This window comes from Acinonyx jubatus, chromosome E4, assembly GCF_027475565.1.
Source record: "Acinonyx jubatus isolate Ajub_Pintada_27869175 chromosome E4, VMU_Ajub_asm_v1.0, whole genome shotgun sequence".
In the NCBI taxonomy this organism is placed as follows: Eukaryota; Metazoa; Chordata; class Mammalia; order Carnivora; family Felidae; genus Acinonyx; species Acinonyx jubatus.
The window spans coordinates 45,272,198-45,344,286 of NC_069395.1; the positions used below are offsets into that span (position 1 = coordinate 45,272,198).

Consider the following 72,089-nt stretch of genomic DNA (forward strand, 5'->3'; position numbering starts at 1 on the left):
AAGTCACATTTTCCTTGTCTGTAAAGTAGGAATAATACCTTGGAGGACTGATCTGAAGATTCAGTGAAATAATTAATATAAATGTGTTATATAAACTGTGACACAAACATAGCTTATTATTAACAGGCTATTGGTGTCCTGAAATCTTTCATTTCAGAAGAGCAGATAACAATTTGATATTTGGAGAACAGCTAGAAAAGATATCCATGTGGTGTATATAGAATAGGCAAGCATAAATTTCCATTTAAAACACACTGCCTAAATAGAGAAAGACTCTGGAAGGACTAACTGCAATCTTAATAGAAATTTCTGCTCTTAAGTGATAAAAGTGAGGCAAACCAAGCTCATTTGGTACTGTGCTATTTCATATAACACTGGGATCAAAGATTCCCAGTCTTTCATTCTCTTAACACCTATTTATTGAGCATCTGATATATGTGCTAAGCATTGCACTAATCTCTACATAGACACTGATAGACAAGATTTCTGCTATCAAGGAACTTATGACCTAGTCACATTAATATCCTTATTCCAGAAACTTGGAAAAGTTTTTGGCACACAGTACATGCTCCATAAAAGTTGGCTGGGCTGAACTAATCTAATTTTGTAGAATTACCATAGCAGAAAGCTGGTAGAGCCATGAATTTTGTGATCAGACATGATTTTTTGTGATCTATTCACCATGTGGTTTACAGGGTCTTAAGTTTAGAGGGAAGATAATCTTTCATTTTAAGTAAACTCTACTCCCAACATGGGGCTCAAACTGACACCCCCAATATCAAGAGTTGCATGTGTACTGACTGAGCTAACCAGATGCCCCAAAAAGAATCTTTTTAACTAGAGTGCATGCAGTCATCTACCTATAGTATGATATTTGTATTATGTAGTGTTACTTTAATGTTTTCTATTCAAAATATGATTATCATTTCCAACTAGTTCACTTAACATGGGAGCAGAGTATTAGTAGAAAAAATTTTTAAGGGTAATATCCCTTATGTCAGGTCAAAAAATTAGCAAAAGGAATGCAGGTTGGATATGTCAAATCACTATAGATAGGCTGACACTGATTTAATAAACAATTAAAACAAAGGGGAAGTAAATGGAAAGTCCATTTATTTACATGATAGCCAATTCTTAACAAGTACAGAGAGTTTACTTTTGAAAGCACAACTTCCAGTGTTATGGAATAAAAGTTCTTGGAGTTTTTCATAATATACAGGAGCTCACTGGTGGGGTCAGGGTGGGTGACATTAGTATTATTCACCAAAATCCCTACTTCTCCTCACTTGGTTCAATGACTCAGTCTCTTTGCAGATGGGGGAGGCTATGTAACTAGTTTTGGCCAGTGAAATGAGATCAGTAATTTGCTTTTTTCCCAATCTAAGGCTGTGATTCTTTAGTTACCTCCTCTGCCACAGAGACTCAGTTGCTGTGATCTTGATGATACAGCTACAAGATGGTGGACCCTCTGCAATCTGGGTCCTGGAGTGACTCAAACAGAGTGAGTCTGAGCCATATGAAGCATGAAGCATGAAGAAAGCAATAAAATTTTTGTTGTGTTAAGGCATGGAGATTTTGCAGTTTTGTTACTATTCCATAACATAATCTTTCTTGATTAATGTAGTCAGGAAAGGACCATAGTACTCTCAATGCCAAGTTTTTGAGTAAGAGATAAAAGAGATAATATGAGTTCCATTAATTTGTCAGTAGTGTCTTTCATATTAAGGATGCTAGCCTGAGGTCTAGCTTTTTAATCACATTTAATCCAGATATCCCATAAGTTTCCCATTTGCCCACTAATTCTCCTGTGAATCTTTTTTAAGTACTATATTTAACTTTCATCCATAAAGTTCCTGTGCTTTCTACAAATGATCACTTTTTGCAACATCAATTGAATTTCTTAATCTAACCACACATCATTATCTTCACAGGCATAACTGGAGCAAAAGGTTCTGAATTATGAACATCCTTAATTGAACTACACATTCAGTTGTCATGAATAAAGAAGGGGGATGGTTCTGCAACTGCACTCTCTCTAGAAAGCAGACCCTTAAAGGAAAGGAAAATCAGAAGCAGTCCCTGATTATAGTTCTTTCTTAAGACACGGTTATGTCCCGATGATCCAGCAGAAGTTGAAAATACCTTAAGTTAAAAATCCATGTAATACACCTAACCTACTGAACATCATAGCTTAGCTTAGCCTACCTTAGACATGCTCAGAACACTTACATTAGCTACAGTTGGGCAAAATCATCTAACACAAAGCATATGTTATAATAAAGTGTTGAATATCTCATGTAATTGAATATTGTACTGAAAGTGAAAAATAGAATGGTTGTGTATGGGTACAAAGCGATTGTTAAAGTATCAGCTGTTTACCCCCTGATCAAGTGGCTGACTGGAAGTCGTGGCTCACTGTTGCTGCCCAGCATCACAAAAGTATCCTACCACATATAGCTAGCCCAGGAAAAGATCAAAATTCAAAATCTGAATTATGGTTTCTGCTGAATAGTAACACTTGCAATCATTTTTAAGTTGAAAAGTCATATATGGAACTGTAAGTTGGAGGACCGTCTGTATTTTGATTTTTTGACCTTGAGGGGCTTTGTAGAGTTTGAGAATTGTCATTTTTTTCCCCTTTTAAGTGGGCTCCACACTCAACATGGGGCTTGAACTCACAACTCCAAGATCAAGAGTTGCATGCTCTACTAACTGAACAAGCCAGGCTCCAAAGAATGGTCATTTCCTATTTAAAGCTACAGATAATAGGTGAAAGTTTTCAAGTCACTGAAAAAGAGTAATGAGTTGCTCTTGTTTTGCTCGTTTACTTTAATGGATTTGCTAGGATACATAATGTGTTGTCTTTACTATTTTAGCACCTGTCCTTTTTCTACCCGTTCCAAACTGCCACAGTCCTACTCAAATCCTAGTTCCTTAGGAAATTAAGTCCAGAGAAGTTATGCAATTGACTTATGTCGTGTAGTTAGAGACACATTGGAGGCTATAAACTTAGTTTCCCCAATTCCCAGTGTGGTCCGTTTCTTTATGCCACAAATGCCTTCATATTTACTATCTGTCTGATATTGCTGGTTATCTTCAAGAGAACATGACATCTCACCAATGATACACCTTGAGGTCAGGGAACTCTCACTTGTTACTTCTTCAGCTTATAGATTATTCGCATTTTATATAATTTTTTGGTAGACTAATTGGTTGTGTTTCAGGAAATAATTACATCTATTTAATCCATTCTTATATCTTCAAGTTCAGAAGAGAATACTGGAAGGGGCCAAGGAGGTAGGGATAAAATAGCAGCAAGGTCTAATAGAGCTGATGAAAACAATCAGAATGCTTACAGACGTCCAACAATATAATTCTAGAATAGAAGGTCATTTTCCCTGGAATAATGAGATTTTGTAGGTTCACTCGGCCAGGATGGTTTGTGTTTGTTAAACGGGGAGACAGGATGCCAAAGTTCAGGTGAAGTTCTAGAGTTGAATGCCTAATGAGGATTTCTACCGGGTGGAGGGATGGGTGTAAAAACAGGAGGCAGTCACACAGGGCAGAACTCTGAGCTCCAACCCCCGCAGCCGGCCAAGGAGGTGTAATGGGTGGGCCGAGGCTGGGGCACTAGAGCTCAAGGAGGCAGAACGACGAGGACGAAGCGGCGCCGTCGACATCCGGGCGTTGCCCGGGGGCTACGTCGACCCCGCGGAGGGAGCCGGGGGGGCGGGGCCGGCCGGCTCTGGGAGGGGCGGCTCGCGTCCTCCAGGCCAGCACGCGGCGGCGCCCCCTCCCCTCGCACCGCGGGCCTCCCCGCGCCGTGCACGCCCCCGTCCCGCGCCTCCGCCCCCTTGCTCGCTCGCTGCTTCCCGCCCTCCCCGCAGCGCCGGCCGCGCCGGCTTCCCCTCAGTCTCTCATGAATATTGAGCGGCCCCTGTTGTATTTCCCGAGCTCCATTGCGGAAGCCGAGGCTCGCCATATTGTGCGGCGGCGCCGGCGGCCGCGGCGGCTTGTACCTGAGTCTCGGTCTGGCCGCGGCTAGCGGCGTCCCGGGCTGGAGCAGGAGCCGGTGAGTGGGGCGGGCGGGGAGGCGAAGGGCGCGGGAACGGCGGGCCGAGACGCGCGTCGGCTTGGTCGGGCAGCGGGCGGCTGACGGCGGCCCGGGGGCCGGGGGTGTGTTGCCCGCGGGGGTGTGAGGGGAGATGGCGTCGTTGCCGCCCCCGGCCGCTCTCGGGGCGGGGATGGCGGGGGAGGCAGCTCCTCATTGTTCCCGTTTCTTCGAGGGTCTCGGCGGAGGTGGTGGGTCCGGTTTGCGGAGGACCCGGTGGGCGAAGCTCGGGGATTGGATTCCTTCCTTTGCTGGGAGCCCCTCACTCTCCGCTCCTCAGCGCGGAGGCCGGGGCTGCGGTGCGGCCCCTTCGTCTCCCGGGGCGGGGGCCCCATCCTCTCTGGGGGCCTCTCTTCGGAGGCCCGCGGCGTGGAATGTGGGGGTTTTCCTCCGGGCTTCCCCCTCGCTGCCGGGGGTATGTGTCTGCTCCGTGGGGGTGGGGTAGGGGCGCTTTGTGCAAAATACCCCCTTTCCCCCGCGGTGCTGGAGTCGGGGTTCGGGTATGGAGGTGCTACTCGGCGTCGGGGTATCTTGTGGGCTTGCGGAGAGACCCCCTCACGGTTAAAACATTCCTGGAGTGCCGCCTGCCCGGGAGTATCTGTTGCTGCTTTCTAAAACCGCGAGGTTGCCCCCGAGGAGAGTCGTGGGGGGAGGGGGTGTCTTGGTTTGTTTCTGATGGAAGCTTCGCGTTTCGAACCCTGTCGTTGACGCTGAGATGTTTGGTACCGGGTGTCGCCAGGGAGCGGTAGTGCCGGTTGTCAGGATCTTTACCCTCCTATAGAAGTAGCCGCCTTCTTTCCTTCCAGAGATACTGTTAGTAAAAATTCGTCTTTCAAACTTCGAGATTCATTCCGATTATTTGCCTGTTAAGACCATTATGGCTTTATAGTCTTATCTCCTTCAAACCTTTTTGGGTATGTACTGCATGGCTGTCAGAAGTTTGAGAGAACGTGTGCCTTTAAGGGGTAAAATGGTTTGAAATTGATAGGTTTCCTTGAGGTGTGTGAAGAAATTTGTTTGCTATGAAAAGGATAGGTTTGCATTCAGTGTTTTGGTAATACGCTTTACTTTTAAAAACTAAAAATAAGTGAGACACGGCTTTAGTGTTTTAGACTGAGAATTATGTTTAAAACTAACATATGAGTGATTTGCATTACATAATCTACTTTTGGTGAGTTCCAAGACGGTAAGCTGGAATACTTAGTGTAATTGGTAGATAATCTCCTTTCCCCACTTGCATTAGGGTATAATTGTTGAATTTTTTAATAACTTAGATTGATGTCAGATCCAGCTTCTTACAGTGAATATTTGACCCTTGATTTACAAAGAATTTAAATGGAAGCAATAAGACTTTTGGTTATTCCTTTTTCACCCTGAAACTTGTTTGTCACAGGCAACAGGTATCTTTTAAATCTTGATTGTACATTTAACGTGCTTTTTTGTAAAACAGTGGGTAGTTACATAAGACTCCATTTTCCAGAGATAGCACAGCAAATATGGCCCCTCACTTTTTCTGAGGTTTTGAGTGGTTTCCTTCAGGTACGCTTGTGGAATCCACATTTGAGGTTAATTATAGTAGGTGTGAGAGTGAAATGGAGAATTTTATGAAGGAAAACTGCCTCAGTAGGCTAGTCTGAGTATTTAAAAATATGCTGGTGGTCCTCAAATGTGCTACACAGAAAAATTTCAAATTAGAGCGATAACATTATGTGAACAATGCAGACATTGAAAATACTGAGACATTCTGAGAATTTTGAGTTTCTCTCTGCCTGTATTGAATACCCAGACAGCTAGCTCCCAGGTTTTTGTGGACATGGATACTGTGTACAGCAGGTCAGCAAACATCTTAGGAATTTCATTTTTCCATTACTGACCTTCAGTGTGTAGTGTCAGGTCTATCTCTTTAATCTGATTTATTCATGATTTGTGTTTATATTATGCGGTCTTTGGAGTAAAGGTGATGTGTGTCTGATGAATAATATATGTTTTAGTGACAGTTTCTATACATTATCAAAGAAGCATAATTCCTTCCAGCAAGAGAAGTGAGTTAATATTAAAATGCACTTTATTAAAGTTATGGACACATTTTTAGTATGACTTAAAGTACCTCATAATTTTGTAGCAACTCATTTATTAAATCTGGAGAAACTAAATACATCTGAGTTTGCCATTTTTAAAAAAGGAAAAATACTGTGAAATTATGCACATTCTGCCCACATACAGATCTACACTTGATTAATTAGTGTTGTTTATTACATATGATGTGAAGACATTGTCCTTAGACACCAGTTATTTAATTTCCTCATTTTTTTCCGTTTTCTGAAATCTTAGTTATCGTGGTAACTTGTTGAATATTTATTTGCATCTGACTGAGTAGATCCCCCTATAATTTGGGGGTACAAAGAGGTACAATAATATTTGCCCTTTCCATTCCCTCTCTGTAGGTCAAAGTATTCTTTTATCCCCACCCTGTAGTCTTCCACCTAATGTGTCAAATGGGTCCTTTGGTGTTTCTTGTTGTAAGGAATACATTTTGGTTGATTTTACATGGACATACTGACTGTGGTAATCAGACTCTTGGCACTTAAGTAGAAGCTGGTGTTAGTATGTTTGTAGCAGGAGGTGGGTAATGAATATAACTGACTTTATAGATGTAGATGGTAAGGGGGGGGGAGGTGGTCTGCTATCCAGTTTTATGCTCTGTGGAACTGGCCATGGACTTTTAAGTTTAAAATTCTTTTCACTTCTGTTTTGTTTTATAGATGTTAGGCACCTGAAGTGGACTAGTATAGTTTATCTGGGCCTAAGCATACTCATGTTGAAAGCTCAGCAGCGATGTATGCGTGGCTAAAATCCGAGAAAGAGTGCTGTTGCTTGAATTTGCTTTCTCCCATTTCATTTAGAGATGGAGTAACAACATGTTTGCTGCTTCTACATATCTGCCATTTTGTCATAATTGAAAAAAATAAGTACAATAATAAAACATTTTTGAAATTAACCTGAGGTTAAATTGTCTAATGACATTTTATTAAGTGAAGTAACAGACCATATGAAAACTTATCAAAGCATTTTGGTCATTTATTTTCAACAGGTATGTTGATTATGGACCCTCCTTCAAGGGAGATTTCTTTTTGTTTCCACTGTAGAGTTGTATTTTATGAAGAGGTTAGATTCTAAAGTCTATGCATAAAATGAAAGTCACATGTGGTTAAAAAAAAAAACAAACAATGATGCTTGAAGATCCGTAGGGAAGGGAGAATGCTGTACCAATACATTCAGCTCAGCTTTAGTATTTAGAACAGATTGCTGTTTCTTTTGTTGAACACTGGATAAAGTTGCCTTTTGGAGCCATGTTGAACAACAGCAAAAACATGTATTTATTTATTTTTAAAAATATTTTACTTGTTTTTTAAGTAAACTCTGCCCAGTGTGGGGCTTGAACTCATGACCCTGAGATCAGGAGTTGCACGCTCCATTACTTGAGCCAGCCAGGTGCTCCCAAATGTATTTATTTACTGTAAGAATCACATTCAGCATGGTATTATGCTTTTACGAGGAGAGGCTTGTGGGAGCTGAGACCTTTGAAGAACAGCAGATCAGCTCTACCATCTCACATTTTCCCTAGGATATGTGCTCTAGTAAAAGGTGATTGTGTGTGCTTGGAATAGCCTGCACTGTTTAAATATTTCTCATTTTCTCTCTTTTTTCTTTCCATGTTAGACAGTTTAAAATTTTTTTTAATGTTTATTTTTGTGAGAGAGAGAGAGAGAGAGAGAGAGAGACAGATGGGGGGGGGGGGGGTTGCGGGGACACAGAATCCAAAGCAGGCTCCGGGCTCTGAGCTGTCAGCAAAGAGCCTGAGGCGGGGCTCGAACTCCTGAGCTGAGCTTTGAGATCATGACCTGAACTGAAGTCAGATGTTCAACTGACTGAGCCACCCAGGCACCCCTCCAAGTTGGATAGTTTAAATCACAAAAGATAACGATTTTTATGCTGCAACTCAACAATTTTTTAAAAAAAGATTTTAAGCAATCTCTATGTAACGTGGGGCTGGAACTCACAACCTGAGATCAAGAATTGCATGCTCTACCGACTGAGCCAACTAGGCGCCCCACCCTCAACAAATTTAAAGGGTTTTGAGTTATTTATTATAGAATCTAGAACAGATTTTATCTCTCGGAATAACACCCAATTTTCTTTACTTTTCCCTTTCAGTGAAGCAGTAAGATCTCTCAAAGGAGAGCAGTTGGAATCACTATGTTTGATGATATATTAGTCCTGGGTAGAAAAAACAGACTTCAATAAGGATTTCAACAGAGGTGATGTAATATAGGGAGTTGGTTAGATGGTTGTAAGAGCAAAAGAGAACAGTACAATATAATTGATTTAAGAGCTCAGAAAGCAGATTCCATTGGTCTGGTTCTGAACCTTTGAGGAGGTCATCTTTGTTCAGCTGCTGATCAGGTTCTGGAAGTACCCAAAAGTACCCAAAGAAGCTGGAGTCTGGAATCAGTTGCTGCTGCCAGGAACTGAAAGGAAGTCCTCTTCCTGCTTTCCAGCCTCTTTTTACTACCTCCACTGTCAAAGCCTAACAGGGAGCTCCTTGGAAGAGCTGGCAGAAGAGTCCTGAGATATAGTTGTACAGTCCTAGCTTTGTCACCATAGAGCAGAGTCTAAAATGGTGGTTTTGGAGTTAAGAGACAATGAGTAAATGATCTGCACAGATTAGTGTAGGTTAAAATACAGTAGTTTAAATAGGGAATCTTGTCCTTGCCTGTTCAAAAAAAAATGTGTTGGTTATCTTCTGTGTGCCAGACCCTATGCTAGGGATAGGGCTAGAAAAACGAATTGAACAAGGTCTCGGTCATAGAGGAATTTACGGTCTAAGTGAGGATGACAAATAAACCATCTTACAGTGTGTTAAGCCCAATAACAGATGAGTGATGTGCTTTGGGAACCCAAAGGACGTTGCAACCTACTTGCCTCTTCTCTGCCTGGCTAAACTTAATGACTATTTTTATTTTGTATCTTGATCGAATCCAACTTCATTCTCTGCTGTGTTTAGCTCAACTCCTATGAAAGCTGTTTCTCTGAGATGCCTCAATTTTGTTATGTAATCATAATTATTAGTTAAGCGTATCTCTGTGCCTTATTGATTTAGGTTGTAAAGACCATTACTTTCTCTGCACTTTTAGCCTAGCCTAGTACTGTGAATATATAAGATGTTTGAGAAATATTTATTTTTGCAGTGGATAATGGGAATTAAAATGTTCATTACTTTTGCAAGCATTGTTCCTTCTTCCAAGGTCATTAGAAAATAGTTTACGTTGGGGTGCCTGGGCGGCTCAGTTGAGTGTCTGGCTCTTGATTTCAGCCCAGGTCATGACCTCCTGGTTCTTTGGTTCAAGCCCTGCATTGGGCTTCACGCTGAGAGTGCGGAACCTGCTTGGGATTTCTTCTCTCCCTCTCTGTCTGCCTCTCCCTCCCTCTCTTTCAAAATAAATAAATAAACCTTAAAAAAGAAAATAGTTTAAGTAGTGTTGTTTGATTTTACAGATGTGAGAATTGAAAGTTTAAAATAATCGGTTAACTCAAACTGTATGGTACCAGCAGCTGATCTAGAAATATGACTGGGTTTTTTGTTCCAGAGCCAGAAATTTTGGCAGGGATTCATTTAGCGGCTAAGTAAAATCCTCTTCTACCTCTTTTATTATTATATAGCCTAATGTTCTGAAGTCTCACAGTTACTTTTGAGGGAAAGAAAAGACAGAAGCCCCTCATTTTATTTCCTAAAAATAAAAATATCATACAGTGTCTCTTTACACTGTTCTTTTTAATTATCCATTCTTTGTCTCTGTTTTTCCTATTCCCTGTATTGCTGACCACTACCTCTATTAGCTATTGTAAAACTTGCATATCTGTAGTATTTTCATTTTGACTTCTTTTTAGAAGAATGTTCTGTTTGTTTCCACCATCATACTTACACTATTAACTTAAACCAACTTAAAATCGACTGATTCTTCACTTTTAAAAAGATGTATGCCTCCATGCCAGTAATTGCATTAAACCCTCACTATTTACACTATTTGCTATATAGAGTCCAATTCAGTCTGGGACTGCTGTCTTGGAATCCAGCCAGATGTTTTATAGAAGGCTTTACTGTATTACAGAAGGGGTAGTGTTGTGTATAGTGGAAAGAGCTTCAGAATTGAAGGCAGGAGTCTTGGTTTCTAGGTCTGGTTTCACTGTAAGCAAGATTATTGGCCTTTCTGTTTTCTATTTAAAAACAAAAACAAAAAAATCCCACCCTTTTTGACCTCACAGGTTATTTGTAAAGACCCTAAGAGGTAGTGTAGGTAGGAGGTTTTGTAAACAGCAAAGCACTTTGTAAATATACGGGGTGTATGAAGAAAGACTGAGATGGATTGATCTCTTACATGGGTCCTGGTTATAGTTCTGTGCCTACTTTAAAAGGAGTTTTCATGTTTAAAAGTTGTCAGGGTGGAAATGGAAATGGGGTTTGGGAAGAGTTGTGGACATCTTACAACCCTACTTTGCCCAAGTCTGGTTTACAATATAGTATTTCTATCACTTAAATAATTGTATCTTAAGGTTGACATTCCTCGTTAATTTCTTCGCACCAGGGTTAAATATCTTGCTTATATCATTAGACAGTAGTACCCCAAATTTTACTTAAACATTAAGAACAAAACTACCACTCTGTAGATTGTTTAAATGACTAGGGCCTGGGGGAGTAGGGAAACCAATGTTATTACTATTTTGACTGGAAATTAACCTATTGTGATTTTGTTTTACTTCTGTGTTATTTTATGATATCAATTACAGAAAATACCTGCTTTTAACATTACACTTAACAAAATCAGAAATTATATCTGTTGTTACTTTTAATGAACTTACTTAAAAATGTTAATTGGCATATTTGTGAAGAAAACATGCCTCGTTGAATTAGTGGAAAGATGCTTTTTTCTAGTTTTTAATTTTTATGAGGTAGTGTCCTCCAAGAACTGTTGTCTCATGTGACTCTGAAGTAATGGAATAGGATAAAGGCTCTCTAATAATGATAGTTGAGCATTGTCTAAAATATTAAGACTCCATTTCTTTGTCCTTAATTTTATTATAATTGATTATGTTTGTATTTAAACATAGGTCTCATTGCCAGTTTTGGTTAACCAGTATTTACTTACTAGTGTAGCCTCCTGAAATATTTTTTTCCCAGAAGTCTCCGTAACTTTTTGAAAGGTAATATTACAGCTATGTTTAATATAGATAACATGATCATTAATGCCAATTTAATATATTCTGAAACTTTTTGGACAGTATGTTGCATAAATGATTCAGAAGTGTATTTTTTAATTTTGGAAAATTTAAGAAAAAAATCATGCTTTCAGTGCTCAATTTTAATTGCTTTTAAATTTTGATGTATTTCCTTTTGGAAGTAAATTTATTATTTTTTTGTTTGTTTCTTTAAAACATAGTTTTAGTTGTATTTTATATATAGACCTGAGTTTATGTGTGTTTTTTAAAGTTAACTTGATATCACAAACATTTTCTATGCCATACCAGTTTGGTAACATTTTTGAAAATGGCATAATACTTCAAGTGGATGTAAATAGTGGTTGGATCCTGAGGTTCCTTTTAGCTTTGTATTTACATTGTGGTAGGGAGGTCCAAAATTCACTGTGGCAGCCAGATGGAAGTGATTTACAAGCAATACCTATTGTCTCCATAAGTTTACCTTTGCGGGAACAAATCTATAATTGTTTTCAGTGGCAGTAGCTTGTTACAGTATAGCTGATAAAACTGAGAAGGATTTTGAGATAGCCTCTGGTTTTTCTGTTTACGTTTTGGAATTCTTTTTTAGAGCAAGTGTTCTTGGTCTTCAGTCCTGGGATCTCTTAAGGGACCACGACTTTTCTGAGATTTGGGGCGTGTGTTCTTTTGTGTGGGATCTCCCCCGCTTCCTGCCTCCCCAGCCACCAAGTAAGAGTTCTTAACTTTGATCAGATTCTCAGTGGGGGTGTGGAGTCAAAGTTAAGAACCGTACGTAGACTTAAAGGATTTTGTTAAAAAGTAGTAGAGGGAAAACTGTATGAAAAGTGCCTGCAAACAGTATCTTGTATTGAATTAATGTCAGTTTTGTTTTTTGTTAACTGTTTAATAATATAAAATCACTTTCACTTAGTAGTGAATGATTTCACTACTTTAGCTACTTAAGTTTTTATTTTATTTTTTTAAGATTTTGTTTTTAAGTAATCTCCACACCCAACATGGGGCTTGATCTCACAATCCTGAGACCCAATAAATAGTTGTGTGCTCCCCTGACAGAACTGGCCAGGCACCCAAAGTTTTTCTTTATTATGATTATGGTTTTCTGTTTTTACCATTATTTGAAGAACTCCCATTAAGTTTGTCAGAGTTGAGTTGCTAACAAGTAGTTTTTAAAAACTATTTTGATATATACATATTTAAATATATAGATTTTTGTTTCTAATAAGGAACTCTGTCTTAATGGACATTTTACATATGTGTGTGTGTGCGTGTGTATTACAGCTATATATCACCTAAAACATACTTGTTTTATAAAGAGGGTTAGATCTGGGGTGCCTGGGTGGCTCGGTCGGTTAAGTGTCTAACTTCTGCTCAGGTCATGATCTCGTGGGTGAGTTCCAGCCCTGTGTCGGGCTGTGTGCTGACACCTCAGAGCCTGAAGGCTTCTTTTGTATTCTGTGTCTCCCTCCCTCTGCCCCTTGCCTATTTGGGCTCTCTCTCACGCACATGTGTGCTGTCTCTGTCTCTCTCTCTCAAGTAAATATTTAAAAAAAATTTTTTTAAATAAAGAGGGTTAGATCTATATATTGACTAACTCAAAATCATACTGATTTCCAGTGTCTATATGAGCTATGTCAAATTTTTGTTTGCTTCTTTCATGGACCTAAAGATTTTGCTAATCTTTGGATTTGTCAGAGCTATATATAAAAACTTATATCTTCAGAGTTTCTGTTTTTTTTATTTTTTTTTTTAGTGTTTATTTTATTTTTGAGAGAGAGAGAGACTGAGAGAGAGAGAGAAAGAATGTGAGTGGGGGAGGGGCAGAGAGAGAGAGAGAGAGAGAGAGAGAGAGAGAGAGAATCAAAGCAGGCTCCAGGCTCTGTGCTGACAGCACATGTTCCACTGATTTGAGGCTCGAACCCACCAACTGAACCGTGAAATCAGGACCTGAGCCGAAGTCAGACGCTTAACCGACTGAGCCACCTAGGTGCCCCAGAGTTTCTGATTTCTTTTTCATTCTTCTAAGATCCTGGGCTTTGATACCCCGGGAGCTGCTTTTTTCAATTTAAAACTTTTTTTGATGCTTTTTGATGCAAGTTGCAGAAACTAGGAGAGAAGAAAGGTTAAAAATGTTTATCTTTTGGAATTGTTTCAAGAACCCCAAATGAAAATTGGGTTTCCTGAGTCCCAGTCTGGCTGCTACTATGGAAAATATATAGGGACATAATTGTTTTTCTTCTCTTTCTGCAAGAGAAAATTTATGCTGTGTAGCAAAGGGATACCAGAAACACATTCTTTACTCCTTTGTTCTTATCTGTTGTTGTCTTAAAACTGTTAAAATCTGTGCTTATTGTTTTGGGAGTTGAAAAATGGAAACCCCCTCCGCAAACTCTTTAATAACTCTGTTACCTTCTAGAACATAACTTTTACAGAACTGCAATTGTAGCATAGATGCAAATTAGTGCCTCTGTTATCAATTTACCTTGCAGGTATTACTAGTCATTACATATCACATTAATAATTGTTATTTTTAATGGTTGAAGAAATTTCCTGATGTTGATGTTGCAAATGCCTCCCTGCTGTTGGTGATGGTATTGAAGTATTAACAGTAGTGTTTGGTATGGTGGTTAAGGGTATGGCCTTCTTAGTCCAACAGACCTAGGTTTGAGTTTTGCCTTTGACATTTACTGTGAGACCTTTAAGTAAGTTGCTTGCTTATTTATTTATTTATTTATTCATTCATTCATTCAGTCATATTTTGGCTCAATTTCCTTATTTCTTAGATGAGGAAAATAATAGTACCTACTCATAGGGTTGTTAGGAGTAAGCAACATTTCATGGAAAGTAGTAAACACTTAGTAAATGTTATCTGTTATTAATAACATTATTTCCTAGGACTGGGTAAAAGAATACAAATGTTGGGGCGCCTGGGTGGCTCAGTTGGTTAAGTGTCCAACTCTTGATTTCCTCTCAGGTCATGATTTTGTGGTTGTGAGATTGAGCCCTGTGTTGGGCTCTGCGCTGACTGTGGAGCCTGCTTGGGATTCTTTCTCCCTCTCTATTTGCCCCTCCCCGGCTCACGCTTGTTCTCTCTCAAAACAGAAACAAAAAAACACGTTTTTGTGTCTCTGGAAATGAATTGCCCTCACTGCTTTCTGAAAGGGTTATTCATTCCAGTTGCTGTTGAAAGAGAATGTGGTGGCATCGGCCTTCAGCTTTGTCTTACCTTTCTTAATCTAATCATTTTCTTTTGTCATTGTCTTACCACAAATTTAATTTTTCATCAGATATGCTCTGGCTGCAAACGTAGACCCTGTTGCTATATTTTCGTAACACAAGAGTGTTGCTATGATTTCCTACACTGTTACTTGCTAAAGCTAATGTATGTGTTTTTTGGCACTTTTGCTTCTGGCAGGAATCTGCACTTAATGGACATTTCTCATCCCAGGAAAGGATAATGACCTTGGTTTACCACTTTTCAATAGTTAACTTCTATTCTGGCATATAGGGCTTTGGACTAAAAAACTCCGTAGTTACTAGACTTTTTAGCTTTGTCATTAATGATAAACTTGTCATTAATGATAAACAAAGTGTAAATTTTTAAGCATTGCTTTATGTTTTAGTTGTGTTTGACATCTTCCTCTCAAAAGTAGAGGTACTGATCTCTCTGTGTCGTTAAATCTGCAATGTTTTGGGGTGGCTGACCATGTATGCTGATGATACTGAGCAGCAGTCTACAGCCCAATAGTAACCTGGTTACTGCTACCATATCAGTATGGTCCCTTGTTTAGTTTCCTGTAATCTGGGGAGGGATGTGAAAGAAGTTGGTAACCTACCTTGTTCTACTTTAGGAACTTGACTTTTTCTGCTCTGCTCAGGAAATTATCAATGTCTTTTGTGTCTCTTGGTCTTAGGGTACTGGGAGAATGAAAAGTAGTCCCTCTCTAAGAATGTGGTTAGTTTGTGGTATGGAGTTGGTGTGTGTACAGGGCTGAGAGCCTAGATTATGCCAAAGTCTGAGGTCTAAATTGCTAATGAGTCAGTGGTTTGGCAGTAGGTCACTAGATTCGAGTAATTGGATGAAGCAGATTGGAAACCCCTTAGGCAAGCAGAGGTTGAGACTTTAGAAGAGTTATAAAATCTAGACTGGCAGATGAGAACCAGGAGGTGTAGCGTCAGTGTGAGGAATGTCTTGACAGAGGGACAGACAGTTAATAATTCAGGAAACCAACAAAAATGGAAGGTTTTGACCAAAAGTGGCAAAAAATAAATAGCACAAGAGAAAAAAAAATCCCTCAGGTTTATAGTACCTTGGATACTAGTTTCAAAGAAAAATATATAGCTACATCATTGTTTAAAATATGTGTGCAAACAGGCCAGATGGATGTGGAGAAGTAGGATATCAGCTATTTTTTTTAAGAGAAGGAAAAATAGTGCAGATAGCCTTGGTTGTGACTTGGAATGCTAGATGTGTGAACAATATGCCTCTTTTGACCTGCTTTGAAAAGATGGGAGGAAACTGGTTATGATTGGTTGAAGTATTCAAGTTGAAAGAAGTTCTAAAGGTAGCGTACCTTTGTAGCTTAAGAGGACAGTACTCCAGGCATTGTACTTGTTAAAGGACATTTAAGCAAGCTTTTTGATCTATAAAATATTAGGAGTTAAGAGGGCTCTTGATAATACTTTATTTGAATTCTTAAATTTACAAATAAGGAAACTGGATCCTCAGCTAAAGTGGGTAGCCCTAGTTTACCATTGGAGAATATTTGTAGAAAATTTATGGCTACTCTTATTTCAGTAACCAATATTCCTGTTATCAAATTGTCTCCACCTAGTGGCAACAAATATTTTGCAAAGCTGAGTATAAACATGGGAAAAACTACTAGGGGAAACTATTCATCACAGCTTTTGAGGAAAAGTTAGCCTTGGTGACAGTTGGAGTGCTTTTGCAAAGAGAAAGGAGGAGACAGTGTGCCTGATGATTACTTTCATATTCCATAACCTTATTAAGGAATTTGTAGATTCTGTATACCTTAGTTCGGCAGCACATTCATTGTTAACTGTAAGAAGTTAGTATGTTAAGCTTGTATTTTAGAATTTTCATATATACACATCATATAAGCATATATGTATATACCCACATTTATACATTTTTTTCCTCCATTTTTTGTTATGAGTTAAAATGCTAGCATGGTAACTTCATCAGTGGAAAAGAGATAAACTAAACAGTAAATGATGTTGCCAGTTAGTTACATGGTGGCAGGGAAAGGAGTGCAGTTCCTGAGTTCTTAAATGTAAAAAATGAAACTCTGAAAATATTAGAAGAAAGTATGGGGGGGTGGTTTTAATAATTTTATAGTATGGATTTAGAGTGTGGCTTAGGTTTCTAAAGAAGCCATAGAGGAAAAAATAAATATGTTAAAAAATAAATACGAAATAGAACCTATGGCTTTAAGAAGTCAAAGCAAAAAGACAGAAAAACAAATTGGGAAAAAATATTTAACTGTCATGGACAATGGGTCACTTAACAAAAAGACCAATTTCCTTAACAGAAAAAGGGTTTTTTCAAATCAGCTTTAAGAAAAAGGAATAGAAATGGATATGTAGTAAGTAACTGACAGACCAAAAAAAAAGACCAAGAAAGAAATGAAAAGATACTTAGCTTCACTCATGATTGAAGCCTTGCAGGTTAAAGCAGCAATGAAATATCGTTTTCCTACCCATTAGATTGGATAGGCTTTAAAAAAAAATGTTGTTAATTTAATTAGTAGAAGGGTAAATTGGTATAGCAATTTAGCAGTATTTGTCAGAACAACAAAATTTACCTGCCTTTTAATCCAGTAGTTTCTACTTTTGTAATTTACTTAGGCAACTTCTTACCTAGGATAACTTTTCGTCAAAGGTAAAGTTAGGAAAACATACATGAAACCCATGAATGAATGAATGGTGAACCTCATCTTTTGTGGGGACAGTTTCGGGAACTTCTAGTAGTATTTTGAAATGCCATGGGTTTCTTAGGTCACTAAAAACCAATCTTTATCTAGAACAGCAAGTTTTCAACTGTGGCTGTACATAAAAACCACCTGGCTAACTTTCTAACAATAGAGCCCCAAGAGTTAATGATTCAATTGGCCTGAAATGGGACCTTGTACCAGAATTGTTTAAAAGCTCTCCAGTTGATACCTATATTCAGCCAAATTTGAGAACTTCTCGAGGGGAAGACTGTTTTTCTTGTGGATGTGTTTTTCTTTTGGCAGAAGCCAAGACTCCATTGGGCAAGTAAACTGATGAACTTTTTTTTTTTTTTCAATTTCTCTCTCTGCCCTTGGCTTCTCATGATAATATGGTTCAGCTGGTATGTTAGTTTCCTATTGTTGCTGTAACAATTTACCACAATATAGGGGCTTTAAAACAACACAAGTTTATTACATTACAGTTCTGACAGTCAGAAGCTGCATTTCTTCTGGAAGCTCTAGGGGAGAATTCATATCCTTTCCCTTGTAGCTTGTAGTGAGGCTGTCAACACTTCATGGCTCCTGCGTCCGTCTTCCATCTCGGGCTAACAGTATAGCATTTTTGATTTTGCTCTTGACTACTATCCCTTTGTCCTTTATCACATTGCCTTCTCTCTTATAAGAACTCTTGTGATTATTATATTGGACCAAACTCAAATAATACAGGATAGTATCCCCATCTCAGATTCTTAATTTAATCACACTGGAAAGTCCTTTTTGTCATGTAAAGTAACATAGCCACAAATTCTGGGCATTAGGCCGTGGGCATCTTTAGGCCCCATTATGCAGCGTACCACAGTTGGAGACTTAATTCAGAAGGCCACTAAAAATTTATAAATGGAATATTTTAGTGTATCTTAAGTTGGTATCATAGCCCAAAGTGTAAATTAGCTCTATATAATAAATTATGATTCCTGTTTATTATCCCTCAGGAACAATAACACAGTTTTTTTCTTTGTTGTTAGAAATGTAGGTTGGATAGGTTAGGCTGCATTGTCTCATTTTTACTGTAACAAGAATAGCTATCATATTCTTCACGGGATCCTGTGAAATAGGTACTTTATTTGAGCCCTGGCAGGATTTTTGTCTTGTGTTCAAAGAATAGTTTATATAGCGGGGTTGAGGGACACAAATAGGTTTCTTCCTGTTGAGTAGTATTGCTGATGAGGTGTTTTGAACCAGATGCAGATAATTCATAATATTGATATGGTGGAATAATTTTGAATAGTACTCTTCTTATGCCTGTGAGTTCAGTTAACAAGCCCAGAGTTTTCTTTGATTCTTATTCCACTTTTCTTTTCATACTTCATGTTCTTTTCTCTTACAGTTTTGACTACTATAGGGTGAAATTTTCCACCAGAACCTTTCGTGCTTCAGATGTGTTAACTCTTATAGATGACCTGTGTATACCTTATCGTATGCAACAGATCAAAACCGAATTCAACTTTTCACCCCTTCCTAGAAAATGCATACCATTTCCTGTTTAAAAACATTTTAAAAACCTTTTTTATGTGGTAAAATACATGTAATATAAAACTTGCCATTTTTAATTGTGGAATCCAGTGGCATTAAGTATATTCACATTGTTGTGTAACCATCACCACTCTACATCTCCAGAACTTCTTCTTCATCCCAAACTGATACTCTATATTTAATAATATGAATTCTTCATTAGCTCCTCCCCCCAGCTCCTGGTAACCATTATTCTACTTTCTTCAAATTTGGCTATTCTGGTATTTCATGTAAGTGGAATCGTACTATCTTTGTCCCTTTGTGTTTGGCCTTTTTGTTTTTTTTTTTTAACGTAGAATAATGTTTGAAAGTTTCATCCATGTGTGGCGTGCCTTAGAACTTCAGTCCATTTTGAAGCAGAATAATATTTCATTATATGTGTGTACTACATTTTGTTTACCCATTAACTACTGATGGGCATTTGAATTGTTTTTACCTTTTGGTTATTGTGAATAAATGTTAAGAATATGGGTGTACAGATACCTGTTTTAGTCCCTGCTTTCAATTCTTTCAGATATATACCTAGAATTGGAATTGCTGGATCATATGGTAATTCTGTGTTTTTTTTTTTTTTTTTTTGAGGGACTTGCCATACTTTATTCAAAAATGGCTGTGTCATTTTACATTCCCACCAGCAATGCACTAAGGTTTGAGTTTTGCCATATCTTCACCAACACTTGTGATTTTCTGGTGTTTTTTGTTTGTTTGTTTTTGATAATAGTCCTATAGCCATCCTAATGGGTGTGAAGTGTGATGTCTTGTGGTTTTGATTTGCATCTTTTTATTTTTAATGTTTATTTTTGAGAGAGAGAGAGAGAGCGTGTGCACAAGTGGAAGAGGGGCAGAGAGAGAGAGGGAGACACAGAATCTGAAGCAGGCTCCAGGCTCTGAGCTGTCTATCAGCACAGAGCCCAATGCAGGGCTTGAACTCACGAACCATGAGATCATGACCTGAGCCAATGTCACACTCTCAACTGACTGAGCTACCCACCCACCCCTGATCTTTCTCATGATTAGTAATCTTGAACATTTTTTTTTTCATGTGTCTATTGGTGATATGTGTATCTTCTCTGGAGAAATGTGTCTATGCAAGTCTTTACCCATTTTTTAATTAAAATTTTTTTTTAATATTTAAATTTTTTTTTATGTTTATTTGAGTGAGAGAAAAGGAGTGTGAGCAAGGGAGTGCAGAGAGAGAGAGAGAGACAGAATCCAAAGCAGGCTCCAGGCTCTGAGCTGTCAGCACAGAGCCTGATGGAGGGCTTGAACCTACAAACCATGAAACCAGGACCTGAGCCGAAGTCAGACGTTTAACCGACTGAGCCATCCAGGCACCCCACTCATTTTTTTTTCAACATAATACTTAATTTTATTTTTTTTAAATTTATATCCGAATTAGTTAGCATGTAGTGCAACTATGATTTCAGGAGTAGATTCCTTAATGCCCCTTACCCATTTAGCCCATCCCCCCTCCCACACCTCCTCCAGTAACCCTGTTTGTTCTCCATATTTATTAGTCTCTTATGCTTTGTCCCCCTCCCTGTTTTTATATTGTTTTTGTTTCCCTTCCCTTATGTTCATCTGTTTGTCTCTTAAAGTCCTCGTATGAGTGAAGTCACATGGTATTTGTCTTTTTCTAACTAATTTCACTTAGCATAATACCCTCCAGTTCCATCCACGTAGTTGCAAATGGCAAGATTTCATTCTTTTTGATTGCCGAATAATGCTCCATTGTGTGTGTGTATATATATATATATATATATATATATATATATATATATATATATATATACACACCACATCTTCTTTATCCGTTCATCCATCGATGGACATTTGGGCTCTTTCCATACTTTGGCTGTTGATAGTGCTGTTATAAACATTGGGGTGCATGTGTCCCTTCGAAACAGCACACCTGTATCACTTGGATAAATACCTAGTAGTGCAGTTGCTGGGTCGTAGGGTAGTTCTATTTTTAATTTTTGGTGGAACCTCCATACTGTTTTCCAGAGTGGCTGCACCAGCTTGGCATTCCCACCCACTCATTTTTTTTAATTGAGTTTTTTTGTTGTTGAGTTTTATTCTTCATATATTCTAGATATTAATCCTTTATCAGATACGTGATTTGCAAATATTTTCTCCCATTTTGTGGGTTGCCTTTTCGCTTTCTTGATAGTGACCTTTGATGTACTAAAGATTTTAATTTTTTTGTTTTTTTTTTTTATGTAAGCTCTACACCTAATGTGGTTGGGGCTTGAACTCATGACCTTGAGATCAAGAGTTGCTTGCTTTATTGAGCCAGTCAGGTGCCCCTAAAAGGTTTTGATGTAATAAATCCAATTCATCAATTTTTCTTTTATTGCCTGTTCTTTTGGTGTCTTACTAGAAAAAATTGTTAAATTCAGTGCCCTGCAGAGTTTCCTTTATGCTTTCGTCTAAGAGTTTTATAGTTTCAGTTAACATTTAGATCTTTGATCTATTTTGAGTTAATTTTTGTAAATGGAAGAAGGCTATGGTCTAACCTCATTCTCTTGCATGTGGGGATACCCAGTTTTCCCAGTACTTTTTGTTGAAAAAACTGACCAAGAATAGTCTCGGCATTCTTGTCAAAATAATTTACCATGTAAGGAATTTTACTTCTGGGCTTTGTATTCTACTCCTTTGATTGGTCTATATGTCTGTCTTTGTACCAATACCAAGTTAGTTTGATTATTGTAGCTTTGTAGTAAATTTTGAAATCAGGAAGTAGGAGGCATCAAACTTGTTCTTTTTCAGGGTTATTCTGGCCTGTTTGGGGTTCCTTGAGATGCTATATGAATGTTACAATGGGTTTTTCCGTTTCTGCAAAAAAATCAGGATTTTGATAGGGATTACATTGAATCTGTAGATTGCTTTGTGTAGTACTGTCATCTTAACAATATTGAGTCTTTTGATATGTGAACACGGGATGGGATATCTTCCCATTTACCTATGTCTTTAATTTCTTTCAGCAGTGTTTTATTTTCAGTGTATAAATCTTTGCCTTCTTGGTTAAATTAGTTTGTTTTATTCTTTTTGATGCTTTTGTAAATGGAATTGTTTCCTTGGTTTCCTTTTCAGACTGTTAGTGTATAGAAATGAAACTGATTTTTGTGTGTTGATCCCCCCCTCCCCCAGCAATTTTGCTGAATTCATTTAATCAGTTTAGTTGTAACTTTTGTGTGTGGAATCTTCAGGGTTCACTATATGTAAGATCATATCATATGTAAACAGATACTTTTTCTTTTCCAGTGTGGATGCCTTTTCTTTTTCATGCCTAATTGATCTGACTAGAACTTCCAATATAATGAAAAGAAGTGTCAAAAATACCATTTCCTGTTTTGCTCACTTTTTTTTCTTTTTTGCATCAGCATCTAAACAGCCACAAGCTTGGAAGATTGTGACTTTCTTCTCTCTCATGTCTTACACCCCATGTATTTTGCCTCCTAAGTATTTTGCAGCTCTGCCACTCCTAATTCATTCTTACTATTAACAGACTCACTATAGACATTTCTTACTTGGATTATTGCACTTGGATATAGCCCTTTAACTAGTATTCTTGCCTCCTGCAAGTCCACCCTCCGCTAGTACCAGAGTTGATCTGTCTCAGATGCAAATCTCACTTTGTCATTCAATTGTGGATTTTCCTGACACCTTTGCATGGCTTTTAGGCTTCCCCAATCTGGTCCACAGTTTAATTCTTTAGCTTTACTCTGTGCTACTCCCCCACCTCTCTCTTTTCACTCATTTAATAGTGAACTACTTAGAATTTCCCAAATACACCATACTGACTTGTACCTTTGCTTATTATGATGGTCTTTCTGGATTGCTTTCGTTTCCTCAGTTGGTTAACTTCCATTTAACCTTGAAGTCTCTTTTTTCAAGGAGGGGTCTCTTTTCTCTGGGAAACTATTTCTGCTTTTCCATTTGACTGTTTTGTTTTGTGCTCTTATAACATTTACCAAATTATATTGAAAACATGTTCAGGGCCCACTAGCCAATAAACTCGGGGTGGGGGTGGGGGTGGGGTCTCATTTCCTATCACATGGTAGTTCTCAAATGTTTCCTAAACTATTGAACTCATCTGTTTTTCTTTATGGGTCTGTTAGCTTCTAATATGGATAGGCAGAGGGACAGAAGGAAAACAAGGCCGTTCCTGATGTAACTGATGTTGACTAATATTAGACCTTGATAGCTGCATTCTGAAGCCTGGGGAAAGAATTAGGCCAGTAAGAACCTTGAGGGAGTAGAGGTTGGGAAAACTGAAGGAGTAGTGTTAGAGGAGGTGAGATAGTGATGGGTGATAGGTATGGTAGGAGGGCACAGATCACATAAATAATCTAGATCTGCATTTTAATTGCTGTTTTAAAAATTCCTGAAACAATTATTTTCCCTGTAACAATAACTCAGTTATGTAAGACTAGAAAACATTTGTTAGCAATACTTACTGTTTGTTACCAATACTCGAAAACTTAAGATTGAATAATGAAGACTTGGTTAATCATATTTGAAAGGTTCCTGCTCTGTGCTCCACAATATGTAAAAGATATAATCCAATTAGGAATTTATTATATTACGTTTTTAAATAAAGATGCTATTATTGTTACCAAAACTAATTTAGGTGAGTATTCCAGATGTTTAGCAGAATGGCATCTTTTTCAATAAGGAAGACTTTCTTTATGTCTTTAGAAGCTTACAAAAATTAATGTCTTACAGCTGTAATTTTACATTAAACTGCTGCAAGTGGTTTTTATGAGGTGATACTGCAGGCAGTGTTATGATGGCAATTAGGTTGCTTAGTCAGAATTTATTATTGCTGTCTGGTTTGTTTAGTCTTGAATAAATTTCTAAAAATCAAACACCTGTATCCGGTAAGCAAGCAGTATTCTAATTAAGGAACAAATAATTTGCTCATTTATGTATTGTATAATGTAAGAGGAAAACAAAAATGCTAAAGATTGAGAGAGTTAATTTGATGTGACCTTTATTTACTGCATGTTTAGAGGGGACAATAACCGTGTAAGAAAAAAGATGAATTTCTTGGTTTTAAAATAAAAAGTTTCTTGGTTTTGTTTTATAGTGTTTAGGGAAACAAATCTCAAATGAAAAGTGCTTCATAGGAAGATGGGATAATGGTTGTATTTTCTGATATATATTTCTCAACTTAAAAAACAAATTAAGGAAACAAATTATAGAATAAAGACATAAATAAGTGTTGGCTGCAAGGAATTGGTTATACAGTTAAGCTTACTTTTGGCAAGTATGGTAGGCTGAAAAATGAGCCCCTAAAAGATGCCCACATTCTAATCCTTGGAATCTGTGGTGTTATACTTTGGGGCAGGGGTGCACGCGCGCCTGTGTTTGTGTAAGGCTTTGCAAATGTCATTAAAGGTCTTGATATGAAGAGAGTATCCTGGATTATGTGGGTGGGTTCTAATGTCATCATAAAAGAGAGAGGCAGAGGGAGATAACATACCCAGAAGAGGAGGCAATGTGGCCACAAGCATAGGAATGCCAGCTGGAAGAAGTAAGGAACAGGGTTTCCCATAAAACCTCTGGAAGAAGCACAGCCCTGCCAACACCTTAATTTTGTCCCAGTGAAAGTTTTGGCCTCCAGAACTGAAGGAGTGTGGTAGTTTGCTACAGAGTTACAGGAAACAAATACAGCAGGCATTTTTTCATCTGTTTTTTGTGTGTTTTTTTTTTAATGTTTATTCATTTTTGAGAGAGACAGCACGAGCGGAGGCTAGAGAGACAGAGACAGAGTCTGAAGCAAGAAGCAGGCTCTAGGCTCTGAGCTGTCAGCACAGAGGCCGACGTGGGGCTCAAACTCATGAACCTGTGAGATTATGCCCTGAGCTGACATTGGACGCTTAACCGACTGAGCCACCCAGGCGCCCCACAGCAGTCATTTTTCAAAGTATAAATGGATATTTCTAAACAACCCCATTGACCTAAACTCATCTCCTTTTGGGGGTGTATATTTTATAGCTCACTCATATTGTCTTTAGTTCTATTACAGATATTCTTAGTAGACCAGGCAATTTTTATGACTAAAGCAACTGGTGAATATTTCTAGGCACAGAACTCTGAAGTTTTAGCTCAAAATATATTTAAAGCCCTCTTTTTTTTTTTTTTTTTTTTTTGAAAATTGTTTTATCCAGTCTGGAAGCTCCCTTGTGGTTGCTCTGTTATAGCTATACTTTGGTAAGAGTACAGTTTAGACTCCTAAAATTTTACACCACAACATCAGCCTTTATGCCTGCCAATTTGCTATTTAATATGAATTCTTCTTTCAGCCATACTATAGAAAATGTACATGTGAGGCTCTTGTTGAGAATTAAGTTACAAGTTCACTGTGACCCAGAATGGTGCTGGGGGCGAGGGGGGTCTCACTTGAGATTTTGGTGTATTGGGAATCTGACCAAAGGATAAAGGCCATGTAGGTTCTTAACACTTTTGCCCTGTATCCTTAATGATCAGACACTAGTGTACCTGGCCTGTATTATCTTAATCCCCTCAAAGATTGTGTTCTAGGAGGATGAGGGATGATTCAAGAAACATCCATTTAAAGGTCTTCGAATGTTCTGCAAAGCTCTTGTTCAAGATGCACTTCTTTATGTCATTTTGTGTCCCTTTTATAAAGATACCACAAGTTTCTAATGATATATAGACCAGACATGTCTCTATCCAGTATTTCTTTTTTTCTTTTAAGCCTCTGGGAACTATACTTATTATTGAGCCACATACAGTGTACTAGCAGTAGACAACTGACAAATCTCTTTCTGGCAGTTTTTTGTTACTGAAAAGGCCTTATTAAAGAGTAGTCTTGGATTAATTGGCCTACTGATTGATTTTTTTTTAATCACATGAGGCACATAACCATTTTTTTGTTACTTTCTAGAAGAATTATTCTTGGGGCGCCTTGGTGGCTCAGTCGGTTAAGCATCTGACTTCGGCTCAGGTCATGATCTCACGGTCTGTGAGTCTGAGCCCCGTGTCGGGCTCTGTGCTGACAGCTCAGAGCCTGGAGACTGTTTCAGATTCTGTGTCTCCCTCTTTCTCTCTCCTCCCCCCTCATCCTCTGTCTCTTTCTTCTCAAAAATAAATAAATGTTAAAAAATTTTTTTTTAATAAATAAAATAATTATTCTTTTTGAAAGGGGATTAATGTGCAGTTGTTAGTATGTTAAGGAGTGGCTAAGTAATTTTTCTTCCTAATCTTTTACATGTTGGGCAGCGGGGGCGGGGGGGGGGGCTCTTAAACCCTTTCCACTTTATGACCATCATTTGTGGAATATGCCAGGTACTTTATATGAACATGTTATTCAACTTTGCCAATGACCTTGAAAATTTTTGTCGCTTTGCAGATTTAAAAAAAAAAAAAAACCTCAAGAAATTTGGGTGTCAATCCATAACCAGTAGCTTCCAGCACTAGGATGCAAATGCAAGCTAATCCAGTTCCAAAAATCACTTACCGTGCTTTCTAGCTGTCTCATTTGTTGTACCATAACATAAAGACATCCTTAAAATATAAAATTCTTTGCCCTTATTCTTGAGGAATTTATGGTTTAGTGGATCTATTTTTACTTCTAGGGGATCTAGAGAATGGTGTTGGGAGCAAATGTGTGGCCCACTCAGGGGATTTGAGGGTCTTGGGAGTCTCAAGAGTTGAATGGGAAACTGTATTTGTTTTCAATTTTTACATGAAACCTGTTCTTTGCCACATCTAATAACCTCTAATAGATTTGATTATGATTTTGTTGTACTCCCCTCAACCAGTGTAAAGATTGTAGATTAGGGCTGGGATTTAAAAAAATGGAACATTAGGGGTCCGCTACGTTATTTGCCAGGTACTATTAAATGAATATTTATGTAGGAACAATGTTGGGATTAATGGTTAGGTTTCTAGACTAGTCTTCAAAAGACGAATCCATAATGTCATTAAACCTAGTATATAAATACAAACTTTCCAATACTTCATACACTTCATTAAATTCATTAGTTAAGCATAGTATGTTTTTAGTGGAAAAGCTTAGAATGGAAATTTTAGTTTCTAAGTTGGGGACTTAATGTATTTTTGTCCTGAAAAAATAATTTTTACATTCATTTTTAAAAATTTATTTTTAAAGCTTGAATCACAAGACAAGTTTTATGAACGAAATTTTGTTCAAATGATAAGTTTTTAATGGCTATATTCATTCATATTATCCTGAAAGTAAACACAATTTCTGGGACAAGGATAGATTAATTATTATAGCAATAACCCCTTTGCCCCAGTTCTTCCCTCTCAGAGTGATGCATTGAGACCTGGATGTTCATTTGGTAGGTAAGGAACCTGAAAAATATGAATTTGGGAGCTTGTAGAGGTGTTACCTCTTCCTGAAAGAGGAAGGGAAAGGGAAACCTTTGTTCCTCAGTATAAACAAAACCTCCTCAGTTACAGAAGGGGAGGATCCTAGGTTCTTAATCTTTGGAATGTAAATGAATGTGGGTAAGGGGTATGGACAGATCAGACATGTCAGAATTTATAACCCATGAATGTCTCTGTAGTCTCACACCCCCTGAGCTATCAACACATACTTCTAGGGAGGTAAATTTCTAACGTATCAATTCAGTTGTATTTAATTTTTCAACACTTCTTTTTTGAAGGACAGATTGGTTTGCTCAAATAGCCCTAACCATGCAGATACATTAAAAATATTTTCTTTATACATAGAAAATAGACCAACTGATAATTACTCCTTTTGTCTTTTTCTCCATGTTAATTTGAAATATATGTTTGGTCATGAAAATGTGAAATGTTAAGATTGCCTCATTTGAGCTCCTTTATTTAGTCATCACCACTGTTAAGTTCTTCAGCGGATATTTATTGAGTAACTACTATATGCTAGGCACAGTGCAAGGTACTGGGGGTATTGTGGTGAATAAGGTAGATAAATACCCTGCATTCAAGGAGCTTAGAGGCTATAAAAGTGTTGTAGAGAAAAAAAGACATGAGAAAACAGCAAAGTTAGAATTTTGTTAGAATGCGTAAAGGAGCTAGCTATGGCAAAATCTTGAAGGGGAGGGGAAGAAAGCATTCTGTTCCAGATGGAAGGGATGCACTAGTAAAAAGATTCTAAAATGAGGGGTGCCTGGGTAGCTTGGTTGGTTGAGCATTCGTCTTCCACACATCATGATCTGAGTTCGAGCCCCATGTCAGGCTTGGGCTCACTGCTGTCAGCCTGTCAGCGCAGAGCCTCCTTTGGGTCCTTTGTCTCCTTCTCTCTTCATCTCTCCTCAGCTTATGCTCTCTCTCAAAAAATAAAAGTTTTTTAAAAATTTTAAAAAAGATCCTAAAATGAGAATGAACTTGGTAAGATTGACAAAGAGAAAGGTGGCAAATATGGCTGACACATAGTGAACAGAACTCAAAATCACAAACCTACATTAGGTGTTTGGATTTTTTAAAATAGGATCATATTCTATATTTTGCCTTACAGCTTTTTAAAAAGTTACTGTTTGTTGTGTGCATATGTTGAATTCCATGTCAGTATGTGTAGCTACATAATACTGTGTGCTTTGGCTATATCCTAATTAGCCATATTCCTATTGACAGACATATATATATATATTTCTATGATTTTTTGCTATCACAAACAATGCTGTGATCACCATTCTTGTATATATATTTATTGCATACCTGTATGAGAATATTTGTTGGATAAATTTCCTAAGAGAACCATTATAAGGCCAAACTTAAGTGCATTAAACATTTTTGACAGATTCAGGCTGCTCTGAAGATTCAGCCAGTACAGTACAGTGTTAATATTTTGATTTGGCCAAAGAGCAGAGACCGTTCTTTTGGTATGTTCTCTTTCACTGGCATCTGTGTTTGACAGATACTGTCTTTTGATTTTACAACTATTAATTTAATTGAATTTTTTAAAAGAATAAGCAAATGAGATTAGTTTAGAGTTTAAGGTACCTGTGTATGTTAGAATACATATTGTATGGAAGTTCCAAGCTAATTTGTCTATTATAACACTTCTAAAGAATGTGGATAAAATAATGATTATCACCAGTAAGTTCTTAATTGTATGTTGATCGAAAATAATAAATTTAAAAACAGGTGTGCGTTTCCATTTCAAGGCATACATTCCTAAGGCCAAATACTGTAAATCCTCTGTCCCCAAAACCATGCTGCTGTACACTTCTGGATTTGAGAATTCCTGTTTTCTGCATACTTTAACACATACTGTATTATTAGTATCTTGATATTTGTCAGTATCATAGACAAGAAATGAGGCTTATGTAGATAAGAGTGTTTTGATTTGCAGTTTAGGGATTATTAGTGAAGTTAAGCACAATTATTTTGCCTATATTGAGTTGTCTTTTAAATTGTCTTGGGAGAGGATTCAGTGTATGTTATGGATATTTGCCTGTATTGTTGATATTGCAAATATTTTCTCCCTCTCGCTTATCAATTTAGTTTGCTTGTGATAACTTTCCTTGTTTTTGTATAGAAGTTTAAAAATTTTATGAGGTGAAACGTGAACTACTTTTAAAGTATTCTGGTATTGTGTCTTAGTAGCCTGCCTTCCTAATCTTAATTGTAGGCAGGCATTCTACCCTCATCTTATATAGATTTTATTGTATTGTATTGTATTTTTAAATTTACATCTAAGTTAGTTAGCATATAGTACAACAGTGATTTCAGGAGTAGATTCCTTAATGCCCCTTACCCATTTAGCCCATCCCCCCTCTCAGAACCTCTCCAGCAACCCTCTGTTTGTTCTCTATATTTAAGTCTCTTATGTTTTGTCACCCTCTCTGTTTTTATATTATTTTTGCTTCCCTTGCCTTACGTTCATCTGTTTTGTGTCTTAAATTCCTTATAATAGTGAAGTCATATGATAATTTGTCTTTCTCTGACTAATTTCTCTTAGCATAATACACTCTAGTTCCATCCACGTAGTTGCAAATGGCAAGATTTCATTCTTTTTGATTGCCGAGTAATACTCCATTGTATATATATACCACATCTTCTTTATCCGTTCATCCATCGATGGACATGTGGGCTCTTTCCATACTTTGGCTATTGTTGATAGTGCTGCTGTAAACATTGGGGTGCATGTGCCCCTTCGAAATTGTAGCGCTTTTTTTTTGAATGCTTAATCCTTTTGGAGTTTTCAATTTATTTAGGTATGTCTGATTTAATTTTTTTAATTTAAGTATTTAAATTCTTCTGACTTAAAATATCTTAAATTACATAAATTCACATATCTGTTTTGAACCCTTTGTTTTGATGCGTTAATCTGATCTTTACTTCAGACCATAGTGTTGCTTTTCATGAAACTTTAATATTAGACATAAGGAATGTCTCCCTGATTCTTTTTCAGAGTATCCTGAGTATTCTTGTGCATCATTCAGGTTAATCTTAGAATCATTTTATATGTTGATATTTTGATTGGGATTGCATTACATTGGATTTATGTTTACATATATGTTTATCCAATTCATGTTCTCTTTAATATCTTTCAGTTAAGTTATAGTTTCGTTTGTCAATATTTCGTGAAATTTACTTCTAAATATTTTGTAGCTTTTGTTGCTCTTGTGAATGGTTGTAAATCAGATCACTAAAAAAATGCATTTCTAAATGTTTATTCCTGGTTTATAGAAATCTATGGCTTTTTTGGCTTGTTTTTCTCTATCGAAGCCACCATGTTGCTGTCTTTTTTTTTTTTTTAATATAGTAAATTTTCATTTGATTCTGCTGGATTTTCTAGGTATTTATATAATCTACAGCTGATACTTTTGTCAATTCCTTTTCCAGTGTCCTGCTCCCCTATTCTTTGTGTGCGTGTGTTGGGGTAGTGGCATATGGAGGACTTCCAGCAGAAATGCAGTCTTGTTTTTTTTTTCCTGACTTTTAAAATAGGAATTTTCAAAAGTTTTAACCTTGGGACTTCTGGTATATATATCTTCATCAAGTTAAGAGTGTTTTCATCTATTTCAGGGGCATCTGGGTGGCTCAGTTGGTTCAGTTTTGGACTCTTGATTTCAGCTCATGTTATGATCTCAGGGTTCATGGGTTTGAGCCCCATTGGGCTCTGTGCTGACAGTACGGAGTCTGCTTGGGATTCTCTGGCTGCCTCTCTCTCTGCCTCTCCCTGCTCACACTCTCTCTCTCTCAAAAAAAAGAATGTTTCCTGGGAATGCAAGCTGGTGCAGCCACTCTGGAAAACAGTATGGAGGTTCCTCAAAAAATTAAAAATAGAACTACCCTACGACCCAGCAATTGCACTACTAGGTATTTATCCAAGTGATACAGGTGTGCTGTTTTGAAGGGATACATGCACCCCAATGTTTATAGCAGCACTATCAACAACAGCCAAAGTATGGAAAGAGCCCAAATGTCCATCAATGGATGAACAGATAAAGAAGATGTGGTATATATATATAATGGAGCATTACTCGGCAATCAAAAAGAATGAAATCTTGCCATTTGCAACTACATGAATGGAACTGGAGGGTATTATGCTAAGTGAAATTAGAGAAAGATAAATATCATGTGACTTCACTTATATGAGGACTTTAAGAGACAAAACAGACGAACATAAGGGAAGGGAAACAAAAATAATATAAAAACGGGGAGGGGGACAAAGCATAAGAGACTCATAAATATGGAGAACAAACAGAGGGTTACTGGAGGAGGTGTGGGAGGGGGGATGGGCTAAATGGGTAAGGGGCATTAAGGAATCTACTCCTGAAATCATTGTTGCACTATATGCTAACTAATTTGGATGTAAATTAAAAACAAATTAAGTTAAAAAAGTATTTCCATCTATTTCTAACATATTAGAAGACTTAATTAGGAATAGTTGAATTTATTTGATATAAAGTAGAATATAGTCTAATTTTAAAAGTATAATAATCTATTTGTATGTGCATTTTCTTTTTTTCCTTTTGGTTTTGTGGGAAATTTATAGCATTCTCTTTATCAAAGCTAATTAAATTTTGCTTCATGAACAAGTCCCATTATTTTTTATTTTTTAAGTGTTCTTTCGATTTGCTTTATGCTTTTATAATTACTTTTCCTTTTTCTAATTTTATATTGTAATTTCTAATGCTTTTTTCAGTTTTTATGGTTTTATTACTTAAAATTGAAGATCATAAATATTTCTGAGGGATGTTTTACTCATACATCCCATAAATTCTTAATCTCATTTGATTCTTGAGAAGGTCACCTCTCTTTAGCTCTGTAACCTCTTCTTGTTCTCCTCTTTACCAGCCACGTTGACCTTTCTTTTTTTTTCCAGCATGTCTATTCTTTTTTTTTAATTTTTTTTTCCTTAATGTTTTTATTTATTTTTGAGACAGAGACAGAGCATGAGCAGGGAAGGGGCAGAGAGAGAGGGAGACACAGAATCAGAAGCAGGACAGCATGTCTATTCTTTTGAAAGTCCTTCCTCGATCCCCCATTTTGAAAAGCCCAGGATCCTTTTTTGAATCTTTTATATAGCACTTAAGAATTATTGGGGTGCCTGGGTGGCTCAGTTGGTTGAGCGACCGACTTCGGCGCAGGTCATGATCTCGCGGTTTGTGGGTTCGGGCCCCGCGTCGGACTGTGCTGACAGCTCAGAGCCTGGAGCCTACTTCGAGTTCTGTGTCTCTCCCTCTATCTACCCCTCCCCTGCTCACGCTCTGTGTCTCTCTGTCTCTCAATAATAAATAAACATTAAAAAAAAATTTTAAAGAATTATTAACTTATTTTATGCATGTTTGTTCTGCTTATTGTTGGTATTCATAGCAGCTTGTACAGTGCATGGGGTGCAATAGATAAATCAATATTTGAATGAGTGAATGAATGATTTGTAACCTTATGAAAGGATTAGGGCAAGGAGAGAGACCTACGCGCAGATACATAGTCCTGTTAGATGAATTTGGGTAGAAATACTTAAGGAGAATTGATAATATGTAAACTAAAATTATTTGAAAACTATCCTAGCCCTGTATAGCCCCCTGGAAAGCTTTTGTATAGGTCAGGAGTATATATACATACTCCAATTTTAAGATGCCTGGTTAAATCATGTAAGATCAGCTTTAGTAAGCAGTAATTCTTTACTGTTACATATCATTTAAGATTTATTTTTTCCTTTCTAAACATCTTCACTTATTTAACTTCTATTAAAAAGCGGGTTCATTTCTAGGTGTAGGAGAAAGTATTAAGATATATTAAGTCAATGGAGCAGACATGTAAGCAACTATAATGCAACACAAGTCTAAAGCGCAGGACATACTTTGTTCTTTTTTTTTTTTTTTTTTTTTTTTTTTACTTTAGTAAGTAACCATTTCCATTGGCTTCTTTCAGGAATTTTTTTCTTTATCTTTGAATTTCTGTAGTATGAAAATGATATGTCATGGTGTAGTTCTTTTGGCATTTATTCTGCTTGGTGTTCTCTGAGCTTCCTGGATCTGTGATTTGGTGTCTGACATTAATTTGGGGAAATTCTCAGTCATTATTGTTTCAATTATTTCTTCTATTCCTTTCTTTTTTCTCCTCCTGATATTCCCTTTACATGTATATCACATCTTTTGAAGTTAACCCACAGTCCTTGGGTATTCTGTTCTGGGATTTTGTTGTTGTTGTTTTTTCTTTGTTCTTTTTCAGTCTTTGAGGATTCTATTGATCTGTCATCCTCTAGCTCAGAGTTCTTGCTGGAAGCATATCCAGGCTACCAATAAGCCCATCAAAAGCGTTCTTCATGTCTATAACAGTGTTTTGATCTCTAGCATTTCTTACTGGTTTTTTCCCTTAGGATTTCCATCTCTCTGTTTACATTGCCCATATGTTCTTGTATGCTGTCTGTTTTACTCATTAAGAGCCCTTCACATAGTAATCATAGTAGTTTTAAATTCCTGATGTGATAATTCCAGTACTATTTTGCCATGTCTGGTTCTTATGCTTGCTTTGTCTCTTCAAATTGTGTTTTTTGCCTTTTGGTATGGCTTAGAATTTTTTTCTAGATAGTCAGACATGGTGTACTGGGTACAAGGAACTGCTGTAATTAGGCCTTCAGTTATGTGGTGGTGAGATGTAGAGGGAGATGAAGGGCTTTACAGTCTTGTAGTCTCAGTCTTTTAGTGAGACTAATACTTTGGACTGTGAACTTTACCACTAGTTCTCAGTTTATTTCCTCTTCCCTCAGGTGGGACAGGATGCCTAGAATGGGCTGGGATTGGGTATTGTCCTTCCCAATCAGTCAGGTTCTGATAATATCCTAGCATGTTAGGTTCTGAATAACTCGTTTTCCCTGAGGGCAGGCCTTGTTAAGAACAGACTTCTCTGGCAAGCATAAAGGGATTTTTACTGTTTACTGTGGGAATCTGGTGAAGCTTCTGGAGGTAAATTTCATATTTTGGAGCTACCTCTATGACTGGGTCTGCCTGGAGTTTTCAGCTATCAGACTTAGCTGCACTGAGTCTAGCAATTTAATTGTAATTCAGATTTACCTTTCTGACACTGGATCCTGTTGGAGTTTCCACTCCCGAGTTGCTCTGGTAAGCTGAGATTTCCTATATACTCTGTCTTTTCACTCTTGGGGACAGTGGTTTACCTTGCGTCCTCCCCTTGCTATGGGTCCAAGAAAAGTTGTTGATTTTTTTAGTCTTTTCAATTTTTTACTTGCTAGGGCAAAGTGACTAACATGTGGAACTGGAAACTGGAAGTCTAACCTTTTTCTTGTTTTAAAAAATATAAACTTACTAAATCTTTCTGTGTAGATGCACAGGAATTTTTCATCTTTTGCATATTCTGCTCTTTGTGGGTAGTCACTCTTGAAGGTGCTGTGTTTAAAAGCTTTTGAAACCACATTGAGCCTCTGTGAAAGGATTGCATGATCTGCCTGCCATAAATGTGAACATGTGCAAAGTCAGCATGAAAGTGCCAGGTATTTGTAGTCTCTAAAAGAACATCTAAATATTGTGTTGATATTTCTTCCTCATTGGTTGGTGATGCTGCAGGCTTTCAAAATCTGCCTGTAACTAGGTCTTTTATCAGATTGAGTTTCTGTTTTTGCCAAGTTATCTTGTCATAGCTAATAATAACTTTTCATTTGTATATTTTCTTCACAAAAGTGAGAGCCTACTTTGTGCAGGAAACATTTCTGTTTCGTTGGGGAATCTCTTATTCAGAAGTGTAATTTAGGTGTGATAATTGGGGGTTGGGCCAGGTAGACCTAGATCTTTTTCTGTTGTCCTGCAAGGATCATCAGGCAGTAGTCTAGGTAGCACATTCCTGTTGCTGGAAAGAATCTCTAAGATTATTTTTTCTGACACCTCGTTTCTCATCTTCACTGGCTTCATCTCTATGCTCTGTCTTTCCAGTTTATAATCCTAAGTGATCCATTCTTATTTACTCTATGTATTAGTAGTATCTGAACATAGATAATTCCCAAATAATGTTCATTAAAATCACAATTCATTCTCATCTGAAAAAACAAAAACTAAGTGTATTTCATATTCTTGGCTTGGGCAAGGGAGAACATCAAGACAAAAATGCCGCTTCTCACCAAATGAAAGTAAAAGAAGGGTTATATGTGTTTTGGGGGAAGGGTAGGAACTTTAGATTAAATTTAAATGACACAGTATATTGACCTAAAGCAAGAGGAGCTAATTCTCTAGAGCTTGTCTGTTCAGTGACTGCCAAAAGTGGAGATTTGAGCTTCCTGTTATACATATGGATCGTGTCCTTCAGACCATGCTTATGTATATGCTTCCTCTGTGTGTGTCAATTGTATCTTGAGGCCTCCGAAAATGGAATTTTTAATTCTTAGATCCCTGTTGGCCCTTCTTGGCCAGGTGACAGGAGAGGCCACTAAATATAACTCAGATCTACAGCGCTGATATGTTCTTAAGAATTGAGACGGTGGTTTTGATGATCAGCACGATTGTATCCTTTTATTGGTCTCAGGTTTACCTGCTGCATTATCTGGTAAGATAGCATCCCTGCAGTAGCATTTAAGACCCTAGATACCAGAGAGAACATATGCTGTGCAATACAGATAGATATACACAGAGAGACCGGAAAACTTTTCAAGGCCATGGAGATCCTAGTTTTTCCAAATACCAGGAAATTCTGCAACTACAACTAACTTGTGAATTACTTCCTGAATCATGCTTGCCAAAGAAATACAAATATCTAAATCAGATACAATTTGGTTATATGGAGGAGAACTGATATCTCTACAACTGAGCTTTCAGCAGAAGGCTTTTATTTTTTTTGATGGTTCCCGTTAATTTGCTGGGAGAGCTTTGGCCCTAGGTTAGCAGTTACAGGTTGGGAGATGGGATTAGGATTTGGAATTCTTAGAAATTCCTCCTGAGTAATTTTAGTTTTCTGAGACATTCATTATGTTGTAGTAGGATTTATGGTACAGACAATAGCACATATATCTACAAGGAAACAAAAGGCTCAAGGAACGTTTGCTTGTTTGGGAGCCCACCAATTCTGGTAAATAAAATAAGTGAGAATACTGCAGGTAGACTCAGTGGGCAGCCTTGAAATAGTAAACAAAAGTCACAGCTTGCTCATATGAAAAGTTTGAACATAATTTATTTCAAATTTTTGCTTGGGCAAGGGAGAAACTTCATGTGGAGTGTGGTTTTTTGTTAAAAAGAGACAGGTATGTAGAATTTTAGTGGTTAAATATAGTTTAAATTTCAATTAAGTGCTTTTGCTTCTTAAAGCAAAGTGGAGCTAATTGCCGATTGGGTGAGTTCTTGATAGCTGTTTAAATGGTATTTGCTGGAAGTGGGAAGTTCAGCTTCCTGGATACAAATAGGTCATGTCCTTCATTGTCTGCATGCCAATATAGAATATATGATTTAAATATGCAGGTTGTGTCTTCAAGCAGGTGTGGGATTTTTCTGTCTAATGAACCACTCTACCTCAGTGGGCCATAAATAACTGCAACTCAGTATTTGTAGCCATTCCACTTACTTGTTCTCTTTTTTTCTTTTAATTTTATTTATTAAAATTTATTTATTTTAATAAGTTTTATTTATTGAAATTCATTTGCTTTAATAAACTTTATTTATTAAAATTGAGAGGGAGAGAGAATCCCAAGCAAGCTCTGCAACGCAGAGCTTGAACTCACAAACCAGGAGATCATGACCTGAGCTGAAATCAAGAGTCGCTTGACTGAGCCACGCAGGCACCCACCCACACGTTCCTTCTGCGTTCTCCATCTCCTTAAAGGATAGTTGTTTTCCCAAAGTCATATTGGATCCTCCTCTCTTACATCAATGTCGAATGTATCACTAAGTCTATCTAGTTTTGTCTCTATGTCCATGCTTAACTGCTTTGGTTCAGATAGTTAACCAGGTTTTTGAAACAGCGTCCTCACTTTTCTTACTGCTAATTGCTCTTTGTTTCTCTACCTTCTGCAACTACTGCTTGAGTTTCTGTGAAACTATTTGATTGCATCACTCATTTGAAACTTCCAGTAGCTCCTAAGTACAGGCATATTCTGTTTTCATGCCTGTCCTCATACATGGTGTTCTGTTTTGTCCAGAACCCTCTTTCTTTTCTATTCCCATCTTGGTGTAGTAATCTCTTATTTTTTAAAGCTTACTCCATCTCTCCTGAAGCCTTCCCTTACTCCTCAAATTCCTTGATTCTTTTCTGAAATTCCATATTGTTTTTTTGATTCTGCTGCTTAGAATTTATCTTGTCAGATTGTAGTTTACTTATTTACACGATTTCCTTCTTTTTAGGCTGTGAATTCTGAGGCAAGGACGTAGAGCAGTTCAGGTTGGCTAATAATAGATACCTACTAAAAATGTTAATGCCTGGAGCCCCTTCTTCTGCCTGTTTTGGAGAGGAGTTAGTTTTCTAAGACCATCTTCCTCAGATGTATCCTAGATCCCATTCCCCTACTCAAAGACAAGCACAGAAATTGGCCTTAACGTTAAGTTTATTCGTAACCAGAGGAGAGAGGCAGAATTAATGTCAAGGTGGTGAGGAGACCTTGAAATAATGCAAATGGTGAGCAGTAGGAGGAACTAGAATATTTAGCCAAAAGGAAAGAAAAATCAGGTGGGATATGATAACAGTCCCCAAATATTTGAAAGGCTGTCATGTAGAAAAATTATTAGTCTTAATCATTGTGTCTCCAGAGGGCAGCTATAGAATGAATAGGTAGCATTTTAAGGCTCAGCGTTAGGAAGAGCTTTCTGAACATTATAAGCTGACTTACTATATCAGGTAGAGGATTTTTCATGAGTGGAACTGTGAAAGTAGAGGCAGAATGAGCATGAGTTTAAAGTACCATAAAGTAGATTTTACTGTGTCGGGCAAGAATTGACCATGCTGAAGACTATTACATTTTCTTTATTCAGTTCTAAATCATAGAACTAAATGTTTAGAAACTTAGTTATTGTTTAGGATTAAGAGAGTTTTCTGTACATTCAGTAATAATTTTAAGCTTTTTATGCCACCTGTAGAGCATTTAGAGTTCAGTGTAGTCTCTTGCTCTCAAGTAGCTTGTATTTTTAAATGAAAAGATTCTTGAGCTTTTCTTCTTTTTAATTTTTGAGGAGCCAGTGTGTAATTTCTATTTTGATTATTCTTGGAATTCACAATTCCAAAAAATCAGTTTTGAGATTTACTTCCCCTTCAGATACTGAAATTGTTTTTCTTTCCTTTTTATTCCTAGCAATGTCTCAGGCTGTGCAGACAAACGGAACTCAACCATTAAGCAAAACATGGGAACTCAGTTTATATGAATTACAACGAACACCTCAGGTAATGTAGACTAAGGTAACTAGGGGGAAATATGACACATCTGTAAAGTGGTATACATTTTTAGAAAATGAATACTTAAAAGAACATAACAGTGATAATGAATTTATATGCAAGCAGTCTTGACTTGGGTATGTTTGGTTTACACTTCATTCATTGATTAAACAAATAATTCAAGTGCATAGTCTGTACCAGGTCCTAAGCTAGGCACTAGGTGAAGTGGTGAATAAAATAGTTGTGGCACCAGCTTATGGAGTCTATAGACATTAAACAAATATCCATAGAATTATACATTTTAGAAGTTGTGTAAATGGGGAAAGTCGTCAGTGAGGTAACAGATAATCATGGGAGGGGGCATTAAGGGAGATCAAGGAGGTGAAGATGGGGGGCACCTGGCTGGCTCAGTCAGTAGAGCGTGTGACTTTTGATCTCTAGGTTGTGGGTTCGAGCCCCATGTTGGGTGTGGAGATTACTTAAAAATAAAATCTTTAAAAAAAGGTGAATAGGGGAAAGACTGGGGGGGTTCCAGGTTTGAAGGAGATAAACATACTTAAAATTGAACTCATTTTGAAATGCCTGTAAGTCAGGCAGGCATAGATGCTAACTAGGAGTCTGGCCTAACTGTAAGATTTTGGGTGTGGTAGCAATTTTTAAGCAGTGAGAATGGATAAGATAATCTGGAAACCTGGAGAGAGATGATCAGAAGGGCCCCAGAACTTCATCCAGGGGAGATTCAACATTTAGAAATGAAGAAATGGAAAAGAAGCCAGCAAAGGAAACTGAAAGAAACAGCCAAAGTAAAGAAAAATAGGAGAAAAATAGGGGATCAAAATCTAAGAGGAGTTGTGTCAAGAAGGAGGATGTAGCTACTGTGTTCAGTACTACCTAGAGGATGGGTAAAATGAGGATTACAAAAGTGTACTTTGAATGTGGCAATGTATACTTCATGACTTTGACAGGAGTAAGTTCACTTAAATAGATTGTACTGTGTTGAAGGGGAAAAAAGTGAAAATATATAGGCAGTTTTTCAGAGAAGTTTGGCTGTGCAGAGAAGCAAAGAAGTGGAGTAAAAACTGGAGGGGAACATGGAACTGGGAAGTTTAAAATTTTGTTTTGTTTATAAGATGGGAGATAGAGGTGTACCAATGATATCCCCCCCGCCGCCCCGGCTCCACACTGCTCTAAGGTGTAGCATTCATATTTCACTATAGATAGTAACCCCATGCAGATGCTACTCTAGGCTGGTTTAGTGGAGAGCCAGAGAATGCTGAAGCCTGAGAGCAAATAAAATAATCAAAAGAATATACTTGAAAAGGTAGGAAGGGATGTCCCTTTGATAGAAAGAGGCATGTTTTCTCCTTTTAGCAAGAAAGATGATGATGATTTAAAAAGATGTCGTAGAGGAGTGCTTGGGTGGCTCAGTCAGTTAAGCCTCTGACTTCAGCTAAGGTCATGATCTCACAGTTCTTGAGTTTGAGCCCCGCATTGGGCTGTGTGCTGACAGCTCAGAGCCTAGAGCATGCTTCGGATTCTGTGTCTCTCTCTGCCCCTCCCATGCTCGTTCGTTCGTTCATTCATTCATTCATTCATTCACTCTCTCTCTCTCTCTCAAAATAAATAAACATTAAAAATAATTTAAAAAGAAAGATGTCACAGAGAGAAAATGAGAGAGCTCTCAGTGAAATTTGAGGTAAGATAAGCTTTTCAGTGTTCAGGTGTAGGAAGTTCTGCAGATAGAAGACAAGGTATAAGATCACATAGAAAAAACAAGTTTGTTACGAGAGAATTGCTGAGCTGTGTTGAACACCCATTTAAAACTGGTGAAATTTAGTGATACTAGTCTGGTTTTATGATTCCCCCCTTTTCTCCCACAGTGCTACACACCTGCACTGGTACAGACATGGAGAACATGGGTGGTTGAGTCCAGGGCTGGGATTTTACTAGGCAAGTTCTAAGGAGGAAGAGGACAGACTTGGTTACTAGCTGAGTCATCATACTTGGAGTGATGTTTCTTCATCAGAAGTTTGTGTGTGTATTAAATTAAGTAAAAGAAAATACTGAAAGTGCTATAGAGAGGTTGAAACATACTAAGACACTCAAAAATAGTGGTAGTTACTGTAAATGCATTTTACTGGAGTCCTTTATGGACAATATCTGTAGTTTTTGTTTTTCCTTGTAGGGTCATCATTCTTTGGCCCTGTAGAGAAAACATATGTATGGAGAACTAGTGGAAACAAAGTGTCAATAACATAGAAAGCTCTTTATTTCTTTCTGACCTTCCTCTTCAGTAGCCACCTACTGGATATCTTTCCTCAGTCCATAGGAGTGCCTGGTTGTGACTTTAGAGCTAGGGAAATTTGTACTCAGTGCCACCTTGTGGGAAGGGTGGGTAGTGGTGGTGGTTATGAAGAAAGAAGTCACTGATTTCTCTGCAGCTGGGAGATGTGTTCTGGAATTCTACATTGGACCTCCAAATGCATTTTTGCATTGGAACATTTTTACACGTGACAGTTAGAAATACTAGTACCGGTACTATGGATTAAATTAGTTTGTAGATTAACCTGAGAACCTGAGCACTTTGTATAAAACTACTTTTATGGATCAAGACTTAAGGTTCAAGAAGTGACTTAAAATTTTTTTTTAATGTTTATTTATTTTTGAGAGAAAAAGCATGAGCAGGGGAGGGGCAGAGAGAGAGGGAGACACAGAATCTGAAGCAGGCTCCAGGCTCTGAGCTGTCAGCACAGAGCCTGACGCGCAGTTCCAACTCATGAACTGTGAGATTGTGACCTGAGCCGAAGTTGGATGCTTAACTGACTGAGCCACCCAGGCGCCCCTCAAGAAGTGATTTTAAAATCTATAGACCACTTTAAAATTAAGCAGGGATCAATAATAAAGGACAAAACTATGATTCAAGAATATATCAACAGATACAACAAAATATTTAGTCTTAAAAAGTTTAGAACTAAGCCAGTCACAATTCCACTTATATGAGGTATTTAAAGTAGCCAAATTCATAAAAACAGAAAGTAGAATGGTGGTTGCCAAAAGCTGAGGGGAGGAGAAGGAAATGAGTTGTTTAATGGGTACAGAATTTCAGTTTTAGAAGATGAAAAGGATTCTGGAAATTGGTTATACAATAATGTGAATGTACTTACACATTACTGTGAACATGTATATAAATTAGAGAATATTTGTATTGGAATCTTAAAATCTTTTAATGGATGGTGTGAAATAATATAATTTGTTAACAGAATGGTGCAATTTGTGAAGATAGAAGGATTAAATTTTATTTAGCCTTAGCTTCCTCATTTTGCAGGTAACAAAACAATGTTAAATTATTATTTAGAGTCACATTAATAGGTCTAGAACTAGAACCGAAGGCATCTGATTCCAAATTCAATGCTTTTTTTGTTAGGCCAAGATGATTTACCATTACTTATCTTTTAAACACATTAATATATTATTTTTAGCCATTAAAATAAGAGCATTGATATTATAACAGTGGTGGGGGGTTGAGGGGATTTGGGGGGAAATTATGGTAAAATAAGGTTGGCTGTGAGTTGACAGTGGTGGTAGCTGGGTCATGGGTATATAAATGTTCATTTTGGTCATATTTAGTGCTTTTGCATGTTTGAACTTGTCCATAATAAAATAGGTAGCATTTAATTTTAAAATGACTCTTCTACAGGAGGCAATAACAGATGGCTTGGAAATTGTGGTTTCACCCCGAAGTCTACACAGTGAATTAATGTGCCCAATTTGTTTGGATATGTTGAAGAACACCATGACTACAAAGGAGTGTTTGCATCGTTTTTGTGCAGACTGCATTATCACAGCCCTCAGAAGTGGGTACGTTGAAATGAGTTATACTGGGTACTTAAATTATACCAGGATGGTGCTTTATGGGTATTGAGAAATACATTCTCTAATAGGTATTCATTTGAGAACTAGAAATTCTTCTAAAGTCTAAGTTTTAATTATTGGAGAATCTTTGTTTTGAAACAGTTGATTTTACAGAATTTTAACAGCTTTATAAAAGCATGAGTATTTGTTTTGAGGAAATTACAAAGCATGAAACCATGGTTTTTCTACTTTTGAATTATATAAAATAATATCCTTATGAATGCTATTTTAATAAAAGGATTGATACATAAATTAATATGTATTAGATTAGTGGGTAGCTTTTCCTTGTGGCATGGATATTGGGGAATTTATATTAACAAGAAATAGATTTTTATTTCTAAGATGATTGTATATAAATTATCATTGGGGAGTATTCACATTTTTCTTTGTTAACAAGTTCTGTTGAATGTCTCAAGTTTCCAAAATCTTGCTTACCCGCAAAGAAATTCAGGTTAAATTTCTGTGACTTAAAGGTATTGGAATAAACATAACTATCCAGAAATTGGATATTTTTGTCGTTAGCCCAAAGATACTGATATTGCTTACATTTTCTTTCCCCTCTTTTTATTTAGCAATAAAGAATGTCCTACCTGTCGGAAAAAGCTAGTTTCTAAAAGATCACTAAGGCCAGACCCAAACTTTGATGCACTCATCAGCAAAATTTATCCAAGTCGTGATGAGTATGAAGCTCATCAAGAGAGGGTATTAGCCAGGATCAACAAGCACAATAATCAGCAAGCACTCAGTCACAGCATTGAGGAAGGACTGAAGATACAGGCCATGAACAGGTATATGGAAAAGGAAGCCAGAGATGGTGGCCGTTTTTCTGAATACTTTTATTAAAATATTGAATTTACTTAACAGCCTCCACTTTGGAAAAGATAAAATACAATTGTAAATAGTAGTTCTGCATGGTTACCTTTCCATGTAATATATACTTTCATTTTTAATAGGGTATTCCATTCTATTCTCTCTTGTACCCACTTCTCCCTCCACTTACCATTCCTTTTCTCATTTCTATAGCACAACTGCTTAAAAAGTTGTCTGTGCTCATGGTCTCCAGTTCTTCTCACATTCTATTCTGAACCCCCTGTAGTCAGACTTTTATCACACCCTCCCCTACCCCCGTATCCCCTCATCAAATTTTCCAGTGACCTCCACATTGCAAAATCTAATTGCTGATTCTCAGACCTCATTTTTCCATCTTATTTAACAGTATTTGACACAGTAAATTTCCTTTTGAATAGTTTTCTTCACCTGGCTTCTGGGAGACGATAATCTCCTGGTTCCTTTTGTATGAATTAGCTATTCCTTAACTCAAATTTAACATGTCCAATACTGAACTTTTAATTTTTTTAAGTTTATTTATTTATTTTGAGAGAGAGGAAGAGAGAGAGTCCTAAGCAGTCTCTGTGCTGTCAGTACAGAGCCCTCATGTAGGGCTTGAACTCATGAACTATGAGGTCATGACCTGAGCGAAAATCAAGAGTTGGACGCTTAACTGACTGAGCCACCGAGGCCCCCATACTGAACTTTTTATTCATACCCCCTACTTTTCTTCATTCTTGATCATTTCAGTTGATGGCAACCTTGTCGTTCCACTTGCTTTAGCCAAAAACTTTGGAGTCAGCCTTAACCTTTCTTTTTTTTTTCTCACATTGTGCATTTCAGTCTGTGAACAGACTGAAAGTTAAGTCTTAATTTTTTCCATAATGTATCCAGATTGGTCTAGGCCACCACCATCTTTCATTTGAGTATTAAAATAGCCTCCTAATTGGTCTTTCTACTTTCCCTGCTTATCTTTACAAAGTCCATTCTCAGCACAGCAGCCAGAGTGATTCTGTTAAAGTGAAAGTCAGATCATGGTTTTCCTTTGCTCTGAAGTCTCTAATATCTATATTCTATTCACTTTCAGGCTAAAAGACCATGATGATGGCGTCCAACACCCTGCATTATTTGGATACTTTCTTACCCTCATTTTTGTTTCCTGACACTTTTTTTTTTGTTTTAAATATAATTTATTGTCAAGTTGCTAACATACAGTGTGTAAAGTGTGCTCCTGGTGTTTGGGGTAGATTCCTGTGGTTCATCTCTTTAAATACAACACCCAGTCGTCATCCCAACAAAGTGCCCTCCTCAGTGCCCATCACCACCCCACTCCCCCCCATCAACCTCAGTTTGTTCTCTGTATTTAAGAGTCTCTTAATGGTTTGCCTCCCTCCCTCTCTGTTTGTAACTAACTGGTTTTTTTCCCCCTTCCTTTCCTCCATGGTCCTTTCTGATACTTTCTCATATATTTAGGCCTCAGTGGGAGTCCTCATTTTCCAAAGTAGGAGATGCCAATAAAGCCCTGTCCCAGTCTGATGTTTCTTACCTTGGTTAAACATCAGAATCACGGAAAGTTTTAAAATTCTAGCGCCTCTGGTACCATCCTAAACCAAGTAAATCAGAATTTATTGATTGACGTTCAAGCATAGCTATTTTTAAAGTTTTAGAAGTCGTTCTGAAGAAGATGTGCTGCATTCTAACTGTATTAAACTGGCCTACAGCTCTGATTAACAAAGTAAAATAAAATGTTGAATGCATATATTTTATTTTATTTTTTTTAATTTTTTTTTTTAACATTTATTTATTTTTGAGACAGAGAGAGACAGAGCACGAACGGGGGAGGGGCAGAGAGAGGGAGACACAGAATCTGAAACAGGCTTCAGGCTCTGAGCGGTCAGCACAGAGCCCGACGCAGGGCTCGAACTCACAGATTGTGAGATCATGACCTGAGCCGAAGCCGGCCACTCAACCGACTGAGCCACCCAGGCGCCCCTGAATGCATATATTTTAAAAGAGTTATATAAATTTCTAAGACTTTGAGGGATTTTAACGGTTGTTCATTTTAGTCTTTAAGCAGGAGAAAGAATCCCCTTTGCAAAATTTTTATAGGTAGTCCTTTGATTTTGCTTGAACGTTTCTAGTGGTGTGAGTACATGACAAGAGTTCCTTTCATTTGTTCGTAGCTTTTTACAGCTTCCTTGCTGTTCTTCAGACTTCCCCAGCATGCTTTTGTCTCAAGGCTTTTGTACTCTGTAAAGAACCCTTTTCCAGATAATCCACATGGCACTCTCTCTCACTTTCTTCAGGTTGCTAAGTTCCTATCTTCTACTTGAGCACTCCATACCTTTTTACCCTCCCTTCTTCATTTTTCCCTACAGCTCTTATTCTCTGACATTTGTGTGTTACCAATTACACTAGAATAATATAAGCCCTTAGAGGGTAGAGACTGTCAGTATTATTGATTCTTATTACTCCAGTGCATAGAACCATGGTTGGCTTAAAGTGGCTGTTCATGGGGCACCTGGGTGGCTCACTCAGTTAAGCATCTGACTTTGGCTCAGGTCATGATCTTCAGTCATGGTTCGTGAGTTTGAGCCCCGCATCAGGCTCTGGGCTGACAGCTCAGAGCCTGGAGCCTGCTTCAGATTCTGTGTCTCCTTTTCTCTCTCTCTCTCTCTCTCTCTCTCTCTCTCTCTCTCTCTCTTTCTCTGCCCCTTCCCTGCTCACGCTCTGTCTCTCTCTGTCTCAAAAATAAGTAAACATTTTTTAAAAAGTAGCTGCTCAGTAAATATTTTTGAGTATGAATTTTTTGAAGTTCTACCTTTATATTGAATTAAAATTAATTTCTTGTGTGTAGCAGTCTTGATCTTTGTCAAAATACTTCTGTTGGATTCTGTACTACTTCTACTAGTTCTTTAAATAGTAGAGGCTAAATATTCACATTCCTAAATACTTTTATGGTTCCTCCTATGACATTCAAGTGTGATGGTGTAGTTCTTAAAATGCTATTAGAGTAGTATGTAGTATTGTAGATATGATTTGATATATGCAAGATATAATCTATTAATCTATATTAACATTATTCTAAGAATGCTGCCTGAAATAAATTAATCTAGCTTTGTCACCTGAAACTTTTTTGGAAAGAAGTCTGGGATAAAAATAAATACAGTAAGACAAGTAACCCTGTTAGATTACTTTACAGTCAACTGAAACAACTTTGCTTTTGTTTTAGTTGCAGATTTTAGGAAATGTTTAGGTATGGTCTTTATGTTTTCACTGGGTTTTTTTTGTTTGTTTCATTATTTTGGCCTGTTTGTTTTGAAATATGTTTTAAATTGTGATAAAAAATATAAAATTTACTGTCTTAACCATATTTAAATATACAGTTCACAGTAAGTAATGTGTAAGTACATTCACATTATAACCAATTTCCAGAATCCTTTTCATCTTCTAAAACTGAAATTCTGTACCCATTAAACAACTCGTTTCCTTCTCCTCCCCTCAGCTTTTGGCAACCACCATTCTACTTTCTGTTTTCATGAAATTTGGCTGCTTTAAATACCTCATATAAGTGGAATTGTGACTGGCTTAGTTCTAAACTTTTTAAGACTAAATATTTTGTTGTATCTGTTGATATATTCTTGAATCATAGTTTTGTCCTTTATTATTGATCCCTGCTTAATTTTAAAGTGGTCTACAGATTCATAAGCAGGATTTTGTGTGTGTGCGTGTGTGTTTTGTTTTTTAAAAAGTGAAAGTTCTTGAGCTGTTTTCCCAAGCAGCGGGCTGTTATTTCCTTGTTCTGGCAGTAAACATGTAATTTTTTTCATATACAGGTTGGGGGTGGGCAGTGTGGTAGAATGTGTATCACATCCTAGCTCTAGTTCTGGCACTTACGAGCTTATAACCATGGGGCTTTGAACTTCATTTTCTTTGGTTTTCTCAACTATAAAATGATAATAACTACCTTGACTGTTGTTTTGATGAGTAAATCAGTTGTATAACCAGAGCACCTTGCCCAGTTAGTGTTGTTGTTGCTGTTGTTTAGTGTTTGAGCTTGTTAGACTGCTTTTCTATCCATACTTGTCATTTAAATACCATCTCGTTTTTCTCATTAGAATAATTTTATATTATATTAGCAGACTTCGAGTGAGGTTGGCAGGGAGGGAGTGCTTCCCATTCATCTTAAATCTTGTTTCCCTATGAACTTCTAACTAACTAAAAAGGGGCACAAATATATTCCCTCAACTTTTAAATTTTCATTTCTGAATCATGACTTTAGATTTAAAATCTCATAACAAATGATCAAAATACAAATGGCAATAATTCTGATAGTAAATAAAAAAAATTCTTAAGTGAATATAAACATTTGTTTGAGTTATTCAACTATGTATATATGAGTGGGGTTCTTTAGAACTTTCTGGGACACGAGGGAAATAAATGCCATTATCCAACTTGAAGCAAATTCAGTTATGAAGACTTTTTTAGAATTCTGAAGTTCAGTAAACGTGTTTTAAAATTGATGTTGAAAAGGTCCAAATGTAAATTTTATGCAACCCCCTTATTTTTCCTTAACTAGATTACAGCGAGGCAAGAAACAACAGATTGAAAATGGTAGTGGAGCAGAAGACAATGGTGACAGTTCTCACTGTAGTAATGCATCCACACACAGTAATCAGGAAGCAGGACCTAGTAACAAACGGACCAAAACATCTGATGATTCCGGGCTTGAGCTTGATAATAACAATGCAACAGTGGCAATTGATCCAGTAATGGATGGTGCTAGTGAAATTGAATTAGTATTCAGGCCTCATCCTACACTAATGGAAAAAGATGATAGTGCACAGACAAGGTAAGTGTGTAGGTTAGCCTTAGATTATCTGAATTTATAATATTTAATTTGGAATTAAAAGGTAGTTTTACATAAGAAGTAAGGGCAGTATTTGTTATATCATTGATTGCCAGCGTTCACTTGGATATTCTGGCTGTGTAGATTGTTATTTACTTCCTTCCTCATGTGCTTCCCATCCACATTTGTGTATCTGAAAGGAATGACACTTCTAGGTAGAGGGAAGAAGAGTTATTTAAATGATACTAAGGTTACCAGTAGACTCTAGAATTCATGCTGGCAAAGATGGCTGTTTTACCACTTATCTCCACACTGCTGTCATTGAGGTCAGATAAGTATCAAATACTTGTTCAATGAGTGATTGAATGGTATGCCATGCTTAAAAAAATTTTTTTTTCAAGGTTGGTGCTTCTAGGCTCTATCTTAAAAACCAGAAAATCCATCAGTTCTTAGACAACAGGAAATTTGCTCATATTCTTACTATTCCTCTTGCTGCTGTAGATGACATAATTCTGCTCATTGGGGTTGAGGGTTATGTTCTTTTCTCCCTGCAGTTCTCCTTATATGTGTTTGTATTTGTCATTTATATCATTTTTGGATGATAAGGTAGGTAGCACTTTCATGTCCTTGTAGACAGATAGTAAGTTTGTACTTTCCGCTCTTCAGTACCTCTCAATAAAAAGGTTTAGGTAGTAGAGAAATAAATTTCTGATACTATTTCGTGAGTAATTGAGACACTTAACATTTTATTTAGCTTGTTAGAAACGTATTCTATAGTTTGAGTATGTTTTTATCATTAATGTAGAAATTAAATTTTTAATTTATTTTTCCAGATACATAAAGACTTCAGGTAATGCCACTGTTGATCACTTATCCAAGTATCTGGCTGTGAGGTTAGCTTTGGAAGAACTTCGAAGCAAAGGAGAATCAAACCAGATGAACCTTGATACAGCCAGTGAGAAGCAGTATACCATTTACATAGCAACAGCCAGTGGGCAGTTCACTGTGAGTATTTAAAAGAATAGCTATTAAAACTGGAAGCACATTCACCAGCTGAGACTGGCAGGTGGTTTGGTGGGGTCTAATCAAAATGGTTCAGGACCCTGAGACCCTGACAGGATGAGAAATTGCAGTGGGGTAGTAGTTACCATTTTGGTATCTTTTGGTTGTTCTTTTATGAATAGTATACGTGACAAGAAGTTTAATCCTAAGATTAAAAAAAAAAGGGCTTTTATGTTTGGTACATCTCACTGCTGTGCTTTAAGCAGTTTCTGATTCTTTCTTTTTCTGTTTTAGGTATTAAATGGCTCTTTTTCTTTGGAATTGGTCAGTGAGAAATACTGGAAAGTGAACAAACCCATGGAACTTTATTATGCACCCACAAAGGAGCACAAATGAGCTTTTACTAAAACCAAGTCTGAGAATGAACTTTTTTTATAGCCTATTTCTTTAATATTAAAGATGTAACGTCTTTACTTTTATGGACAGAATCTTGGATATGTTGTTCAGTTTTCTTTCTGAGCCAGACTCGTTTACACTATTAGAATCTTTTCCCCTTAATTTAAGATTTCCTTTTTGGAAGGGACTGCAATTATTCAAGACTTCTTTCCTTTTAAAAATAATCTAAGTTGTATGTTTTCACTAAGTATGGTTCCATTTGGAGCACCCTTTTGACCCAGGAATTTTTCGTAGTTCTGTATTCTTAAGATTCAGTTGGCTATTCTTTTCCCTCCCCTCCAAAGTTTTTTAGGCCTACAGAATGTTAAATAATACGTATTTTGACTTTTTTTCCTGGAGTCTTGTATATTTATAGTTTTCTATAGAAGCTGTAGTATCTTCATGAAGACCAAGGCTCAAATTTACTGTGCTTAAAAGACAATTCTCATAGGATTATTATTTTCATGGTATTTTCTTCCATAAAATCTCATTTTTTAAAAAGGTTCTTTATGAACTTAGTGTCCATTGTCATGCAATGTTATTTTTTTCCATTTTTTCCCTCTAATTTTGGAATTTCTGATCCTGGGAAAGAGAAACAAAATGTCAAGTTCTGTGAGAACTTGGTTCATTTACAGATTTCACTGAAGAAAGAAAAATTGGTCTTATGTAGTCTTCAAGTGTATATTTAAAGAGGTCTTTTTTGTATTAGCTTTACTGTCATTTCAGTTTCTTTATTATGTGTGTTTGATGTTTTTTCCTATTAAAATATCAGAGATATGGAGATATTTTGCACTTTAGCCTTGATGAAAAGTACAAGATATGTTCAAACCTTCCCTAATTCTTTTCTTATTGGTAGCCACGTAAGTTTCAAGAATAACATGGCGCATAGAACTAACAGTTGGGGGGTTGGGGGAGTTTGCTTCTGTTTGAAAAGTGTGTTCAGCATTTTTGGTGGCCCTATCAGTTTATAAATTTGGTGCTCTGCTAATCACACTCTAGAGAAGCAAGTTAATGGAGCTTGAGCCCTGCCCTAGTGAAAGATTATTCTGTAGAAGAATGTCAGCAAGTAGGGTAAAGTCATTCTCTTCTTAGTTTTATATTGAGGGACAGTGTTGGGCTTTTGGAGCCAGAAGGCTTTATGAAGACAGATCAGAAATATGATTGACCTTGTGTGTTACTTTCATCACTGTCCTGATTCCAGGTATGTTTCCAAGTTTATAATAATCACAGTATTTACAAATACTTTTGTTTGCATTGAGAAATTAACCCCAATGGGTTTTTTGTTTGTTTGTTTTTTGTTTTTGGACAGGGGTGAGTAGTCCTTCAGTACCATTGTAACTAAATAACCTGTCTAGTCATTGTATATATTTATCTGTCATTTTTGACAGATTGGGGCCAGCTTGATATTTTGAATCTTTAGCCCAATATGAAACCTAAAGGCTCATTAAATTTTTTACCATTTTATTGAAAATATTTACAATCTGTTTTTACAGTTTTATTGGTAATCTGTGCCATGAAATTTGAAGACCACCATAAATCAAGGGAAATTTTGTATTCAGTTCCTTTTCTGGTGTAACGTTAAAATTGTATAGATTATTATTAATGCATGTCCACTGAATATAACCCTGGTTTTGTGATATAACTGCTTACATTTTATTGGTGATACTAGATTAGTGGTTGCATTAAATAACTAAATTCCCATTGTGATTAATTGAAATTTTGTCTTGTTGCAGAAAATTATTTGTGAATATAAGCTTTGTGCTTAGAGAATGTTTGTGTTTTGTCAGTATGGGAGGATGTAAACTTTGCATCATTAGTGAATTTATTAGATTTGTAATGCTTTGCAAAATATAATAGCTATTTGATAGAGCATTGAGTGTAGTGTGTGTGTGTGTGTGTGTGTGTGTGTGTGTGTGTGTGTGTGTTGGTGGCTTAGGTACTGTTTTACCATCACTACCAATCAAGGTTTTGTAAAGTATTCTCTAAGTAACTTCTATACCCACTCTTTCAGTTGAGGAACAAAAGGCTCACCAAATGTGGTAAGGGCCTTTGGATACATTCTTAATTTAAAATTTATTATGGCAAAATATGCATAATCAGATTTACAATTTAAACCATTTTTATGGGTACAAATCGGTGGCATTAATTTAAGTACATTGTGTTGTGTACATCATCACTGTCTAATTCTAGAGCTTTCTCAGTATCCCAAACAGAAACTCTGGACCCGTTAAACAATAACCTCCCTATTCCTTTCCCCACCGTAACCCCCAAGCCCCTGGTAACCTTTATTCTCTTTTTTTTGAATTTGACTATCCAAGGCACCTTTTATAGGTGGAATCATATAATATTTGTCCTTTGTGTCTTATTTCATTTAGCATAATGTTTTCAAGGTTCATCCATGTTGTGTTGATGTATCATATTTTGTTTATCCATTTTTCTGTTGATGGACACTTAGGTTGATAGACACTTTTGCTATTGTGAATAACGCTACTATCAACATTTTTATACAAGTATCTAAGTCCCTACTTTAAATTCTTTTGAGTGTATATCTAGAAGCAAAGTTGCTGGGACATATGGTAATTCTATGTTTAATTTTTTGAGGAACCCCAGTTTTCTGCAGGGGCTGCACCATTTTATATTCCCACCAGCAGTGTACAAGGATTCCAGTTTCTCCACATTTTTACCAACACTTGTTATTTTTGTTTTGTTGTTTTTAATAGCTATCCCAATGAATAAAAAGTGTTAATTTCATTGTGGTTTTGATTTACATTTCCCTGATGGCTTGTGATACTAACTAAGCATCTTTTCATATGGTTATTGGCTGTTTGTATATCGTCTTTGGAAAAATATCTTTTCAAGTCTTGCTCATTCTTAATTGGGTTGTGTTTTCTTGTTGAATTGTAGGAGATATTAAAATCTGTTCTGGATATTAATCTATTATCAGATATACAATTTACAAATAATTCTGTCCCATTCTGTGGGTTGCCTTTTTACTTTCTTCATAGTGTCCTTTGCACAAAATTTTTCATTTTAATGAAGTTTAGTTTGCCTATTTTTGTTATCGTTGCCTATGCTTTTGGTGTCCTATCCAAGAAAGAATTGCCAAGTCCAGTGTTATGAAGATCCTCCTGTATGTTTTGTTTCTCCTAAGAGTTTTAAAGTTTTAGCTCTTAAATTTATATCTTTGATCATTTTGAGTTTTGTCCATGGATGCAATTTTGTTTTGTGTTTGGATAGCCACTTTTCCCAGCACCATTTGTTGAAAAGACTGCTCTTTGTCCATTGCATTGTCTTGGCAGTCTTAGTTGAAATTAATTGACCATATATATGAGGGTTTATTTCTGGGCTCTGTATTCCATAGGTCTATATGACTGTCCCTTTGCCAGTACCACACTGTTTTGATTACTGTAGTGTTATAAGTTTTTTTAATAAGTGTTATAATAATAATGTTATAATAAGTTTAAAATTATAATTTTAAATCCTTTGAACCTTGTGAAGAAGATGTTTCCCTTGTACATTTTAGGAAATTAAGGTTCAGGATTCTGATTTGGATAAATAAATATGGAATAATTGAAATGCAAGATGAGAAAAGGCATCTTTTTCAAATCCCCTCACATTTCTACTTGGAAATAGAGTAAAACCTTGGTTTGAGAGCAAAATTTGTTCCGAAAACATGCTCTTAATCCTAAGCCATTCATATTATCAAAGCGAATTTCTAGAATCATTGGCTCAGTTGTGATCATGTGATGTTCAGTGTCACGTACTACTCATAGGGCAAGACATCTCTTCAAGTTAAAATTTATTAGAAATGTTTGCTTGTCTTGCGGAACACTAGCAGAACAAGTTACTCACAATTCAAGGTTTTACTATACTTTTCTAAATTTTAGAAACAGTTATAAGAAAGGAGTATTAGTGTGTAGTTGTTGTCACTGGAAAAATTACTTGAGAACTCTTCTCAATTCATGGAGTAAGGACTTCTGGAAATCTGCTTTCATAAAAGCAGTGAGAACATTGTAAACGTTGTCAAAATCAAGTTTTTTAGAATTCTAAAACTGAACCAAAGTCTGTCAGTAATCGAAAAAGCGTTTATTCAGTAAAAACTGTAACATAAATTTTGTAGCATTATAGATTGCCTTACCCTCCTTTCCCACGTTCCTGGGTTGCCTTGAAAAAGAATAGGCTTGCAACTATGGTAGCAGTGGAAACCAGCAGCCTTGTAGCCACTGGAAGGGGTTTACAGCTCCCTAAAAAGCCCACCCCATAGAACTGTCATTATCTGACCTGTCTGGTTCTTCACTGAACAGCTCTAGTCCCAGAACTTGTCTTATATTTTGTGTGACTCTGCCTTACAGCCCTATCTACAACCTCTTGTTCAGAAACAGTTTCAGTTATTTAACATAGCAGCTTCTCTGAGGCATTGATACCAACTGGGACTAAAAATAAGCTGGCCAAAAAATAAAAGGAAAAGCTGAGGAATGACCTATCTCTGAAAAGCTTCAGCATATTTCTATGAATATAGAAGGCCATGTACATGTTCAAGGTTGTATGCATGCCCAAGGCGGGGGAAAAAAAAAGGAAGTCACTAATTGTACCTGTGGCATTACTTGAGGCTCTGCAAGCAGGAAGTGAAGGCTAAGGTAGGGTTGAAAAAACTGCATGTTGGGGTGTTGAAGGCATGTCTCCACACATTTACAGAGCACTTCAGCAAGGCGAGGGGAGTTATTTCGAGGCATTTAAGGGAATTTCTGTTCAATCTTACCTCATCTGTCAGCTAATGAAGCAGGTATAATGGTCACATATAGGTAAGAATGCAGACTTCACAGAATTAGTCCAGGAAGGTCATTCAAGAAACCACAAACACAGTAGACCTTGAGGAAGTGAAAGGATTCTGTTCTCCAGAGTTGGCACATTATTTTTTTTTTTAATTTTTAAATGTTTATTTTTGAGAGAGAGAGCGAACAGGGGTAGAGGGGGGCAGAGAGAGAGGGGGAGACCCAGAATCCAAAGCAAGGCTCCAGGCTCTGAGCTGTCAGCACAGAACCTGACATGGGGCTTGAACTCATGAACCATGAGATCATGACCTGAGCCCAAAGACTTTAAGTTAGCTTCTAAAAAAATGTGTCCAAAGAACAAAAAGCAACCAGATCTTAAAAACTAAATGTGAGAACAGTTTTTCACCAAATAGTAACATTAGAGAAATTATGACAAAAGAACCATATAGAAATTTTGGATTGAAAAGGTACAGTGAAATAAATTCATTTAAAAATTCCTGGGGTGCTTGGCTGGCTCAGTCAGTAGAGCATGCAACTCTTTGATCTCACGGTTGTGAGTTCAAGCCCCATGTTGTGCATAGAGCTTACTTAAAAAAAATAGGCTCAACAGCTTTCAACTGGTAGAAATATTCAACAAATGTGAACACAGGCCACTAGAGGGTATCCTATCAGAGAACAAGAAGGGAAAAAAGCTGCAGAGACCTGTGGGACGCCAAGTGTATTAACTTACATAAAGGGAGTCCCAGAAGGAGAGGAAGAAAAGGGACTCAGAGTATTTGAAGAAATAATAGCTAAAAATTTTCAAAATTTGATGAAAAACATGAATCTGTACAACTAAGCTCAACAACTCTTGGAAAACAGCAAAAGGAAAGTGATTCATCAAATACAAGGGATCTTTAATAAGATGAACCACTTCTTAAGTTCATTTTTGAGAGAGCACGTGCATGTGTGAGCAGGAGAGGGGTGGGTAGAGAGAGAGGGAGAGAGAATCTCAAGCAGGCTCTGTGCTGTCCATGCAGAGCCTGATGTGGGGCTTGATCTCACAAACTGTGAGATAATCACTTGAGCCCAAACCAAGAGTGGGATGCTTGACTGAACCACCCAGGCACCCCATGGTTAACAGCTTGCTTCTCATGAAAGTCACAGAGGTCAGGAGGTTGTGAATGACAGAGTCATGAAAGAAAAAGTCAACCAAGAATATCTATATACAGCATTTACTCCTCAGAAATGAAAGAAATTAAGATACTCCCACACGCAAACAATGAATTTGTATCAAGTATACCTGCTCTGTAAGAAATATTAAAGGAACTCCTTTAGATGTGATAGGATCTTAGATAGTAACATGAATCTACACAAATAAGTAGAACTGGTAAAGCTGACTACATAATTAAATAGAAGAGATACTATAAATGTATTTGTATTGCCTTGGGATGCTACAACAAAATACCATAGATTGGATGGCTTAAACATTACACTTTGTCATAGTTCTGGAGGCTGGAAAGTCGAAGAATAAGTTGTGGGTAGGTGTGGTCCTGGTGAGGGCCCTCTTCCTGGTGTACAATCGCCTTCTCACTGTTTCCTCACATGGTAGAGGGAGGCAGAGAGCTCTGGTTTCTTTCTGTTCTTATAAGGGGGCCCACCGTTACCGAAACTAAAACAAATTACCTTCCATAGGCCTAACCTGTAAATACCATCACATTAGGGTTTAGGGTTCACTATGTAGATTTGGGGTGGGGAGATAAAAACATTCAGTCTGTAACAGTGCTTTGTTTACATTTCTAATTTAAAAGAAAACTGTATCAAGTAATGCAAAACTGCTGAATGGCTTATAATGTATAATTTTTGGCATAAAACATCAAAGAGAGAATGGAGCAATATTGGAGCAAAGGTTTTCTAGACTATTGAAATCAAGTTGGTATTAATCAGAGCTAGAATATTTCAGATTAAGATGTTGTGATCCCTAGCACAGCCACTAAGAAAATAATTCTACCACAAGTATAGTAAAAGGAAGAAATTAAAATGGTATATAAAAAGGAACATTTAACACAAAAGAAAGCCGTAGTGGAGGAATAGAGAAATAAGACATAAATAGCAAACTGTCAGATTGTAGATCTTGTTGCCATTAAGTATGTTAGATGTTAATGGGTTTAACGCTCCATTAAAAGGCAGATATTAGGTGGCACGAGGGTAGCTCAGTCTTTGAAGTGTCCAACTCGTGATCTCAGCTCAGGTCATGGTCTCACAGTTTGTGAGTCTGAGCTCTGCATCAGGCTCTGCCCTGACAGTATGGATAGAGCCTGCTTGGGATTCTCTCTGTCCCTCTCTGCCCCTCACCTGCTCAGATGTGCGTGTGCCCTCTCTTTTTCAAAATACATAAATAAATTTTAAAAAAAAGGCAGATATGGCAGAGTGGATTAAAAACATGATACAGCTATATACTGTCCGTAGGAAAATAGTTCAAAGAAACAGATTGGTTGAGAGTAAAGGCTAGAACATAAAACAATAACCAAAAGAGAACCAAAATAGCTATACTAATATCAGACAAAATAGACTTAGACAAAAATTGTTAGAGACAGATACTTTATAATGATGAAAGTTCATCAGAAAAATGTAATAATTATAAACATGTATTCAAACAACAGGACCTTAAGGTACATTGCCAGATGAGGCAAAAACTGGTGTAATTGAAGGGAGAAATAGACAATTCAAAATGATAATTGAAGATGTTAATACCTATTGTCATAGAGGACAGTTCCAACTGGGCAGAACAATAGCAAGGAAGTAGAAGACTGGAACAGCACAGTAAAACCAACTGGACCTAACATATCTACAAAAAACTTCACACAATAGCAGAATACCTGGAATGTTCTCCAGGGTGGACAGGTTTACATTAAGCCTCAGTAAATTGAAAAAACATACAGATCTGTATACACACACAGCAACATATGGTCTCTGGCTGTAATGGAGTGTGTTTAGAAATCAATAAAAGGAAGTTTGGTTAACTCACAAATACATGGAAATTAAACTACTAAAAAACTAGTATGTCAAAGAAGTCAAAAAGTAAAGTCGAAAATCTGAATGAAAAGATGCAGCATTCTGGAATTTACGGGATGAAGCTAAAGCAGTGCTTAGAGGGGAAGTTATAGCTGTGGATGTGGGTATGAACAGAGTATCTCCATAACATAACCTTCTAACTTAAGACACTAAAGAACTAACCCCAAACAAGGACCAAAACAAAAAAAGGAGTAAAATAGATAATAGGAAAACAGTAATCAAAACTAAAAGCTGGTTCTTTGAAGACAATAAAATTGACAAACTTTTAGAATGATAAAAATTTGCTAAAATCAGGAATGAGGAACAATTGCTATCACATTGTAGGAAAAATTATAAGGGAATAATGTGAACACCTGTATGCCAACAAATTAGAAAATCTAGATCAAATGGACAAATTCCTAAGAAGACACAAGCTGTGAAACTGGCTTAAGAACAAGTTGAAAATCTGAATAAGAGATGGAATTAGTAATAAGACTTACCATATAGAAAAATGCTGAGGCCCAGATACTTGTGAATTCTATCAAATGTTTACAGAAGAATTAAAACCTTTTCTTTATAAGTACTTCCAAAAATAAGATGAGGCTCATTTTATGATGCTAGTATTACTCTGGTACCAAAGCCAGACAAAAGCATTACAAAACTACAGATCAGTATCTCGTGTGCATGCAGACACATCTGAAAAACAAAATCCCACTAACATGCCAAATCCATTAACCTAGAACAGTTAATACAGGACTTCTTCCAGGAAGATAGAGTAGTGTTCTCCCAGGCAGACAGAAAATAGTCATTGCCAAGGGTTGGGGGAGGAGTGAATAGGGAGTGACTGGTTGCTAATGGGTATGGGGTTTCTTTTTGGGGTAGTGAAAATTAGTAATTCTAAAATTAGTGGTGATACTTGCACAACTCTGTATATTCTAAATCCCTGAAATCATTCCTTAATACTTTAAAAGGGTGCATTTTATGGTGGATGCCTTCTCCCTCAATAAGGTTATTTAAAAGTTTTTCTTTTTTCTAGAAAAGTCTTTTACAGACACAACTTTCTGTGCCATTTAACATACTCTGGTCTAACCATACTAGCCTTTTGGGTCCAAGTAAGTATTAGTGTCTAGAGTTTCTTCCAGCTTAAACATTTAATGTTGTATTTTCATACTTAGAATGTCTTTATACCACAGATTATTTATTTGGTGTAAAACTATGGTCTTTTTGAATATGGCGTTATATTTCTTTCCTGCTAAAGAAATTCTCCCCTAGTTGCTGTACTTTTGGAAGTTTAAAGCTGGAAATCACAAATTTCCTTTTCTGATTTTAATTAGGAATTGACTTCATAAGTAAATTAGTTGTGTAGCTAAACTGATTATTTTAGCAAGGTGTAATTGGAGAGTTCTCTTCAGTGTTAATGTTCCACTAAATTTCTTTCAAATGAGCCCCTGAAAACTTTTTTTTTTTTAATGTTTTATTTATTTTTGAGAAAGAGAGTGAGAGCAGGTGAGGGACAGAGAAAGGGAGACACAGCATCCACAGCAGGCTCCAAGCTCTGAGCTGTCTGCACAGAGCCTGATGCGAGACTCAAACCCACAAACCGTGAGGTCATGACCTGAGCTGAAGTTGGACGGTTAACCAACTGAGCCATCCAGCACACCTGAACCCCTGAAAATCGTAAGTGCTTTTTCTTCCAGTATATAACATTATCAGTCTCTACTTTCTTTAGGTGGCTATATTAATTTACTAGAGTTGCCATAACAAAGTACCACAGTTTGGGTGGTTTAAACAGAAATTCATTTTCTGACAGTTCTGGAGGCTATAAATCCGAGATCAAAGGTGGTGGTGTTTCCTTAGGGGCCTCTCTCTTTGACTTGTAGATGGCATTTTCTCCCTTTGTCTTCACATATTCTCCTGTGTATGTTGTGTGTTGTAATCTAAGGACACCAGTCCTATCAAATTAGTGCCCATCCCCAGTGACCTTTAATTACCCTATTTCCAAATACAGCCACATTCTGTGATAGTCAAACATCTGAGTACTTAAACATGAATTTTAGAGAGACATCAATACTGAGGGGCCTAGACACATTTAGCAGGCAATTCCTAAGGTAAAGATGAAAGTACTGTATTATGCTAAATCAATCTCTTAACAAAAAATAACTAAATTTTATTTGGTGACCAGTAATAAGAATACACTGAAGGCAGTACTGCTTCCAGTTGGCAAAAGGTATTTTCTAAAAATGTACTTTCTCTGTTTAGTCTGTGGATTAAAATGTAAACTTCCCAGTTTAAATTTTTTTTTTATGTTTTTTTAAATTTTTTTTTGAGAGAGAGTGTGAGCATGAACAGGGAAGGGGCAGAGAGTGAGGGAGACACAGAATCCGAAGCCGCTCCAGGCTCTGAGCTATCAGCACAGAGCCCAGCATGGGGCTCGAACTCACGAAGTGTGTGTGATAACATGACCTGAGCCGAAGTCAGAGGCTTAACCAGCTGAGCCACCCGGGTGCCCCCTAAACTGCGCAGTTTAAACCAAACACCACTAAGATGATGCCAAAGGAATACTTTTGGGTTTTTAATGAATAAATTCAGGTAAAAAAGAATTGTGGAGATAATGGGTGTTGTCAACATATTGAGAAGTGAGATGTTTTCACATGGACGGTGGTAACTGATTTAAGCAGGTTGGAGGAAGATTGAAAACATCTACAAAATGCTTAGCAATTGGAGACTTTGGCTTGCCTTTCCAGCAAAATCGGTGTGAAAATGGGATAGGTTAATGGTGTATCTGAGGAGTATTTGGACCCACAGAAACTTTCCCTTACCACCAGATAACTCTTTCCACTGTTCCAGCAGGATAAGGGCAATTAGTTCTCTATAGAAAATGACCCAGAGTTGTGTGAGACTTGGGACACCAGGCATAGTAGAGGGGGCCCCATACTTCTGGTGAGATGACTCTGTTCCCTTCCAGCATAAAGTCCCTAGAAATGCTGGAGTTGTAGTTTGCCATGATTTTGCTATCAATCAAAAACTATGTTCTGGGAAAATCTTGGCAGTAGAAGATGGAAACAAAGCTGAAAGTGCTTTCCACATATGTATTGATAATTATTGAGTATAAGGTATACTGGTTAAAAGGGTTTCAGATAGAAAATGTGCAGGAGGCTAGTGGTTAACTATAATTTTGTAATAATTATGTATCAGAATTTTCTATGGGACTGCCTTTTTTTTTTTTATACTTACACTTTTTTTACAATTCCACTTTTGTCTTACATATGTATGTCCTTTGCTGAAGATAGATCATGAAGTGGCTAAAAGCAAGAGCACTTAGGTAAGGCCTGGGGTTGGGTCCTGGCTCCTTCACCTGCCAGTTTTAGAATGGCATTGAATAAATTAATCTCGCTTAGCCTTGCTGTAATTTATAGGATACAATCTGTGTAGAAACAACACTGTGCAGTGCTAAATCTCATAAATACAAGCTATTGCAGTTAATATGCCACTTCCTAGGAAATATTTTCCTACATAAAGTAGGTTGAAGTTTACAGTTTGGGGATAATTGAGATTCAGTTTACTCACATTTCAAAGTTAACAGTCTTATCTACACTTGAGAGCTAGAAAAGGATCTTTAGGCTAGAAGGGGGGGGGGGTGTTGGTCCTTTCTGGGTGTGGAAAGGGTGGCGGCAGAGAAAGGGATCATATAGCTGTGGATGACAAGGTGTTGTAGACAAATGCAGTCACTGTTTTTTTTATTAATACTTCTCTAAAGTTATTTTGAGAGAGTATGCCAGCGTGAGCAGGGGAGGGGCAGGGAGAGAGATAGACAGAATCCCAAGCAGGCTCTGCACTGTCATCACGGAGCGTGATGTGGGGCTGGAACCCACAAACTGAGATCATGACCTGAGCTAAAATCAAGAGTTGGACACTTAATAGACTGAGCTGAGCCACTCCGGTGCCCCCACTTTTTTTTTTTTTTTTTTTAAAAGATGTTCAGCCTTTGTAACCTCTTCCTGGGCTTTGTGAATTCCCTAAAGAGGAAAAATCAATCTCTGTATGGAGACTAAAATTGTGAGGTGCTCACTTTTCCAACCTCCCCTGTAGCTTTAAGCCTGAGATACTGGATAGAAAGTTTGTTCTAGTAAATTGGCTGAATTTGCTGTGTGGTGGAGTCTTTCAAGTGAGAGTAAAGATACTGGTCAGTAAACAGCAATATTCTTTGAATTGGAATAAAAATTTTGGAAAGATTTGGATGAATGAGTATCCCAAATCCTTAACGCCACTAACCGTCACTGAAAATGGAAGAAGCTCCTTGGATGTCTGCTGCCTTGGCAGATGACCCCTTAAGTGCACTTCAAGGAGTTAGTTACCTTGCAAAAAGCAGCCCATTTGCTGTATAGGTAGCTACAATCCTTTATTGCCTGTAGGATATAGAGTCAGATCCCAGCATGTCCTTGGGGACAAGTACTAAGTGTGACCTGAAAGAATGCTTTTTTGATCATATATACTAATGATATGTGGAGTATACCCGTGGAAATAGACTATGTTGGGTCTTGCAGGAATGTAATTTTAAATTGGGTTAAATTATTGATATGGGTACACTTGTACCCGAAATTCTGGCTCAGTTGTCAGCTTGTGGGATGTTGTGGGATGTGGCTCTGTTTACTGACTGAAAGAAAAACTCAGGACTGGCTCATCTAAACTGGAGGGAAGATGCTAGAAATGCTGTGATATAATGTAGAGAAAGGAAATCAAAGACTTAAAAGGGGGAATATTGGAGAGAATGTATTATGTGTGATCTGCTCACCACTGTCTCACTATGTATCTCACAAGAGCCTGGTCAGCTCTCTTTACCTAGGCTTGGGAAATACAGTGGTGAGCAGGGCATCCTTGAATAGTATGTCAGTTGGCCAGGGATGCCTGTGGAAGATGATTATTCAGTGGACATTGCCCAAGCAGCAGTGTGTCAGAAACTTAGTTCCCTTAACTGCTGGCCCAGAAAGGTGTACATAGTTAGAGTCCTACTGTCAGTCAGTAGGACTGACAGGGTGATCAGTATAGTCTGACATAGGATTTTTTTGGCTTTGGCTAATTGGTCATGTGATCTAAAGGGCCAGAGTGGCCCTACTTGATTTATATAACTGAAAACTACAGGTCTGACTTGAGCCACAGTAGTTGTCATGATACCTTAGCAATTCCCAGGCCTGATTTAATTTGTATTTTCAGAGCACTTTGAGAAAGGACCCTGCCAAAACATCACAAGGCTATGATAGGTATTTTCCTCTTAGCCTTCTCCAGAGTAACCTGGGCCATTTGCCAGAGCAATTATGCACCGAGGAAAGAAATTCCTAGACCTTTTGGGATTACTGAACTGGTCTTAAGTTCTGATTTCTGGAAACCAGAACATCATGCATTTATTCAGAGTGGAGTCTGGTTGAACTCAGGTGATAAACGGGGTTTTAACCCAAATCCACCACGTTGGCTCCCAACCCCATTCCTTCCTTCCTTCTTCTATTTCTCGAGTGTATGGTTAGAGTAGTGACGTAAGCAGCTAGCAGAGTCAACACACTGGTTTCCTGATGGTAGAGTAAAAACTGGCTGCTTGTATTAATCAAAATTTAATGGAGCAGTACAACTGATACTATTTTACAATGCACTCAACATCTGCATGCCCCAAACTACCACAGTAGTTAATGGGGACAAGGCGCTAATGTAGCATTATTTGGAATTTTAAAAGTATTTCCTCTTTAGGTTGATAACATTACCTTAACAGAGTTCCTGACTACTTCTCACCACACCTTTCTTTGGAAAATCTGTGTATGTGAAATTAAAACACAACATATATTTTAAATAACAGTAATTTATATATTATTTCTCTATCAAATTAGGCTCCTGGCATAAAGCCCAACGTTATCACTGATCAAAATATGTCATGCTGATAAGCATTTGGCAAGATTTGAGACAGATACTCAATTTAACAATATGTACAGATGGTCCAAGCGCTGGTTTGCCTTGTGGATTTATAGTAATTTTTAAGTATATAAACAAAAAAGTAATAACTTTTTATTTCTTTTTGTGCTCATTTGTAATAATTTTAACTGGCAAAAGTTACAGGGTTTTTTGGGGGGTCATTCTAGTATATCACTTGCAGTTCACCTGTTCGTTTATTTAAATATGATTCTAATGGGAGAAAACACATCCTCCTAGGACTATGCTATAATAACACAAAGAATTTTTTTTTTATTTCTGCTCATCTACTATGTTGATCTCACTCCCTGGATCTTTAAATATGTCATGGCTTTTTTTCTTCCATAGTGTATTTAAAACCTTTTCAGTTATAACTCTTCTCCATCCCCCAAGCTTTATGCTGAGACAAAAAGTTACTTCCTCTAAAAAATAATTCAGGGTAAATATGGATTATGTCCTTGAGACAAAAATCTAAATTTTATACCAAATCCTGTTATCCAAACTTTTACATTCAAATGAAGCAAGAACAAAATTTATTAATGGAGTTTCTACTAATTTTCATAGTCATGTTAGCCTGGGCTACTTATACAAAAAAATGAGCACATACACACACCCAAAAACAAAGCATATCTGTCTCCCACCACCCCCCCAAAAAATCCTTACTTCGTAAGTTCATAAGGTGGCAAGTTTTACTTCTGAGAGGTAGCACAAACAAGCAAAGGAATATTGTACGTGCATTAACTGAGGCACTTGAGATCACCCAATTTAATTTACAGCAAAAACTCTCCAGAATTTCGGTGCTTATGAACAACTATTAGAACAATGGTCTCAATTTACTTTGACAAACTCTTACTCTGACTTCAGTCACCTGACCTTAAACTTAAAAGAAAAACTTATTTCTATCTCAGACAAGTATTTAAATTCTCAAAAGCTAGTAATAAATTAAAAGATCAACGTGGAAAGAAGTATGATTTCTGAAAATTGGGAACACATTTTAGCTCTGTAATTGTGAAATAATGTTAGTGACATGAAAGGGCATTGTTCTATTTAGGGTAATACGTAAAAGGCTTTTGGCTTCATTTTGTGTGCTTAAACAGAAAGACATGAATCAGTTTAAGTAGACATGTGATTAAGAACAGTAAAGGATGGTTCCATAACATACATAAAATTCCAAACACTTTGCAAGTGAAAGTTTTCTGAGTTACTAAATGGTAGGGTGATCTCAGTCATAAACCTGGCTTCATATGAAATGTTTTCATTAAAATTTTAAGTTTTCTTTACAATAAGAAAAAACTGGAAAGCACAGCTCCCAAACTAGCTAAGTTAGAAACTGCTAATTTTCTGAATGAAAACAGCACTGGTTTTTATTTTTACACCACTGAACTAAAAGAATAGAAAAAGAACTACAGTTGGTATAGAGAACTACCAGGCCATCTAGACAGACATCTGGAGTAACTCTTGACTACATTTACCATCTTCTGCAACTGCTGGCTTCTGCTTTGTCGTTCATTGACATTTCAACCCTGTCAGCCACTGTATCCTCGGATGCTGGCTGGACGTGGCCCTCCGACTGTCCTCCCGTGTATGTAGGGGTGCTGTACTTTAAAAGGATCGATTTAAATTGCATCAGAGGTGCATCTGTACGAACACCCATTGGGTCAAAATGAGTTCGGCTCACTCGAAAGCCTGCTTGAGAAAGATAGCACAAAAACTTTTTCAACCTGCAGGAAGGAAAGGAAAAAAAAAGGTTCTGTATTTTTATGTAAATCACAATGTCATTAAAATATAACATATACATTTTGCCATTCACTGGTTGTCTTACTTTGGCATATTCATTCCTTTAATGCTGTGTCTGTGGATGTTGTAATAAAAGGGAGGATGTTCAGTACTGACATCAGTCTTTTGCCTTTTGGCTAAAGTTGTGACTGTTTCATTACCTTTTCTTTTTCCTGAAACATACACATACAAAAAATCAGAACACCTTAATAATGACTCTTTTTGGCCTGATATTTTCTATTGTGAAAGATTTAAATATTGATCAATCTTATAATAATTTTTGAGAACCCATAGAGATTAGTCTGATTCTCTTTACATATAAGAACAGCTCAGATACTTTATTTTTAAAACTTATATTTTACTTTATTCTAAAAAGGATTTAAGACACCCCTGCTGAAGGTGAGTGGCCTGGCTGAGGTTACACAACAAACAGGAGTAAAATGATGCTCTTAAATCCAATGCTTATTGCAATGTACCATAATGCCTTTACTCTCCCAACTGAGGATTAAGTAGAATTGTGAATATTAGCAAATTAGTTGAAGATGCCAACTAAACATGACCATTGGAAGGAGCATTTAGTAGTTATTAAACCATATACTATTAAAAGGAGTTGAAGTTTTCTTGGCTTTGAAGATCAACACTAAAATGTTGAGCAACTAATAAAAAATTGTAATTCTGTCCTTTGTCATTCACTGACATTTCAACCCTGTCAGCCACTGTATCCTCCGATCCTGGCTGGATGTGGCCGTCCGACTGTCCTCCAGTATAGGGGTCATGTTAGCCTGGGCTACTTACACAAAAAATGAGCACTTACACACACTGAAAGCAAAACAAATCTATCCCCTATTCCCACCAAATCCTCACTTTATAAAAGGTGGCAAGTTTTACTTCTCACAGGTAGCACAAACAAGCAAAGGAATATTGTACGTGCATTAACTGAGGCACTTAAAATCACCCAATTTAATTTACAGCAAAAACTCTCCTTCAGAATTTCAGTGCTTGTGAACAATTATTACAACAATGGCCTCAATTTACTTTGACAAAATCTTACTCTAACTTTAGTCATCTGACCTTAAACTTACAAGAAAAATGTATTTCTATCTCAGGCAAGTATTTAAATTCTCAAAAGTTAGTAATAAAAGATCAATGTGGAAAGAAGTATGATTTCTGAAAATTGGGAACATATTTTAGCTTTGTAATTGTGAAATGACATTAGTGACATGAAAGGGCATTGTTCTGTTCCTCTGTCTTAACACTATCTAGTTCTTTTTATTAGTATTCAAAACACATTTAGAATCTAAGCTTTTAAAGAGCAAAACAAAACCTTAGACATTAAGACACTGACATAAATCTTAAAATCCTTTGGATTTGAATTTGTAATCCCTAATACAACCATATTTTAAAGTGTGCATGCACACATCCCAAATTATAAGAAAGGCTATATAGTAAATTCTTCATGGCTAGAGAACAGGGTCTTATGGTTAATGGAATTGTGATGTATGTTGATGAGAAAGTTTAAAAGAATTAGAATAAAACTGAATATTACTGTATCAAATATAATTTGAGCTTAGTTTGGTTCACATGGTTCTTCAAGGTCTTCTAGTTCTTTCAAGGGGATCACCATATATTAGAGATGTGAACAAGTAAGTACATGTTAATAGAAATTCTGAACTGTACAAATGCCAGATAAACAAGTTTTACTATAGTTATGTTGTCAGTATAATACGGTAAAGAAGCATTTTAAAGTAGGCCACCAGAGCAATCTCTTCCTGCCCTTCTAACTGCGTTTTTGCACTAATACATACATATTTACATATATACACACGGACATATACATACCTTGTGCAATGTAGTTATCTGGTGTGGTATCATCTGTAGTCTTAATAAACACACCACATTCTTCTAAAATAAAAACATGGGAATAACAAAATATTTTACAGAATGACCTTAAGCAACAATTCAAACTTTAAATAAAAGCTTACAAAATTCTATACACACTGCTTTTATGAAATAGGAGATTCTGTGGTAAAAACAGGCTACAAGGTTTACATTTTTAACTGCCTAACAATAGCTGCTGCTTTTAATGACTTAACTAGAATGTCTAATAGGCCCACCCTTGTATCAACAGCCAGATAAAACTACAAAAGCCTATTTTATACCAAAGAGAAAATAAAGGACAAAAAACAGTTGTAATGAGTGAAAGTGTACAGCTTCTGTGTCTCGATGGATATTACGAAAATTTTCGACCACACTATTCTCAGAATTACCCAAGGTTTCTCTCTGTCTAAAGCAGGTATAGGATAATAAAACCACAAGACTTTTAGTTCTTTTAGTCGACTAAAATGAGAAAAAAATATATGTATATTTTAATAAAATTGTTACTCATTTCAAGCCCTGAATGTAAATGTCACCTTGCTTGAGATTTGAAGGTGTAGGAACTGAAAACTGACTTTGAGGAGTACACTCTGATTCAAAGATTAATGTCTTTATTAGGGTCTGAATGTCATCTAAACCATGGTGAAGAGATTCAAATAGCATTCTTTTGAGGAATCCAGTATTGAAAAGGGAACTTGACCTGGAAAAGAAAAAAAAAAAAAAAATAGAACTGGCTTTGAGAAATGTCTATTAAAAATAAAAGTCTCAGGGCACCTGGGTGGTTCAGTTGGCTAAGCACTCTTGATTTTGGCTCAGGGCATGATCTCATGGTTCATGAATTTGAGCCTCCATCAGGCTCTGCACATTGAGTGCAGAGCCTGCTTGGGCCTGCTTGGTACCCTCTCTTCCTCTCTGCCCTCCACCACACATGTTCTCTCTCAAAATAAATAAACTTTAAAAAAAAAAGTCTCCATAATTTAATCACAACTAACTTAATTTATAGGATGGAGTAAATGCTGAAATTAAAGAATTTATGATTTATTTTAATGTTTACTTTTGAGAGGGGGACAGGGGCAGAGGAGAGGGAGACACAGAATCTGAAGTAGGGTAGGCTCCAGGCGCTGAGCTGTCAGCACAGCCCAATGAGGGGCTTGAGCTCATGAACCGTGAGATCATGACCTGAGCCGAAGTTGGATGCTTAACCAACTGAGCCACCCAGGTGTCAAGAATTTATGGTTTAATTTAAAATTACTTTCTATTTGCCCACACCTTTTATCATGTTATTTCTCTAAGTTAGTGGGATTAGTTGTGGAAATTTCACTCACAGTAAATCAACAAAGAATTTATTGAGCCCTCAGGTAAGGTGTGAAAGACTACTAGCCCTGTGGTATATACGGGTGTGGAAGATATACCAAAGTATAAAAGACAGTGTTTACCCTATAAAAGCCTATAAATCTAGATAGGACCTAGACAGGCGCACAGTGTGAAACATAAGTTTTCATAATGCATATTCTTGTCAGTAAATCTTAATCCACCTTGTGTATGGTAAAGTGGGGTGGGACAGGAGTAGGTATAGGAGAATTACAGTGCTGATGGTGATTCAGTTAAAAAATGGCACAAGGGTAAGTCTCATCGACCTCCCATTTAATTTGAGAATGACCGGTATAATGGACAGAATATGAAATTCCAAGTCAGATAAACCTGAATTCACATGCTGGCTCCACCACTTACTATCTATGTAATCTTGAGTAATTACTGCTTTTGAGTCTCTTATTGTTCATCACAAAATAGAAAATAAAATTTTTCAGTCTTGTTATGGGAATTGAGATAGCACACAGAAAATCCTAAGTATATCCTCAATGAATGACAGCTATTACTATTTGGTTAGCAAATACATATGAAAAGATGTATGACTTTAAAGTGTCAAATGAATGATCGATGTGAGATTTACTAAAATGGGATTTAGAAATTTTGGGTGAAACACCGGAAACTTCAAAGAGGACACAATTTGAACTGGATCTGGGGAAAGGGGAAGAGACTGTGCATGAGAGTAAAGACATGAACAATGGCTCTGAGTGAGGAAATCTTTGCAGGTGAGTCCCATCTAAACAGCTTTACCTAAAACAAAAGCATGTACTTTCACATGTCCTTCACACTTAAAACTAATTTCTTGAAGACTTATATCAGTTGACTCTTCTATAAGAAGTTACGGTGATCATTTCATAATCACATCCTAGTTCTGCAAACTGTCAGCTGAAAAAAGCCTCATTCTTACTAATTCAGAAATGAATGATCTAGTTTGCAGATCTGCCAGGCTCTTTTTGATCTCACCATCTCTTAGCAGTGTCACAAACTTGTGAGAATAATGGTATAGAAAAATCTGAAAACAGAAAACACTTTAGGTTCACAGGGGTAGAAGAATTATAATTATTTACCTAGACTTAAAAAAAAATTAAATTGAAATTTGTTCTTTTACCACACATAATAAATCAATATGTAAATCAATTTTGAATACTGGCCTTCCTTAACATAATTCCTATGACGGAATTATGTCTCGATAAACCCATTACAAGCTGAAAATGCATGTACTAGAACTAACCTCCCGAACATCATAGCATAACCTAACTACCTTAAACATTCTCAGAACACTTAAATTAGTTAACAGTTGGGCAAAAAATATTCAGCACAATGTCTATTTTATAAAGTGTTGATTATTTCATATGATTTATTGATTATATTGAAAGTGGAAAAACTGAATGGTTGTTAAGTGTACTGGTTGTTGATCCTCATGATCGTTTGCCTGGCTGGGAACTGTGACTTAATGCTACTTGCCAGCATCATGAGAGAGGACCCATATTGCATATTGCTAGCATGGGAAAAGATTAAAATGCAAAATTTGAAATACACTTTCTATTGAATGTGTATCGCTTTTGCACCACTATAGAGTCAAAAAATCCTAAGTCAGGAACCATCTGTATATTCTTATGCTTAAGCACATACCATAGAGGTCCAAGTTCTATTGCTGTCTTTCCAGGCATGCTTCCATGACAGTTACAGGGCAGCTGTCTATATGGGTTTTCTGTGAAAATATAAAAAGAACTCAAAGGAGAAATGACAATGTAAATAGTAATTGTTGTTAATAATTTGCGGCTACTATATAATGAGGATCTACTATGTGCCAGGTATTATGCTAAGTATTTTATGCATTTAAAAAATTTAATCCTTACAACTCTCTGAAGTAGGTAGTGTTAAAATCTCAATTATCCAGATCAGAGAATTAAAACTTGAGAGGTCATAGAAATCCAGGTCAAATGGCTTATTAGAGGCAAAACTTCTACTAGGGTTTAGTCACTATGCTACATGAAACAATTTAAGTAGGAGAAAGTCTAGAAGTCCACAAGACACTCATTTAAAATCAACTGATTGGGGTATAAATTATATGCAATAAAATTTATACGTGTTATGTGAAAAGGTTGAGTTTTAATAAATGTAACCAACATCCCATCAAAATAAAGACATTTCTCATTAGTTACTTCTGCATTTGGAAAGAAAACAAATTACACCTTAGGCTCGATTCATATTCAGCCCCCCAAATAGGTTAGAAGAATCTTAATTCAGTTTAAAGAACAGTGTGAGACCTTATAATCACAGGGAAATTGGGGAAATACTAGCATTATTCTTAGTTTCCAAAAATGGGCAATATTTTACTATGGACTATTCAGTTCACTTAAGCCTCAGAATAGTCATTTTAAATCAGACTCTCTCCAACTGACTTCCCCCAGGGCATTCCTAGGTTATCATCCACTTTCTTGGAATGGCCTGATCTGATCAATCAGTTCTAGATATATTCAGAACTCAGAATTACTTGGTAGGGCCATAGGTCTATGGCCCATTGCTATCCAACATCACTGTTACTGAACGTAATTAAATGCCATAATGCACAGATACGAGATCTTATTTTAGATTTACTTAAAGGCTTCTTCCTTCACTGTTTCTACTAGATCAACTTTTCAGTATTATTGAACTCTAAGCCTTATCATCAACATTAGATTTGTTGAGAACTATGTTCCAACGTTATATGAATATATTCAAGAAGTCTTTCCTGGAACCATTAAATAACTAAACTACAAAACTATAGGCAGTATTATCCAAATTAGGGTAATTTATATTTACAGTTCTTTCAGTTATACCCACTTACCACAGGCAGGTGGCAGCACACACATGAATTATTAGTCAGTTTGTTTCTTGATGCATCTACAAAATGCTCCCATCATACCAACCTATGTCTTTTCCCAAGCCCCTTACCTAGGATTTCTAAGTGCTAGGTCAGCAATAGCAAATTCCCTCTTTGACAGGTCAGGGCTATCATTTCAAGTTACTAGTAGCAAAAAACGAAGGAATAAAGAAAGAAAACTAGTTATGTCCAGGTCACTGGTATATAGGCTGTGAAGACAATTCTAGATGAGGAATTAAAAATATTTGGAGACTTCTATTTACATGCAATGGATTAAATGTGTACTTTATCTCTGCTGTCTCCTAAAGCATTATTTAAATGAGAACAAAGGAATAAAAATCGAACCAAACGATAAATAAATTGGGAGGAAGTAACAAGATGATGAGAGAGGTCAGTAAAATTTTAGAAGTGGAAATAAGGTACACAAGGGGATAACTGATTTAGCAGGCCAGAGAATGCTAAAGCCTAAGCCTGAAATGGGCAGACAGGCTACCAACAAAACAGCAAGCCCACTAGTGTTGTGGGACTCCAGAAAGAGCTGAGAATTGAAGGTACTTATCATCTCGAAAGATGGGTATAGGGTTGGTACTGCAAAAAAGAGGTCTAGCTAAAAATTTTGAAGGGGTTCAATTAAGACCCCTAGATTTCCTTCTCTAATACCCACAACCAGGCTCTGTGCTTCCTCATTCCAAAAGAT

The 72,089-nt window shown here is 37.0% G+C and overlaps 2 protein-coding genes and 1 non-coding gene across 13 annotated transcripts in view; 2 read left to right on the top strand and 1 right to left on the bottom strand.

The window, feature by feature from the left end:
* Positions 1-3,414: 3,414 nt before the first annotated feature.
* On the top strand, positions 3,415-52,501 carry RNF2 (ring finger protein 2). Of its 7 annotated transcripts, none has more exons than XM_015073320.3 (7): positions 3,415-3,480; positions 38,645-38,733; positions 42,422-42,582; positions 43,209-43,424; positions 48,044-48,316; positions 49,147-49,318; positions 49,610-52,501. In XM_015073320.3, exons 2-7 carry the CDS (start codon positions 38,647-38,649, stop codon positions 49,709-49,711), a joined length of 1,011 nt encoding a protein of 336 aa, XP_014928806.1. In that variant the 5' UTR covers positions 3,415-3,480; positions 38,645-38,646; the 3' UTR covers positions 49,712-52,501. The 7 variants fall into 7 exon arrangements, with proteins under 7 accessions (XP_014928806.1, XP_053065425.1, XP_026930159.1 ...); XM_027074358.2 differs by lacking the exon at positions 3,415-3,480 and adding an exon at positions 3,928-4,072; XM_053209448.1 differs by lacking the exon at positions 3,415-3,480 and adding an exon at positions 4,508-4,526.
* Positions 39,121-39,193, top strand: TRNAK-UUU (transfer RNA lysine (anticodon UUU)). The gene has a single exon. It is a non-coding gene; the product is annotated as a tRNA-Lys (tRNA).
* An 11,478-nt stretch (positions 52,502-63,979) lies between the features above and the next one.
* TRMT1L (tRNA methyltransferase 1 like) overlaps positions 63,980-72,089 on the bottom strand; it is a 39,501-nt gene continuing 31,391 nt past the window's right edge. For 4 of the 5 annotated variants that reach the window (XM_027074353.2, XM_027074351.2, XM_053209426.1 and 1 more), the window contains 5 exons: positions 70,159-70,237; positions 67,695-67,858; positions 67,123-67,185; positions 65,330-65,456; positions 63,980-65,228 (listed from right to left, as the gene is read on the bottom strand). In XM_027074353.2, coding sequence (XP_026930154.1) covers positions 64,976-65,228; positions 65,330-65,456; positions 67,123-67,185; positions 67,695-67,858; positions 70,159-70,237 — 686 coding nt within the window. In that variant the 3' untranslated portion in view covers positions 63,980-64,975. The remainder of the gene's footprint in view (positions 65,229-65,329; positions 65,457-67,122; positions 67,186-67,694; positions 67,859-70,158; positions 70,238-72,089) is intronic. The other variant, XM_027074352.2, reaches the window with a different exon arrangement.

Excerpts from the sequence above, each read along its gene's own strand:
- RNF2 (XM_015073320.3), top strand. The coding sequence starts at position 38,647 with ATGTCTCAGGCTGTGCAGACAAACGGAACTCAACCATTAAGCAAAACA. Across the intron at positions 42,583-43,208 it reads ATCACAGCCCTCAGAAGTGG|CAATAAAGAATGTCCTACCT; the intron begins GTACGTTGAAAT and ends CTTTTTATTTAG. Across the intron at positions 43,425-48,043 it reads AAGATACAGGCCATGAACAG|ATTACAGCGAGGCAAGAAAC; the intron begins GTATATGGAAAA and ends TTCCTTAACTAG.